A 72,089-nucleotide genomic window follows, 5' to 3' on the forward strand; every position below is an offset into this window, starting at 1 on the left:
TTATTTGTATCTATCTACTTTTTTATTTTATAATTAGTTGTTACATAGTAAATATTTTCCCAAATGTATGAGGAACACTCTTCAATACACTAGGAACATCTTGTCAAATTTTCATAATACATTTATTCAATATTTGAACTTCTTTTAACAATATTTTGATGAGCATATTCTCGGATTTGTTTTCTATTTGTTCACAAAATTTCTTAACCTTTTAATATAATTTTAGTGGGAAAAAAGGGCGACGTAAATGGGCCACTCCACTTTTGGTTCATATAGGCTTTGTCGTATTGAGCGACGAATAAGAGGACTCAATGCTATCTTAGCTAATGTAGTTTTTTTTACCCTGCCTTGGCTAATGTACCTCATAGGGCCTCGGGTATTGAGTTTGGTTTAGTTTGCATGTATGGTGATCCACAACACCGTTAAACCAAGGCTGTCCGGGATTAGGTTGTGAATTTATTGACAAATGATATCCTATATCTAGGCAAGCCGATGACATGTACGGGCGACATGAATGATATCCTATATCATATTGACAAATGCAATGCTAACGTAAATTATTATCGTATGTCGGCCTTCTATGCCTTGATTAAGAACCGTGGTTTCTTTGACATTGGTTATAGTGGGCCAGCTTATACTTAGCGCAATAGTAAAATGCAAACAATGATGCCATGTTTAGGACTTGAGCCTGATGGCTTAGTTTCACCACAAAAAACACAAAGTTAAGTTACGAGTTCAAAATTATCTTCATAGTTACAGGAGGCTGTAATAAGACTGTGGAAGATAGAGCATGCATGTCGTGAGAGAAACCACTCACGGGATTTCAGATAGGACTGACACCTAGCAGGAAAATTGTCATATTCTTTTGAATTATCTGTTCATGCTATGCTTTCTAGATTCGTCGTACAATATTATTTAGCGGTACTAGAAATACTTCTCGTTCACCAAGTTGGCATTAGAAGTCCCCTCATGGAAACAAGCATGTGTATCTTTTGTTTTCGTCTTCTCTTCCACATTAAGAGTGTCAATGAAAATTGAAAACAGAAACTTGTTGTCTCCCGTGCTTCAGAAAAGTAGCAAAATTCCTCGACGAACGATGAAGCTTGACAATTAAAACCTCTTGACAATAAACTTGTCCGGTAAACACACGGCTCAAATGGTCAAGTGCCTTAGTGAGTGACTTATCTCATGAGCGTGCTCAACTACGAAGCAGTCATCACCCATCTTGTTGTCCATGGTATTGCCCCATGACATACAAACTCACTTTATGCGTCCAAGAGCCTAAAGATGACCTCCCACGCATCCCATATATCCTTGTCGCCCATAATGATCATGAAGGTATCGACACTCTTGTGGCTAAAAACACTTAGAATAGCACCTCCAAGAGGATGTCCGTAGCCTGGAATGCTTGCTAAGCAGTCCTTCTGGCTTGCCCTTGGAGGCGTGAAACAGGTGGTGGTAAGCCAAAGAACTACTCTCAGAAGCCACCTCTTTTAATTCGCACCGTCACGCACACTAGGCTCGAGTGTCACATCAAAAACAATTTGAGGAAATTGCCTACACATATCAGGTTTTTGAATTGTTGAATGCTTGAGCAAATTCTTATTAAGTTTAATCTAGAAACGCGATAGATAAATCATGACTACTAGATTAAACATGATGACCGAACCAACAAAAATACTTGACATCAAAACATGTATGTACAATAAAAGTACCATCTCTAGATGAAACACGTAGGAGGAGACGAAGTGACAACGTCTATGGAGGAGTGGCGAAGCGAGCGTGTACATGCCCTCTTCTCAAGCTCTTGGTGACGTGTGAATGAGTTAACCTTGTATGTTGGTCTAACACATCTGAGGAGTCCTGGATTAGGGGGTGTTCGGGTAGCCGGACTATACCTTCAGCCGGACTCCGGAACTATGAAGATACAAGATTGAAGACTTCATCCCGTGTCCGGATGGGACTTTCCTTAGCGTGGAAGGCAAGCTTGGCGATGCGGATATTCAAGATCTCCTACCATTGTAACCGACTCTGTGTAACCCTAACCCTATCCGGTGTCTATATAAACCGGAGGGTTGTAGTCCGTAGGACATCAACTCCATATACAACAGTCATACCATAAGCTAGCTTCTACGGTTTAGCCTCCTTGATCTCGTGGTAGATCTACTCTTGTACTACCCATATCATCAATATTAATCAAGCAGGAGTAGGGGATTACCTCCATCGAGAGGGCCCGAACCTGAGTAAAAACATCGTGTCCCTTGTCTCCTGTTACCATCCGGTCTTGACGCACAGTTCGGGACCCCCTACCCGAGATCCGCCGGTTTTGACACCGACATTGGTGCTTTCATTGAGAGTTCCTCTGTGTCGTCGCCTTTAGGCCCGATGGCTCCCTTGATCATCAACAACGATGAGGTCCAGGGTGAGACTTTTCCCCCCGGACAGATCTTCGTCTTCGGCGGCTTCGCACTGCGGCCAATTCGCTTGGCCACCTGGAGCAGATCGAAAGTTACGCCCCTGGCCATCAAGTCAGGTTTGGAAGCTTAAACTACACGGCTGACATCCGCGGAGACTTGATCTTCGACGGGTTCGAGCCACGGCCGAGCGCGCCACACTATCTCGAGGGGCATGATCTAGCTCTGCCTCCGGACAGTGTCCTGGAGGCCGCACACGCAGCGGTTTCGACCCCTAACTCGAAGCCTATTGCGCCAATCGAGGATGAGCGGTTGGACGTCACCTCGGGGGCTGCGATCTCAAAGGCGATCGAGCCGAACGCCAGCCCCGCACACTGCATGACCCGTGACTCCGAGGATCCGGACTCCTCCCCGGACTCCGAACCCCCCGTGCCCCTGCCAATCGAATCCGATTGGGCGCCGATAATGGAGTTCACCGCCGTGGACATCTTTCAGCACTCGCCTTTTGGCGACATCCTGAATTCTCTCAAGTCTCTCTCTTTATCAGGAGAGCCTGGCCGGATTACGGTCAGTGAGGATGGGATACGGACGATGAAGAAGTTCAAAGCCCACCCACCACCCACTTTGTAGCCACTGTCGACGATTTAACCGACATGCTTGACTTCGGCTCCGAAGACATCGACGATATGGACGACGATGTAGGAGACGAACAGGAACCAGCACCTGTAGGGCGCTGGAAGGCCACCTCGTCATATGACATATATATGGTGGATACTCCAAAAGATGGAGATGGCGATGGAACAGCGGGGGATGACACCTCCAAGAAATAGCCAAAGCGTCGGCGTCAGCGGCGCCGCTCTAAATCCCGCCAAAGCAAAAACGGTGATTCCAGCACGGGAAATAATACTACCCCGGATAGCGCCGAAGAACACCCACCCCAGCAAGATTCGGCACAGGAAGATGGAGAAGCCAGCCCTCATGAGAGAGCGGCAGACCGAGAGGTCGAGGATGATAACTATATGCCTCCCTCCGAAGACGAGGCAAGCCTCGATGACGACGAATTCGTCGTACCATCAGACCCCGCCGAACAAGAGCGTTTCAAACGCAGGCTTTTAGCCACGGCAAGCAGCCTCAAGAAAAAGCAGCAACAACTTAGAGTTGACCAAGATTTGCTAGCTGACAGATGGACTGAAGTCCTTGCGGCCGAAGAGTATGAACTCGAACGCCCCTCCAAGAGTTACCCAAAGCACAGGCCGCTACCCCGATCAGAGGAGGAAGCACCTACATCACCAGCGCATGACATGACAGACCGGCCACCTCGCGGCCGCGACAGAGAGGCCTCTCGGCCCTCCACCCAAGCCATGTCCTGACGCCGCTCAACTAAGGCACGAGAAAATGCGCCAGACCTGCGAGACGTACTGGAGGATAAGGCAAGACAAACAAGATCGATCTACGGATCGCGCAGGGGCCCTACGGCACGTGACGATGATCTTCACTCCGGATACAACAAATCCGGCCAGGCCGAACACAACAGACATAGCTCTTCCGAGCTGCGTCGTGATATAGCCCAGTACAGAGGCGCCGCACACCCGCTATGCTTCACGGATGAAGTAATGGATCATAAAATCCCAGAGGGTTTCAAACCCGTAAACATCGAATCATACGATGGCACAACAGATCCGGCGGTATGGATCGAGGATTATCTCCTTCACATCCACATGGCACGCGGCGATGATCCACACGCCATCAAATACCTTCCGCTCAAACTTAAAGGACCGGCCCGGCATTGGCTTAACAGCTTGCCAGCAGACTCAATCGGTTCTTGGGAGGACCTGGAAGCCGCATTCCTCGACAACTTCCGGGGCACTTACGTGCAACCACCGGATGCCGACGCTTAAGCCACATAATTCAGCAGCCAGAGGAATCGGCCAGGCAATTCTGGACACGGTTCCTAACAAAGAAAAACCAGATAGTCGACTGTCCGGACGCAGAGGCCCTAGCAGCCTTCAATCATAACATCCGCGACGAGTGGCTCGCCCGGCACCTGGGACAGGAAAAGCTGAAATCTATGGCAGCCCTCACGACACTCATGACCCACTTTTGCGCGGGAGAAGACAGCTGGCTAGCTCGCAATAACAACTTATCAAAGAACCCTGGTAATTCGGATACCAAGGACAAAAGTGGCAGGACACGTCGGAATAAGCAAAAACGCCGCGTTAACAGCGACAACAATGAAGACACGGCAGTCAATGCCGGATTCAGAGGCTATAAATCCGGTCAGCAAAAAAAGCCATTCAAAAAGAATACTCAGGGCCCGTCCAGTTTGGACCGAATACTCGACCGCTTGTGCCAGATACATGGCACCCCGAAAGGCCAGCCAATCACACTAACAGGGATTGTTGGGTGTTCAAGCAGGCAGGCAAGTTAAGAGCCGAAAACAAAGACAAGGGGCTGCACAGCGACGACGAGGAGGAGCCCAGGCCGCCGAACAACAATGAACAGAAGGGCTTTCCCCCACAAGTGCGGACGATGAACATGATATACGCAACCCACATTCCCAAGAGGGAGCGGAAGCGTGCGCTACGGGACGTATACGCGATGGAGCCAGTCGCCCCAAAGTTCAACCCATGGTCCTCCTGCCCGATCACTTTTGATCGAAGGGACCATCCCACTAGCATCCGTCATGGCGGCTTCGCCACATTGGTTCTCGACCCAATCATCGACGGATTTCATCTCACAAGAGTCCTCATGGACGGCGGCAGTAGCCTGAACCTGCTTTACCAGGATACAGTGCGGAAAATGGGCATAGATCCCTCAAGGATTAAGCCCACAAAAACGACCTTTAAAGGCGTTATACCAGGTGTAGAAGCCAACTGTACAGGCTCACTAACACTTGACGTGGTCTTCGGATCCCCGGACAATTTCCGAAGCGAAGAGTTAATCTTCGATATAGTCCCGTTTCGCAGTGGCTATCATGCCCTGCTCGGACGAACCGCATTCGCAAAGTTCAATGCAGTGCCGCACTACGCATATCTCAAGCTCAAGATGCCAGGCCCTCGAGGAGTAATCACGGTCAACAGAAACACCGAACGCTCCCTCCGTACGGAGGAGCACACAGCGGCTCTCGCAGCGGAAGTACAAAGTAGCCTTCTTAGGCAATTCTCCAGTCTGGCTGTTAAAAAGCCAGACACTGCCAAGCGCGCCCAGAGTAACCCACAGCAGGACCGCCTGGCATGCTCTGAGCAAGCGTAGCAATGCGGCCCCAACCCCAGCTCTCGCGACATAGCGAAAGCAGTGCCTCGCGTACATAACTACGCCCTTGAAATACCATGGGCACAGGGGAAGGGGCACAATAACGGCACACCCAAAATACGGCTTAAAACGTACTAGGGGCTGCCGGATTCTTTTTAAATTTTTTCTTACTTTCAGGACTCCATATTTCGGACGACCTGTTCGGCAATTCGACTGCCGCACAAATGATGCAAGATCCAAGGAGGCAGACAAGCCATGCCGCATTATGGAACTCCCAGGTGGTCTCTGTTACGAGCAGTATACCTGTTTTGAATACAATTCCGCAGCCTGCCCCTGGTCAGGACATGTTCAATAGTCCAATATCTTTTTGCTTATCGCACTATTTATATCGTTCGGCTTTAATAAATAGCCTCTCTATAAACAATGCATAGCTTTTTGTCTATTTTTTGCATTATCCTCTTTTCACATATATGTTTATTAAATGACATGATTGCACCCGTACACCATGGTACGGCAAACACGCCAGGGGCTTCAGTACCCCTCATTATGGTGTGAGAAGTCCGTACACTTTCACAAATGCGGCACCCCGAACTTATAGCACTATATGCATCGGCTCCGAATCATAATTTGGGTCAATAGTTGGGTTTGCCCGGCTCCTATGTTTTGGTGCCTTACGTTCCGCTATATCGGCTAAGGTAGCACTAGGAGAACCACTGCGATTGTGCCCCGGTTCAGCTGGGTTAAGCACCTCAGTGGAGAAAGCTAAAACTGACTGTCATGATGAGGCGAGAGACCGGTCGCTGTTCAAGAGGTTTTTCGAGTCCCTAAAGACTTATGCCGCTTCGAGCGAGGAGCTGGCTTTGTCCGGCCAAGGCGTGGATAGCGTCCCGAACTCGGTCTTCCGAACTAGGGGCTTCGCCGAAATTTAAAATTATAGAGTTCTATGGCTAAGTGAGAGTGTTCAAGCATTATAGTCCGATTGCCTGGTTCGTTGTGCTGAGTGCCTCCCTCGAAGGACCCAACTATGGAAAAAAGAGCGCTCAGGTTTATCCCGAACACCCCAACACTAGTGGCATGGGGGCAGAAGCCGACGACTGGCCATCTCTCAATTTTTTGATAAACGGCCGCACAGAAAGTAATATTTTAAATTCAATAAGCATTGCTTAGCGCATATGAACAAGTTTTCAGCGCACAGGATAAACACGAGCGAGTTCATTCAAAAATCACATCCTTGGTACATTCATCCGCCACAAGGCGGGCACCTGCAAGAACATCCTTGTAGTAGTTCTCGGGCTTGCGATGCTCCTTCCCCGACGGTGGCCCGTCCTTCACAAGCTTCTCACCGTCCAGCTTACCCCAGTGCACCTTTGCATGGGCAAGGGCCCGACGGGCACCTTCGATGCAGACGGAGCGCTTGATGACCTCGAGCCTCGGACAGGCCTCCACCAGCCGCCGCACCAGCCCGAAATAGCTCCCAGGCAGGGCCTCTCCGGGCCACAGCCGAACTATGAAGCCCTTCATGGCCTGTTCGGCTGCCTTGTGGAGCTCGACCAGCTGTTTCAGCTGGTCGCTCAAGGGCACAGGGTGTCCGGCCTCAGAATACTGAGACCAGAACACCTTCTCCGTCGAGCTGCCCTCTTCAGCTCGGTAGAATGCGGCGGCGTCGGATACGCTGCGGGGAAGATCTGCGAATGCCCCTGGAGAGCTCCGGATTCGGGTAAGTAACAAGTAGTTTACTTTTATATTTCTGCTTTGCATAAAGAATGCCTTCCCCGCTGCTATCTTCCTCATCTCCTCCAACTCTTGGAGGGCCTTTTGGGCTTCGGCCTTGGCAGACTTGGCAGTCTCAAGGGCCGTCGCAAGCTCGGATGCTTGCGCCTTTGACTCAAGCTCCAGACTCTCATGTTTTTCCATGAGAGCCTGAAGCTCTTGCTGCACCTCGCCGACCTGAGCCCCAAGCCTGTCTCGCTCGGTGCGCTCCGCGGCCGTTTTCTTTTCGGCCTCAGACAGCGCCTGCTTAAGGGTCGCCACCTCAGTCGTGGCCCCTACAATAAGCAGTACAATCATGTTATTTTTTTGCAATCACGCCTTTTTATAGGCACTTTTTCTATAAGGTATTTCTTACCTTCTTTCTCCTCGAGCCGCCGCTTGGCAAGGCCGAGCTCTTGCTCGGTCCGCTCGAGGTCCTGCTTCAGGACACCCACCTCTGTAGTCAGTTCGGCGGTGGATAGCAGCGAAGCCTATATACGCATATTGACTCTTTTTTGTTAGACTCCTGTGAAATTTAATAGATCCTCTATTCGGCTTTTCTTTCCGAATGCCAAACAGAGCATCAGGGGCTACTGTCTATGCGGTAATATTTTTACTATTTTTACTTACCTCGAAGCCTGTTAGAAGGCTAGCGCAAGCTTCAGTCAGTCCGCTCTTGGCGGACCGAACCTTCTGGATCACCGTACTCATAATAGTACGGTGCCCCTCGTCGATGGAGGCGCCGTCAAGCACCTCCAGCAGATTGTCCGAAACCTTCGGTTGGACGGAGGCCGCCGACTCAGAAGGCTTGCTCCTCCTGGAAGGAGTTCGCCTACCGTGGTCCGGAACTATGGAAGATTCCGGCGCGGTGTCCGGCACAAAGCCGGACTTGGAGCCCTGGGGGGCCTTATCCCCTTCACTCCTGGAGTCCGGGAGGTTGCCTTGCGGCTCCTCCGGGACCACCTCCTCCTGCCCCGGAGCTTGTCGCGAGGCCACTTCGGCGTCGTCTGCAATGCGGGGGGAGACAGCGGGCGGAACTGAGTTCACGTCCGATGAGTCCAGGGAGTTGCCCGACGATTCGTTGAATTCGGCCCGGGGCGGGCTGCATAATTACGTTCGACATTAGGGAAAGCTGTGCAATAAAGGAACATCATGAGTTACTCTGATATCCGAACTTACGATTTCGCCGGACGCTTGGCCCTGTTTGGCCACTCCTCTTCGCCCTCTTCGGCGTCGGGAGAGTAGTCCGGCGGAGGGGTCTTCCTTTTCCTAGACCCCTCGGCCTCCCCCGTCGGGGCGGCCTTCCTCTTCTCTCCTAACTCCGCTGGGGGGGAGTTTTCTTCTCCCTCCTCCTCGTTTTCACGGGAAGAGGGCGTCTCGGACTCGTCGGATGACGAGTCCGACACCACCATGTTACGGGCACTCTTTCGAGTCCCCGTGGTCTTCTTCTTCTTGGCCTTCTTCTCCGGCACCACATAAGGCGCCGGAACCAGCAGCTTCACTAGTAGAGCTGGGGCTGGGTCTTCAGGCAGCGGAGCCGGACAGTTAATCGGTCCGGATATCGCCCGCCAAGCCTGTCAAAGGTAAGGGAGTTTAGATCCCGCATAGAGTCAAACTATGAAAAAAGCTTAACATCCTGTAAAAGGTGAAGATAGCTTACCTCGCTAGCGTGACGCTGCGAGCTGTATACGCGGTCCTCGGAAGCGGATGCGGGAGCCTCGGCGCCCTTGAATAGCACCTTCCAGGCATCTTCGTACGTCGTGTCGAAGAGCCTGCTAAGGGTTTGGTGCTGCGCCGGGTCGAACTCCCACAGATTAAAATCCCGTTGTTGGCACGGGAGGATCCGGCGGACGAGCATAACCTGGATTACATTAACAAGCCGGATTGGCTTGTTCACCAGGGACTGGATGCACGTTTGCAATCCGGTCACCTCTTTTTCGTCACCCCACGACAGGCCCGTCTCTTTTCAGGACATAAGCCACGTGGGGGGTCCGGATCGGAACTCGGGGGCTGCGATCCATTTCGGATCGCGTGGCTCGGTGATGTAAAACCACCCGGATTGCCACCCCTTTAGGGTCTCCACAAAAGAGCCCTCGAACCATAGGGCGTTGGCCATCTTGCCCGCCATGGCGCCTCCGCACTCCGCCTAGCTGCCGCGCACCACCTTGGGCTTGACGTTGAAGGTCTTGAGCCAGAGGCCGAAATGAGGGCGGACACGGAGGAAAGCCTCGCACACGACGATAAACGCCGAGATGTTGAGGATGAAGTTCGGGGTCAGATCGTGAAAATCCAGGCCGTAGTAGAACATGAGCCCCCGGACAAATGGGTGGAGTGGAAAACCCAGTCCGCAGAGGAAGTGGGGAAGAAATACTACCCTCTCATGGGGCCTTGGGGTGGGGAGAAGCTGCCCCTTTTCGGGAAGCCGGTGCGCGATGTCCTTAGACAGGTATTCGGCCTTCCTTAGCTTCTTGACTTGGCCCTCCATGGCGGAGGAGACCATCCACTTGCCTCCCGCTCCGGACATTGCTGGAGAAGGTTGAGGTGGGTAGTGCGGGCTTGGGCGCTGGAGCTCGAGTGAGCAGGAGATGGATAGGCAAAGGAGGAAGAAGGCGTAGGTAAAAAGGTGGATCCTTATCCCCTTATATGGGCGGATGCGGTTGTGCGTCCCCACCAGCCTAGTAAAACTCGCTTGCCTCCCAAGCGCCGTGATAAATGGCGCGGTTGGGTTACCCACGTCCGTATTGATGAGAATCCCGTAAAATGGGGTACACGATCTCTGCTTTGACAAGACGTGCCAAGGAAACCGCCTCGCAAAACGTGCTGAGGTGGAAAAGTAAAAACGATTCGAGTAAAGGACTTGGCCGTAGTGTGATGACGCACTGCGGAATACGTCAGCAGATTTGATTTGTGTTAATATTATTCTCTCTATGGCAATATGTGGAAACTTATTTTGCAGAGCCGGACACTACTCTTGGTGTTTGCAATCTTCTATGAAGGACTTGGAGGAGGAACCCGCCTTGCAATGTCGAAAACAATTTGCGCGCCGGACTCGTCGTCATTGAAGACTGGTTCAGGGGCTACTGAGGGAGTCCTGGATTCCAGGACTATGAAGATACAAGATTGAAGACTTCGTTCCGTGTCCGGATGGGACTTTCCTTGGCGTGGAAGGCAAGCTTGGCGATGCGGATATTCAAGATCTCCTACCATTGTAACCGACTCTGTGTAACCCTAACCCTATTCGGTGTCTATATAAACCGGAGGGTTGTAGTCCGTAGGACATCAACTCCATATACAACAATCATACCATAGGCTAGCTTATAGGGTTTAGCCTCCTTCATCTCGTGGTAGATTTACTCTTGTACTACTCATATCATCAATATTAATCAAGAAGGAGTAGGGTATTACCTCCATCGAGAAAGTCCGAATCTGGGTAAAAACATCGTGTCCCTTGTCTTCTGTTACTATCCGGCCTTGACGCACAGTTCGGGACCCCCTACCCGAGATCCGCCGGTTTTGACACCGACAACACCCACCACAACTAGGATGAAAATAAAAAATTTCACACTTTCCTTGTCATGTAGTAGGAATGAGAGCCATGATAATAATACTTTCTCGTGATTTTTCAAGAATTTACTGGACATAATAATGAAGCTAAAATCACAAAATTCCATCATATCTCATGGGGCCCACCGGTACAATCCATGTGGTTGTAAGAAAAGCGCGTTCGTTGTTCGTTTTTGCTGACCCAACCAGTGTTTCTCCCAGCTCCACACATGGCCAAGGTTCTCTTACTGTGCAGACAGACTCTAGTCCAACATGCTCTCCCAAACTCAACACACACGGCAATCCAAGCTTCCAAGTTTAGTCAAGCCCACCTTCCAATGGAACTGTTCGTGCACCACTCTGCCCGTGCTACGCGGCGCTTATCCCCCGGTGATCATCGGCATCCTCACATTGCTCACAGCACCAGCACGACTCCACAGCCTGAATGGCCGTCCACGCCATCCTCCTCCTCCTCCTCCACCTCGCCACGGTTCTCCCGCACGCCGCCCTCGCCGCCTTCTCACCGGACTTTTCATTCTTCCTCGCATGCGGCGCCAACTCCTCCGTCTCCTTCCCATCCAACTCCCCCGCGCGCACCTTCATCCCGGACGCCGCCTACCTGTCGCCAGCGCGCGCCCAGGCAGTGTTCGCGACCTCCACCCCGGGCTCCTCCCCAGCCCTGTACGCCGCCGCGCGCGCGGACATCTCGGCCTTCTCCTACCGCCTCGCCTACCCCGCCTCGCCGGACGCGCCGTCGTTCCTCGTCCTGCGCCTCCACTTCTTCCCCTTCTACCCCGCCGCCTCCACAGGCTCCTCTCAGTATATCATCAACATCTTGTCCGCGCGCTTCACTGTCTCGATCCTCAACGCCTACCCCCTGCTGTCCTCCTTCAGGCCGCCGCCCGCCGGGGTGGTCAAGGAGTTCTTCGTCCCGCGCGGCGTCGTTGGCGGCAATATCACCGTCACCTTCACCGCGGACGCCGGCTCCTCCGCGTTCGTCAACGCTGTCGAGCTGTTCCCGGCCCCGCCGGAGCTGCTGTGGAACAACACGGCGACACTGGTGGGCGCCGCAGTGAACGACGACATGGAGCTGTGGCAGCAGCAGCCGCTTGAGACGGTGTATCGCCTCAACGTCGGCGGGCCCAAGGTGACAACCGGGAACGACACGTTGTGGAGGACGTGGCTCCCCGACGGCCCCTACCTCTACGGGTGGCAGTCGGTGGTCAGTTCGACCTCCAGCCCGATCATCTACGCCCCGTCCAACGGTTACACACAGGAGGTGGCGCCGGACGTGGTGTACAAGACGCAGAGCGCGGCGAACATGACGGACCTCCTGCAGGCCACAACCCCGGGCTTCAACTTCAACGTCACGTGGACGTTCCTGGCGGAGCTTCCAGGGTCCCGCTACCTCGTCCGCCTCCACTTCTGCGACTATGAGGTGCTCAGCTCCGTCGTCGGCGTTGGCATCTTCTTCAACGTCTATGTCGCGCAAGCCCTTGGCACCAGAGAGCTCACGCCTAAGAACCGGCCTGAGGCGAGGCAGTCGAACGAGGCCTTTTACATGGACTACGCAGCCAGGGCGCCGAGAGCCGGGAACCTCACCATCAGCATCGGCTGGTCGCCGAAAAGCAGCGGAGGCGGCATACTGAACGGGCTGGAGATCATGAGGCTGCCACCCGTCGATTTGAGCTCGAGGGGATCGCACGGCGGGACGAAGAGAATCATTGTCGTTACGGTGTAGGTGGTGCTCAGCGCCGCCGTTCTTGCTTGCGTGGTGCTCTGCTTTTTCGGCGTGCCGTACACCAAGTACGGCGCCTCCGTCTGGGCTGAGCAGTTGAAGAACCGGTGGTCCAGAGAGCGCAAGACCGGCGGGATGGAGAGGGTGAGCATGAAGCTGCACATCTCGCTGGCGAAGATCAAGGCCGCCACGGACAACTTCCACGAGCGCAACCTCATCGGCGTGGGCGGTTTCGGGAACGTGTACAAGGGCGTGCTCGGTGACGGCACGCCCGTGGCGGTGAAGCGCGCCACCCGCGCCTCGCAGCAGGGGCTGCCGGAGTTCCAGACGGAGATCGTGGTGCTGTCCGGCATCCGGCACCGGCACCTGGTGTCGCTCATCGGCTACTGCAGCGAGCAGGCGGAGATGATCCTGGTGTACGAGCACATGGAGAAAGGCACGCTGCGGAGCCACCTGTACGGCTCCGACGAGCCGGCGCTGTCGTGGAGGCAGCGGCTGGAGATCTGCATCGGCGCGGCGAGGGGCCTGCACTACCTGTTGAGTAAATAGGCAATTTCTCGATTAAATTAATCCATGAGTAAATCACTAGCATGACATTGACTAAGTTGATGACGTACTGAACATGCACGTACTAAGCAAACAGTACACAAATCTACACATACTGCTAGTACTGCTAATATGAAAATAATCAGGAGCGGGATACACGAGTTATACCCTCCAGTAGGCCACGCAGAGGACGCGGCTTTGGTGGCAGCAGCGGCGTCCTCGGCGGCCTTCTTGTCGGCTTTAGCTTTCTCGGCGGCGGCACGGTCGGCGTCGGTGGACATGGTGATGATGAAGGCGACGCGGACGTAGAGGAAGTAGACGATCGGAAGCGAGCAGTCGCGTAATCGCTGCCCAAAAACCTATTCGCCCCTCACCCCGTACAGGAACCAGAAGGGCGTGGTTTCGGAGACCTGCTCTCCCGTCGACCGTGTACGCGGCGGACGGGATGGAGTCACCGGCGGCAGCAGCAGCGAAGGAACGACGGTGGGCGTGCGCGTGAGCAAATGTGATCTGTTCGTGGCGGCTAGGGTTAGGAGACACCGCATACTTATAGGCGCAGCCGCGTGGAGAGACGTGGGCTCGACCCACGTCCGAGTCTGTGACAGCCCACGATCCGACGTCTCAGATCGTGGCCCAGCTGTCAGAAAACTCTCCGTTAGTGACTGGCAAAAATAAGCGCGTAGGTGTGAGCTCGGCTCGGCTCAATCCCGCAACCCGCGGCGCGTCGTGACGAGGCGTGGCGTGGCGAGGCGGGGCGAGGCGGGGGGCGGAGGAGGAGTGCGCGAGGGCCTCTTCTCTTCTCAAGCTCCAATAGCATGTAGAAGAGAAACCCTTATAAACCACTCCAACTCTCCTTCCACTTCCGGGGTGGGACTAAACTTCCCACCACACCTAGTGCCATATAACCCACATGGGCCCTTAGAGATTTTTCAGAAATTGCAATATGGGCCTAGAGCCCATCTCAGATTTCAGCAATCTCCCACCAGATCTCGAGGGCCCATTGTGTTCTCTGTTCCAATTGCTGTTTCGATATACCAGTGTTTCAGTAAAGACCTGTTAAGGTTGAACTTCACCTAGAACAAGTGGCTACACTCCTTCACAACTGAACAATGGACTATGCCTTGAATTGTCAGTTTGGCGTAAAGAAGTTTCACTACATGTCTTACTAGTACTAGGCTGCCGAAGGCTGACCCCTCGGGTGGAGCATATAAGTCACACTCCTGGCCTATTCATGAGCTTACTAGAGATCACCCCAACCTCATAGACTGTGACCAGCAGTCGGGCTCATATAGGTTTGTTCCTCCAAGGATCGCTCTGTAGGGTAGCATCTTGCTTTTATAAGCTTTGGAACACATTGAGACCGTAGTCATCCTACCATACAGTATCGAGAGTATTGCATCTCCAACGGAGTGGGTTAGTATAGTTACTCTCCTCAGTTCACCACTGGCTTGTTTTCCCAGGTCCTAGTTCACGGGATCTCCGATCACATAGGTTGGGTTACCACCATGGCAACTCATGTGGGTCTCATACCCATCTCCCTCGATGCATTATCTATCACAACACGTGATAGCCCTTTTGTAAAGGGATCTGCCAGATTCTTAGCCGTATGGACATAGTCCAACGCTATCACTCCGGAGTTTCTTAATTTTCTGACAGCTTTTAATCTCATTCTTATGTGTTTGGTGGACTTCGTGTTGTCCTTTGAACTCTTCACCTTGGTGATGACAGTCTGATTGTCACAGTTCATAAGGATAGCCGGAACCGGTTTATCAACCAATGGCAAGTCCATCAAAAGATCTCGAAGCCATCTCGCTTCAACACCAGATGTGTCTAATGCCGTTAATTCTGCTTCCATTGTCGATCTCGTTAAGATCGTTTGCTTGCAAGACTTCCAGGAAACAGCGCCACCTCCAAGAGTAAACATATACCCAGTTGTGGCCTTCATCTCATCAGCATCAGAGATCCAATTCGCATCACTATACCCTTCAAGTACCGACGGGTATCCGGTATAGTGAAGTCCATAGTTCATAGTACCTTTCAGATAGCGCATAACTCTCTCAACAGCATGCCAATGTACATCACCCGGTTTGGAAACAAACCGGCTCAGTTTGCTCAGCAAACGCGATGTCAGGCCTCGTTGCGCTCGCTAGGTACATCAGTGAACCAATGATTTGAGAGTATCTCAATTGATCTTTAGCCATGCCTTTGGACTTTTGAATTAATACGCTAGGATCATATGGTGTTTGAGATGGTGTGCAGTCCGGATATCCAAAACGACTCAACACCTTCTCAACGTAATGGGATTGCAGAAGTGTGATCCCACCCTCATTATCTCTCAGTAGCTTAATGTTCAAGATAACATCAGCCACACCAAGGTCTTTCATCTCAAAGTTCTGAGATAAAAACGATTTGACCTCCTCAATGACTTTGAGGTTTGTTCCGAATATCAGTATGTCATCAACATACAAGCACAGTATAACTCCTTCGCCCCCACCATGGCGATAGTATACACATTTGTCAGCCTCATTAACAACGAAACCAACAGATGTCGGAGTTGTATTAAACTTATCATGCCATTGCTTAGGTGCTTGTTTCAGGCCATATAAATATTTTATCAACCTACACACCTTTCTTTCCTGACCATCTATCACAAAGCCATCAGGCTGTTGCATGTAGATTTCCTCCTTTAGCTCTCCATTTAGAAAAGCCGTCTTAACATCCATCTGATGGACGAGAAGACCATGTGAGGCCGCCAACGAGAGTAATACTCGAATGGTGGTCAGTCTAGCCACAGGTGAATAAGTATCAAAGAAATCTTCCTCTTCTTGCTGGTCATAGCCCTTGGCCACAAGCCTAGCCTTGTACTTTTCAATCGTACCATCGGGCCTAAGCTTCTTTTTGAACACCCACTTACATCCCAGTGGTTTGCAACCATAGGGACGGTCAGTGATCTCCCATGTCCCGTTAGCCATGATGGAATCCATCTCACTACGGACCGCATCCTTCCAGTAGTCAGCTTCTGGAGAGGCATACGCTTCTGAAATAGAAGTGGGAGTATCATCCACGAGGTACACGAAGAAATCATCACCAAAGGTCTTTGCAGTCCTTTGTCTCTTGCCCCCACCAAGGGTTTCCTCGTCATCCTCCTCAGGATTTTCATCATGTGTTTGTTTATAATATTCCATAGGGATGGCAGGTTCAGGAGTCTCCTCAGATTCCTGTCTAGAAGTGCTTTGCATATCTCTCATAGGAAAAATATCCTCAAAGAATGTAGCATCCTTAGACTCCATAATTGTACCGATCTTCTGGTCAGGTACCTCAGATTTCACTACTAGAAATCTATAGCCAACGCTGTTCTTAGCGTAGCCCAAATTAATGCAGTCCACGGTCTTATGTCCAAGCTTACGCTTTTTGGGGATCGGCACGTTGACTTTCGCCAAACAGCCCCAAGTGCGCAAGTACGAGAGTGTCGTCCTTCTCTTTGCCCATTTCTCATAGGGAGTGATCTCACTATTCTTTGTCGGAACTTTATTCAGGACATGACATGCCGTCAATATAGCCTCCCCCACCATGCCTTGGATAAACCCGATGTATCTAACATGGCGTTAACCAAATCAGTTAGAGTACGGTTTTTCCGCTCGGCAACCCCGTTTGACTGGGGTGAATAGGGAGGCGTCCTCTCATGAATAATGCCGTGTTCCGCACAGAAGGAATCAAACTCACTCGAGAAGTACTCTCCACCACGATCTGACCGGACTCGTTTAATTTTCTTTTCAAGTTGATTTTCAACTTCTGCCTTATAGATTTTAAAGTAGTGTAGAGCCTCATCTTTAGCATTTAACAGATACACATAGCAATATCTAGTGGAATCATCTATCAATGTCATGAAGTATCTCTTTCCACCTTTAGTCAACACACCATTCATCTCGCAAAGATCAGAATGTATGAGTTCTAATGATGCCAGGTGTCTCTCCTCCGCGGCCTTATGAGGCTTGCGAGGTTGCTTAGCTTGCACACATGAAAGGCACTTAGAACCTTTGGCTAAAGTGAAACTCGGGATTAAATCCAACTTGGCTAGCCGCGTCATAACACCAAAACTAATGTGACAAAGACGTGAATGCCAAACTTCAGATTCATTAACATTCGAATGAATATGGTTCACGACTTTATTACAAAAATCTGCGAGGGAAAGACGGAACATCCCTCCGCTCTCATAACCTTTTACAACAAAGAGTCCATATTTTGTAACAAGTAATTTATTAGACTCGAAAACCAACTTAAACCCTTCTCTACATAGAAGGGAGCCACTAACGAGGTTCTTCTTGATGGCGGGGACATGCTGCACGTTCTTCAGCTGCACGATCCTTCCCGAAGTAAACTTCAGATCGACCGTGCCAACACCATGAACAGAAGCACTCGCGCCATTCCCCATCAATACGGACCCGTGACCCGTGACCTGGTAAGAAGTGAACAATGAAATGTCAGCACACACATGAACACCTGCACCTGTATCCACCCACCAATCGTTAGGTTGAAACACTAAAAAAACAGTAAATAAATTACCGTACCCAGATGCACCATTCTCATTGTTGCCCACAATCATGTTGACAGACTTGGAGTCCTGTCCTGACTTCTTGTACTTGTTTGGGCACTTGTTGGCCCAATGTTCAACCGAACCACAAGTAAAGCAGCCTTCGTCCTTCTTGTTCTTCTTGAAAGTCTTCTTACCCTTCTTCTTAAAGTCGGTATTGTGTTGGACACCGTTCTTTCCCTTGGGCTTGTGGGAGTTGAAGTTCTTCTGGTTCACCATGTTGGCAACAGAAGTCCCTTCGGCCCCTTTTCCGTGCGAGTCTTTTGCCCTCGAATTCTGCTCAACACTCAGATGGCCAATGACATCCTCCACAGAGAATTCACGCCTCTGATGTTTCAGAGTGGTGGCAAAGTTCCTCCAGGAATTAGGGAGCTTAGCGATTATGCAGCCCGCGACAAACTTGCCCGGTAACTCGCACTTGAGAAGCTCAAGTTCCTTAACAATGCATATTATCTCATGAGCCTGCTCCAATACAGGACGGTTTTCAACCATCTTGTAATCGTGGAACTGCTCTATAATATACATCTCGCTCCCTGCATCGGCGGCCCCGAATTTAGATTCGAGCGCCTCCCACAAGTCCTTGGCGACACGCACATGTAAATATGCGTCGACCAGTTTATCTCCGATCACGCTAAGAACTGCTCCGAGAAACACAACGGTAGCCTCCTTGAACGCCTTCTCCTGTTCAGGAGCAATCGTTCCCGTGGAGACACCGGTGACCCAGAACACGTTCATAGCCGTGAGCCATAACGTGGTCTTAGTCTGCCAACGCTTGAAGTATGTACCGGTAAACTTATCCGGTTTCAGTGCAGCGACAAAGCCACTTGCCGAGAAATTCCTACACATAATAGGTTTTTGGATTGTTGAGTAAATAGGCAATTTCTCGATTAAATTAATCCATGAGTAAAGCACTAGCATGACATTGACTAAGTTGATGACGTACTGATTCTGATCTAAACATGCACGTACTAAGCAAACAGTAGACAAATCTACACATACTGCTAGTACTGCTAATATGAAAATAATCAGGAGCGGGATAAACGAGTTATACCCTCCAGTAGGCCACGCAGAGGCCGCGGCTTTGGTGGCAGCAGCAGCGTCCTCGGCGGCCTTCTTGTCGGCTTCAGCTTTCTCGGCGGCGGTGGACATGGTGATGATGAAGGCGACGCGGACGTAGAGGAAGTAGACGATCGGAAGCGAGCAGTCGCGTAGTCGCTGCCCAAAAACCTATTCGCCCCTCACCCCGTACAGGAACCAGAAGGGCGGGCGGCGGAGGAGGAATGCGCGAGGGCCTCTTCTCTTCTCAAGCTCCAATAGCATGTAGAAGAGAAACTCTTATAAACCACTCCAACTCTCCTTCCACTTTCGGGATGGGGCTAAACTTTCCACCACACCTAGTGCCATATAACCCACATGGGCCCTTAGAGATTTTTCAGAAATTGCAATATGGGCGTAGAGTCCATCTCAGATTTCAGCACTACCTGCACCGAGGCTACGCGGAGAACATCATCCACCGCGACGTCAAGTCGACCAACATCCTCCTCGGGAGCGACGGTGGCGGCGTGATCGTGGGTCGTGGCCAAGGTGGCCGACTTCGGGCTGTCGCGCATCGGGCCGTCGTTCGGGGAGACGCACGTGAGCACGGCGGTCGGACGCAGCAGCTGACGGACCGGTCGGACGTCTACTCCTTCGGCGTGGTGCTGCTGGAGGTGCTCTGCGCGCGGCCGGTGATCGACCAGAGCCTGGAGCATGGCCAGATCAACATCGCCGAGTGGGCGGTGAGGACGCGCGGGGAAGAAGGGGGGCTCGATAAGATCGCCGACCCGCGGATCGCCGGCGAGGCGGACGAGGAGTCGCTGCACAAGTTCGCCGAGACCGCGGAGAAGTGCCTGGCGGACTGCTGGGTAGACCGGCCGTCCATGGGCGACGTGCTGTGGAACCTGGAGTACTGCCTCCAGCTGCACGAGACGAACGTCGCCGGGAACGAACTCGGCAACAGCGGCGCCGTCGCCACGCAGCTCCCAGAGGACGTGGTCGTGGGCGTGGGCGTGAGCTTGTTGACGGACGACGAGGACGAGACCTGCTTGAGCATGACCGAGCTCGGCGACAGCAAAGTGTTCTCCCAGATGAGCGCCCGCGGCGAGGGACGATGATCTGAAGTTGGTACACCAATTGTAGAATTTTTTTCCGTTGGCGTTCCCTGAAACGTCTGAACCCCATTTAGATGGATGCTGCAAAGCTTCAGAAAAATAGAGCACCCTCTCCTATTTCATTTGTCTGAAATCAACGTTCAGCACAGGGGCATTCACCAAACAGTTTTGCTAAGTCTCACTCCGTTGATACTTCGTTACTCCCTCCATTTTTTTTAATCTGCATATAAGGTTCGATCAAAGTCAAGCTTTTGTAGAGTTTGACTAATTTTATATTAAAAAATATAGACATTCACAATATGAAATCTATATTATCAGATGCACCATGAAACGTATTTTCATACTATATAGTTTTAATATTGTAGGTGTTCATTTTTTTTATATAAATTTGGTCAAACTTTGTGTAGTTTGACTTTAACCAAATCTTATATGCGAAATAAAAAGAAACGGAGGGAGTATGTCTCAGTCGATGACATATTCATTAAAAATGCATGAGGATTGACAGGTGTCTGAAAAGGGTATTACTAAATCTCAGTCGACTGAAATTTAACCAAGTCCCAATCAAATAACATAACATGCAAGAGAGAAAAAGAAAAAATGAAAATAAAATTATGCACGGATCTCAATATAAGATCTCACGAGTATAGCATCGACTGAGACTTAACTGAGACTTAGCAAGACTGGTCTGAAAACTAATTTTGGATTAGTCGCTATTTTATTGTTCTTAATTACTGTGAGGTCCCGCCCTGCATGTGCATGCACACGCTGCTGCACGACTGCACGCTGTCTAGCCTCGTTTATACTCCAGTTAACACGCCATGCTTGAGCTCTCCGGACCACGCGACATATGTGATAAGCAATCCGATCAATTCAAGAAAAAAAAAAGCATAAGCTGCTCGGTGATGCTCCATGCCTTCAGATTTATGACTGTACTGTTTGAGTTGGACTAGAAGTGAATTTCCAACATGGCAGACGTATACAAATCTCCATCTACTCTTTTCTACGTGACAAAAAACAACAAATGAATAAAATTAGAATTGGAGCCATAAACATTAGCACATGGGAGATAAAAAATGATTTTATTCCTATCGATTATTTTTTTCTTGTGAGTCAATAAAGACATGCACTAATAAAAAAAGTTTGGTCCCAGTCGTCATTTCTAATATCACTCGGGCCTATGCAACAAATAAACAAAAGTCCATTAGATACTTGGTCTTGGTCTGAAACATAACAAAAAAACTGACCCAATACCTGGTAAGACATAAGACAAATATGATAATAAATAAAACAAGAAGTAAAACTAATTGCAAAAATTCTAATATGCTATAATAAACATATAATAGTTGAACTTTTGAAGAAAAAAAATTCTAAGAACGAATGAATTAGCACATTGGTATTACCCTTGAAGAATAAACAAAATGAAATATTAAACTAAAATAAATTAAAAATATTGAAATTTTCCAAGGAAAAATGAACTAGTGGTATTGGTATTACCCTTTAAGAAGAAATATAATAAAATTATAGTAATGACAAAATTTCCACATAATATACATAGAAATTGCGATTTTCTGTAATATGGAAGTATAATCATATAATATGGAATTTTTGCAAAAAGGAATTCGTACGAAATGAATGAACTAGTGACATTAGTAATACCCTTAGGAACAAAGAAAATGAAATATAAGCTAAAAAATCAAAATATGAAGTTTTCTAGGAAAGAATGAATTAGTGGCATTTGTATTATCCTTGAAGAAGAAAGAAAATGAAAAAAATTCTAAAACAAAAATTTCACACAATTTACACAAAAATCGTGTTTTTTTATAATATGCAATAATAAGCACATAATAGTGGGGTTTTTCACTAAAAAATGTCATAATGAAGAATGAATTAGTGGCATTGGTATAACCCTAACCCATAAAAGCAAGTGAAATATGAACTAAATCAAGATCTAGTTTCATAAGAAAGAATGAATTAGTGGCATTTATATTACCCTTTACGAAGAAAAGAGATGAAACAAAAACTAAAACTAATTCAAAGTAATGAAGATTTCTAAGAAAGACTGAATTAGTGGCCTTGATATTACCCTGACAAAATTTGCACACAATTTAACAGAAATTATGCTTTTTATAATATGCATGTATAACCAATTTTAGCATAAAAATGTTTCCAAGGAAGGAATGAATTAGTGGCATTGTTGTTGCCCTTGAAGGAAAAAGAAAAAGAAATATTAACTAAAAAGTCAAAATAATAAAGTGTTTGAAGGAAGAATGAATTAGTGTGATTTGGATTACCCTTTAAGAAGAAAGAGAACGAAAAAAAATCTAAATCAAACAATTACAAATTTGCACATTACATAAAAAATATGTTTTTTCATAATATCCAAGAATAAATATAAAAGGTGAAATTTTCGCAAAAAAGGAGTTTTGCAAGAAGTATTGAATTAGTAGCATTGGTATTACCCTTAAAAACGAAAACTAAATCAAAATATTTTTCTAAGAATAATGAATTAGTGACTTTGATATTACCCTTTAAGAAAACAATAATTAAAAACTATAACAAACCAAAATAATGTCTAAGGAAATTAATCAGTGGCAATGGTATTATCCTTTAATAGGAAATAAAATAAAATAATACAAAAAATATTAATAAAAAATTGCACACATTATAAAAATTATGTTTTTTAAAAATATACATGAGTAAGCATATAATAGTGGCACTGGTATTACCTTTAAAGAAGAAAAAAATTGAAATAATAGCTTAAACAAAAAATTAAAATAATGGAGTTTTATAAGAACAATGAATTAGTGACACTGGTATTGCCCTTTAAGAATAAAATAAAATAAATATAAATAACTTGCATATAACTTTTTAGTATTTCTGGTATGAAAAGAATAATCATATAATAGTGAAATTTTCATGCATATTTTATAGTATTTCTGTACACATATACACTCACCAAACATCTAAAAAATATCCACAAAAGGTGCCTACTAATAAAGAAAAAAACAAAAGCAAAACAACATAAAGAATAGAAAAACAGAGCAGAAAATAAAGGAAGAGGAGGAAGGGCTAGGTCGTGAATATAATGGGCTTCAACCAATTAAGGATTTAACTAACCCAAAACAGAGGAAAGTCAATTTTTCCCAACCCAAAAAAGATACAAGACACAAAAGGAAAAAAAAGGAGCACAAATCATGAAGCAACAATCAAAGGTTACAAAATTGAGTAATCTGAGCAGAATTTCCAGGTAATTTACATATAGCTAAAGTGCAAAAAATAAGTATTTTTTAAACAGAGGCATCATCTCATTAAAAAGGAAAAGAGTTGCCTGGTTAATTGTGAAATCTAGGCAAAATCTGCTACAACCCGCGAAGGGGCACCACCAACCGATCTGACTATGAACACAAAAACCACACATGTTGTCGAGGGAGGAGAACCAGCGAGGTTGACTACAAGTGTCATCGTTATCAGTACTCCGCGAGCCAGTGACTTCGCAACAAACCCCACCGTTTGGCCCTCTTCACGAAGCCTATGCCAAAGAGTTGGCCACCAGGAGAGACGATGAGATAGCTTATATTTTGATGATGATCATATTCAGAAGAAATATGCCAAGCTCACACCAATGAAGGCCTCCTCAAAGGCCATCGAACACCTGTCAATATCACTATCTAGGCCCTCTAAGGCAGCTTTGGCGAGGTTATCTCCCAGAGGGTAGGCCCATGGTGACACAAAACTCAACAAAGGCCCAAGCCTGTATTCTTTACGGTCCAAGACAATGTCAGTAGCATGGGGTTTTTGTCAGTCGGTGTGGGTATCCGCAGAGAGAATTCTGTTGGTTCACAGTGTTGGGGAACGTAGTAATTTCAGAAATTTTCCTACGCACACGCAAGATCATGGTGATGCATAGCAACGAGAGGGGAGAGTGTGATCTACGTACCCTTGTAGATCGACAACGGAAGCGTTAACTTGGTTGATGTAGTCGTACGTCTTCACGGCCCGACCGATCAAGCACCGAAACTACGGCACCTCCGAGTTCTAGCACACGTTCAGCTCGATGACGATCCCCGGACTCCGATCCAGCAAAGTGTCGGGGAAGAGTTCCGTCAGCACGACGGCGTGGTGACGATCTTGATGTACTAGTGTCGCAGGGCTTCGCCTAAGCACCGCTACAATATTATCGAGGACTATGGTGGAAGGGGGCACCGCACAGGGCTAAGAATATGATCACGTGGATCAACTTGTGTCTCTAGGGGTGCCCCTTGCCTCCGTATATAAAGGCTTAAAGGGGGGGCTAGCCGGCCAAGAGGAGGCGCGCCGGGAGGAGTCCTACTCCCTCCGGGAGTAGGACTCCCCCCCTTTCCTAGTTGGAATAGGATTCGCCGAGGGGGAAAAGAGGAGAGAGAGGAGGAAGGGGGGCCGGCCCCCTCTCCTTGTCCTATTCGGACCAAGGGGGGAGGGGCGCGCGGCCCATCTATGGCCACCTCTCCTCTCTTCCACTAAGGCCCATATACCTCTCGGGGGGTTTCGGTAACCTCCCGGTACTCCGGTAAAATCCCGATTTCACTCGGAACACTTCCGATATCCAAACATAGGCTTCCAATATATCAATCTTTATGTCTCGACCATTTCGAGACTCCTCGTCATGTCCGTGATCACATCCGGGACTCCGAACAACTTCGGTACATCAAATATATAAACTCATAATGAAAATGTCATCGTAACATTAAGCGTGCGGACCCTACGGGTTCGAGAACAATGTAGACATGACCGAGACACGTCTCCGGTCAATAACCAATAGCGGAACCTGGATGCTCATATTGGCTCCTACATATTCTACGAAGATCTTTATCGATCAGCCGCATAACAACATATGTTGTTCCCTTTGTCATCGGTATGTTACTTGCCTGAGATTCGATCGTCGGTATCTCAATACCTAGTTCAATCTCGTTACCTGGCAAGTCTCTTTACTCGTTCTGTAATACATCATCCCGCAACTAACTCATTAGTTGCAATGCTTGCAAGGCTTAAGTGATGTGCATTACCGAGAGGGCCCAGAGATACCTCTCCGACAATCGGAGTGACAAATCCTAATCTCGAAATACGCCAACCCAACATGTACCTTTGGAGACACCTGTAGAGCTCCTTTATAATCACCCAGTTACGTTGTGACGTTTGGTAGCACACAAAGTGTTCCTCCGGCAAACGGGAGTTGCATAATCTCATAGTCATAGGAACATGTATAAGTCATGAAGAAAGCAATAGCAACATACTAAACGATCGTGTGCTAAGCTAATGGAATGGGTCATGTCAATCAGATCATTCAACTAATGATGTGATCCCGTCAATCAAATAACAACTCTTTGTCCATGGTTAGGAAACATAACCATCTTTGATTAACGAGCTAGTCAAGTAGAGGCATACTAGTGACACTCTATTTGTCTATGTATTCACACATGTATTATGTTTCTGGTTAATACAATTCTAGCATGAATAATAAACATTTATCATGATATAAGGAAATAAATAATAACTTTATTATTGCCTCTAGGGCATATTTCCTTCAGTCTCCCACTTGCACTAGAGTCAATAATCTAGATCACATCACCATGTGATTAACATCGATAGTTCACATCATCATGTGATTAACACCCATAGTTCACATCGCCATGTGACCAACACCCAAAGGGTTTACTAGATTCAGTAATCTAGTTCACATCGCTATGTGATTAATACCCAAAGAGTACTAAGGTGTGATCATGTTTTGCTTGTGAGATAATTTTAGTCAACGGGTCTGCCACATTCAGATCCATATGTATTTTGCAAATTTCTATGTCAACAATACTCTGCTCGGAGCTACTCTAGCTAATTGCTCCCACTTTCAATATGTATCTAGATTGAGACTTAGAGTCATCTAGATTAGTGTCAAAACTTGCATCGACGTAACCCTTTATGACGAACCTTTTTGTCACCTCCATAATCGAGAAACATATCCTTATTCCACTAGATAATTTTGACCGCTATCCAGTGATCTACTCCTAGATCATTATTGTACTCCCTTGCTAAAATCAGTGTAGGGTATACAATAGATCTGGTACACAGTATGGCATACTTTATAGAACCTATGGCCAAGGCATAGGGAATGACTTTCATTCTCTTTCTATCTTCTGTCGTGGTCGGGTTTTGAGTCTTACTCAATTTCACACCTTGTAACACAGGCAAGAACTCTTTCTTTGACTGTTCCATTTTGAACTACTTCAAAATCTTGTCAAGGTATGTACTCATTGAAAAAAAACTTATCAAGCGTCTTGATCTATCTCTATAGATCTTGATACTCAATATGTAAGCAGCTTCACCAAGGTCTTTCTTTGAAAAACTCCTTTCAAACACTCCTTTATGCTTTGCAGAATAATTCTACATTATTTCCGATCAACATTATGTCATTCACATATACTTATCAGAAATGCTGTAGTGCTCCCACTCACTTTCTAGTAAATACAGGCTTTACCGCAAGTCTGTATAAAACTATATGCTTTGATCAACTTATCAAAGCATATATTCCGACTCCGAGATGCTTGCACCAGTCCATAGATGGATCGCTGGAGCTTGCATATTTTGTTAGCACCTTTAGGATTGACAAAACCTTTTGGTTGCATCATATACAACTCTTCTTTAATAAATCCATTAAGGAATGCAGTTTTGTTTATCCATTTGCCAGATTTCATAAAATGCGGCAATTGCTAACACGATTCGGACAAACTTAAGCATAGATACGAGTGAGAAACTCTCATCGTAGTCAACACTTTGAACTTTGTCAAAAACCTTTTTTTGACGAGTCTAGCTTTGTAGATAGTAACACTACTATCAACGTCCGTCTTCCTCTTGAAGATCCATTTATTGCCGATCATCGGGCAAATCCATCAAAGTCCATACTTTGTTCTCATACATGGATCATATCTCAGATTTTATGGCCTCAAACCATTTCGCGGAATCTGGGCTCATCATCGCTTCCTCATAGTTCGCAAGTTCGTCATGGTCTAGTAACATGACTTCCAGAACAGGATTACCGTACCACTCTGGTGCGGATCTCACTTTGGTTTACCTACGAGATTCGGTAGTAACTTGATCTGAAGTTTCATGATCAATATCATTAGCTTCCTCACTAATTGGTGTAGGTGTCATAGAAACAGATTTCTGTGATGAACTACTTTCCAATAAGGGAGCAGGTACAGTTACCTTATCAAGTTCTACTTTCCTCCCACTCACTTCTTTCGAGAGAAACTCCTTCTCTAGAAAGTATCCATTCTCAGCAACGAATGTCTTGCCTTTGGATCTGTGATAGAAGGTGTACCCTACTGTCTCCTTTGGGTATCCTATGAAGACACATTTCTCCGATTTGGGTTTGAGCTTATCATGATGAAACTTTTTCTTATAAGCATCGCAAGCCCAAACTTTAAGAAACGACAACTTTGGTTTCTTGCCAAACCATAGTTCATATTGTGTCGTATCAACGGACTTAGATGGTGCCCCTTTTTTTTAACGTGAATGCAGCTGTCTCTAATGCATGATCCCAAAACGATATTGGTAAATCGGTAAGAAACATCATAGATTGTACTATATCCAATAAAGTATGGTTATGACGTTCGGACACACCATTATGCTGTGGTGTTCCAGGTGGCATGAATTTGTGAAACTATTCCACATTGTTTTAATTGAAGACCAAACTCGTAACTCAAATATTTGTCTCCGCGATCAGATCGTAGAAACCTTATTTTCTTGTCACGATGATTTTCCACTTCACTCTGAAATTCTTTGAACTTTTCAAATGTTTTAGACTTATGTTTCATCAAGTAGATATACCCATATCTGCTCAAGTCATCTGTGAAGGTCAGAAAATAATGATACCCTCCGCGAGCCTTAACACTCATCGGATCGCATACATCAGTATGTATTTATTTCCAATAAGTCAGTTGCTCGCTCCATTGTTCCGGAGAACGGCGTTTTAGTCATCTTGCCCATGAGGCATGGTTCGCAAGCATCAAGTGATTCATAATCAAGTGATTCCAAAAACCCATCAGCATGGAGTTTCTTCATGCGCTTTACACCAATATGACCTAAACGGCAGTGCCGCAAATAAGTTGCACTATCATTATTAACTTTGCATCTTTTGGTTTCAATATTATGATTATGTGTATCACTACGATCGAGATCCAACGAACTATTTTCATTGGGTGTGTAACCATATAAGGTTTTATTCATGTAAACAGAATAACAATTTATTCTCTTACTTAAATGAATAACCGTATTACAATAAACATGATCAAATCATATTCATGCTCAACGTAAACGCCAAATAACACTTATTCAGGTTCAACACTAATCCCGAAAGTATAGGGAGTGTGCGATGATGATCATATCAATCTTGGAACCACTTCCAACACACATCGTCACTTCACCCTTAACTAGTCTCTGTTTATTCTGCAACTCCCGTTTCGAGTTACTAATCTTAGCAACTGAACTAGTATCAAATACTAAGGGGTTGCTATAAACACTAGTAAAGTACACATCAATAACATGTATATCAAATATACTTATGTTCACTTTGCCATCCTTCTTATCTGCCAATCACTTGGGGTAGTTCCGCTTCTAGTGACCAATCCCTTTGCAGTAGAAACACTTAGTCTCAGGCTTAGGACCAGACTTGGGCTTCTTCACTTGAGCAGCAACTTGCTTGCTGTTCTTCTTGAAGTTCCCCTTCTTCCCTCTGCCCTTTTCTTGAAACTAGTGGTCTTGTCTACCATCAACACTTGATGTTTTTCTCGATTTCTACCTTCGTCAATTTCCTCATTACGAAGAGCTTGGGAATCGTTTCCGTTATCCCTTGCATATCATAGTTCATCACGAAGTTCTATTAACTTGGTGATGATGACTAGAGAATTCTGTCAATCACTATCTCATCTGGAAGATTAACTCCCACTTGATTCAAGCGATTGAAGTACTCAGACAATCTGAGCACATGCTCACTAGTTGAGCGATTCTCCTCCATCTTTTAGCTATAGAACTTGTTGGAGACTTCATATCTCTCAACTCGGGTATTTGCTTGAAATATTAACTTCAACTCCTGGAACATCTCATATGGTCCATGACGTTCAAAACGTCTTTGAAGTCCCGATTCTAAGCCGTTAAGCATGGTGCACTTAAACTATCAAGTAGTCATCATATTGAGCTAGCCAAACATTCATAACATCTGCATCTGCTCCTGCAATAGGTCTGTCACCTAGCGGTGCATCAAGGACATAATTCTTCTGTGCAGCAATGAGGATAAACCTCAGATCACGGATCCAATACGCATCATTGCTACTAACATCTTTCAACACAATTTTCTCTAGGAACATATCAAAATAAACACAGGGAAGCAACAACGCGAGCTATTGATCTACAACATAATTTGCAAAATACTACCAGGACTAAGTTCATGATAAATTTAAGTTCAATTAATCATATTACTTAAGAACTCCCACTTAGATAGACATCCCTCTAATCCTCTAAGTGATTACGTGATCCAAATCAACTAAACCATGTCCGATCATCACGTGAGATGGAGTAGTTTCATTGGTGAACATCGCTATGTTGATCATATCTGCTATATGATTCACGCTCGACTTTTCGGTCTCCGTGTTCCGAGGCCATATCTGTATATGCTTGGCTTGTCAAGTATAACCTGAGTATTCTGCGTGTGCAACTGTTTTGCACCTGTTGTATTTGAACGTAGAGCCTATCATACCCGATCATCACGTGGTGTCTCAGCACGAAGAACTTTCGCAGCGGTGCATACTCAGGGAGAACACTTCTTGATAATTAGTGAGAGATCATCTTATAATGCTACCGTCAATCAAAGCAAGATAAGATGCATAAAAGATAAACATCACATGCAATCAATATAATTGATATGATATGGCCACCATCATCTTGTGCTTGTGATCTCCATCTTCGTAGCACCGTCATGATCACCATCGTCACCGGCGCGACACCTTGATCTCCATCGTAGCATCGTTGTCGTCTCGCCAATCTTATGCTTCCACGACTATCGCTACCGCTTAGTGATAAAGTAAAGCATTACAGCGCGATTGCATTGCATACAATAAAGCGACGACCATATGGCTCCTGCCAGTTACCGATAACTCGGTTACAAAACATGATCATCTCATACAATAAAATTTAGCATCATGTCTTGACCATATCACATCACAACATGCCCTGCAAAAACAAGTTAGACGTCCTCTACTTTGTTGTTGCAAGTTTTACGTGGCTGCTACGGGCTTAAGCAAGAACCAATCTTACCTACGCATCAAAACCACAACGATAGTTTGTCAAGTTGGTGCTGTTTTAACCTTCACAAGGACCGGGCGTAGCCCCACTCGGTTCAACTAAAGTTGGAGAAACTGTCACCCGCAAGACACCTATGTGCAAAGCACGTCAGGAGAACCGGTCTCGCGTAAGCGTACGCGTAATGTCGGTCCGGGCCGCTTCGTCCAACAATACCGCCGAACCAAAGTATGACATGCTGGTAAGCAGTATGACTTATATCGCCCACAACTCACTTGTGTTCTACTCGTGCATATAACATCAACATATAAAACCTAGGCTCTGATACCACTGTTGGGGAACGTAGTAATTTCAGAAATTTTCCTACGCACACGCAAGATCATGGTGATGCATAGCAACGAGAGGGGAGAGTGTGATCTACGTACCCTTGTAGATCGACAACGGAAGCGTTAACTTGGTTGATGTAGTCGTATGTCTTCACGGCCCGACCGATCAAGCACCGAAACTACGGCACCTCCGAGTTCTAGCACACGTTCAGCTCAATGACGATCCCCGGACTCCGATCCAGCAAAGTGTCGGGGAAGAGTTCCGTCAGCACGACGGCGTGGTGACGATCTTGATGTACTAGTGTCGCAGGGCTTCGCCTAAGCACCGCTACAATATTATCGAGGACTATGATGGAAGGGGGCACCGCACACGGCTAAGAATATGATCACGTGGATCAACTTGTGTCTCTAGGGGTGCCCCTTGCCTCCGTATATAAAGGCTCAAAGGGGGGGCTAGCCGGCCAAGAGGAGGCGCGCCAGGAGGAGTCCTACTCCCTCCGGGAGTAGGACTCCCCCCCTTTCCTAGTTGGAATAGGATTCGCGGAGGGGGGAAAAGAGGAGAGAGAGGAGGAAGGGGGGCCGGCCCCCTCTCCTTGTCCTATTCGGACCAAGGGTGGGGGAGGGGCGCGCGGCCCATCTATGGCCACCTCTCCTCTCTTCCACTAAGGCCCATATACCTCCCGGGGGGTTCCGGTAACCTCCCGGTACTCCGGTAAAATCCCGATTTCACCCGGAAATGTATAAATTCATAATATAACTGTCATTGTAACCTTAAGCGTGCGGACCCTACGGGTTCGAGAACAATGTAGACATGACCGAGACACATCTCCGGTCAATAACCAATAGCGGAACCTGGATGCTCATATTGGCTCCTACATATTCTACGAAGATCTTTTATCGGTCAGACCGCATAACAACATACGTTGTTCCCTTTGTCACCGGTATGTTACTTGCCCGAGATTCGATCGTCGGTATCCCATACCTAGTTCAATCTCGTTACTGGCAAGTCTCTTTACTCGTTCTGTAATACATCATCCCGCAACTAACTCATTAGTTGCAATGCTTGCAACGCTTAAGTGATGTGCATTACCGAGAGGGCCCAGAGATACCTCTCCGACAATCGGAGTGACAAATCCTAATCTCGAAATACGCCAACCCAACATGTACCTTTGGAGACACCTGTAGAGCTCCTTTATAATCACCCAGTTACGTTGTGACGTTTGGTAGCACACAAAGTGTTCCTCCGGCAAACGGGAGTTGCATAATCTCATAGTCATAGGAACATGTATAAGTCATGAAGAAAGCAATAGCAACATACTAAACGATCGTGTGCTAAGCTAATGGAATGGGTCATGTCAATCAGATCATTCAACTAATGATGTGATCCCGTCAATCAAATAACAACTCTTTGTCCATGGTTAGGAAACATAACCATCTTTGATTAACGAGCTAGTCAAGTAGAGGCATACTAGTGACACTCTGTTTGTCTATGTATTCACACATGTATTATGTTTCCGGTTAATACAATTCTAGCATGAATAATAAACATTCATCATGATATAAGGAAATAAATAATAACTTTATTATTGCCTCTAGGGCATATTTCCTTCACACAGTGTGAAGGGCATACCCTCACTCAGATGAATCTCACTTGGTTTATTCAGGAGGCCAACGCCCAAGAGGATCAATGGAGATGGAGATGTCCAATAAGCATTGAAGCGTGAGTTACTAGTCATTATCATAGACAACCAAGAGTGTATGTTGCCTCTTGTAATGGGCACATGTAACGTAGCTAGGTGGTAAACCTGGGGGTATAACATACTTTATATAGGTATACCCCGACGCTCAGTTACATGTAACCCTTGTAATCGTAAATCCATACGCAAGAAACACCTCCCCTTAGGACAGGACTAGGGCTTTTACCTCCACCGTAGAGGGCATAAACTTGTATACTTCTCTGCATCACCACTTGTGTCTTGTTAGATCAAGCCTTGTTCTTCTACCTCTATTACTATCGGATTTATCCCACATGGCAAGCTCCAACTTCTGATGACACATCGAGACTGGAGGAAACTAGTCAAACACATCGGAAAAAACCGACTATCGAAGCCCTGTCGTGGCCCTACACATCTCGCAACATCACCGTTGCGAAATAGGACGCCACACCAACATGAAGGAAGGAAACCACCCCCACAACCATGCAAAGCAAAGCCGCCACCGGTCTTTCACGCCCACCAGCTCAAGATTCATGCCCTCAAGAAGGGGGCGATCCCAAGCATCGCCATCGCTCACTCCACTAGAGCTAGGGTTTTCCCCCGGAGCTAAGGGAAGGAGAGTTTTTAGGTTTTATTGCGGTGTGACCAAACCGTGTTACAGAACACAAACGTCAAAGTGTGAATTTAGCATGGGCCAATTGCTTCTTGTAGAATCTGTCTACCCAGGTAAAGGTTCTAGACATGATACAGAGGCTTGCAATTTCTGGATTTGATCAAGTATTCCGTCGCAACTATCTCATTGGAAGAAAATGTGGTTGTCAACCATAAGGCATTAATACTGACTTGTCAATTTCAATTTGCCAACTTAATCTTTTAGGAAATGATTTGTTCGTGTTGCAGCTGTACAAGGAAAATCAAATCCTTTTTGAAATCCCAACTTCTGTTTGAAATTCAGTAATGATCCATCCTAGCGCGTGTCGCGTTGCGTGCGGAATTTACTCCCAATGTGGATCCATGGACACCTAGATGGGCGCAGCCAATCGCGGTGGATAGTCATGCAGAGACGTGTCAAAGTTGGACGCCTACTGCTCCACCCAACGCCTTCGCTCATTCGTATATAGACCCCTCGTCAAGCAAAACTATTTTTTAGTTTTTTCTTCTCTGGTTTCTTCTCCTCCTCCTCCTCCTCTGCGGGGAAAAAGGAATCCATTGTTCGTCATCCCAGGGTGTTCAAGAACTTCCACATTCCTCCCCCTCCCTTGATTTCTTCCAAGTAACACTAATCTGATCGTGTCATCTGCCTCATGGATCTGTTCGTGTTGCTAATTTGAGGATTTCATATGTTCCAGGACATGAGGACAAGGGCACAATGCAAACGACGGAGGAGGACGTCACTCTGCACATGCTGGAGAAGGAGGGCACAATGCAAACACCGGAGGAGGAGAGGACAATGAACACGACGATAACATGTGAGTTGCACATGTCGCCGCTTAAATGCTTTTGTTCATGCAACTTGTCAAAAACTATGTGCATGTTTGCTTGATGTGCTAAACGTTTAAATCCGGAGGGAATCAAAGTGTTTGAATGAAAGAACATACTATTTTTTTGCGAAGACTAAGATATGGCGACTCTGATGTTGCTCCCCATTCATCTAGTCTCCAAATGCATATGAGTAGGGATGAAAACAAAGCAGAAACGAACGGACCTAGGTCCTACCATATTTGTTTTAATTTTTGTGTGGAAGCAGAAAACAATATAGAAACATCGGAAATGAATATGAAAACAGATATTATCGGAAATAAACACAGGGCGAATATGGCGCAGACACAATAACAAAAGCATGTGTTCACCGGAACTTAAAAATCCCTTGACCATAGGGAAAACACAAGCAACCCAACTTATTTAAATCAACTTTTTTTGCTGAGACGAGGATGGCCAGACAGAGTCTGGGAAGAAAAGGAGAAGCACCAGACGGCCAGAAAATTGCAAGATCACAAAATGAATGGTTCAGATGTTGATGGCCTGAGAAGGCAGTGATTAGCCTCAGTTTTATTGTCCTAAATGTGTTGGTGTCTATTTTTTCTATAATTATCTTGATAGAAGATTTTAAAATGCACGAGTATAAGAGATCTATTGCAATTACCTTCTCTATTTAAGTATTAACCATCCTATTAATATTTAGGTGCGTGTGCTTAGAATTATTGCTTCCTGCGTCACTAAAGTGTTCTTTCCCCTCGTAATTATCTTGCTACATCAGATCCCCCTCCCTCTTTACAACCTTAGCATTTCTACAACCAAGTTGTTGTATTCGCTTCACTCTTCGCTCCTCCTCCTCCAAGAAAGAAAGTTAGGGTTTTAGCCTCTCGTCGGCGCCGCTGCAGGTCCACCTCGTCTCCGGTGACTCTAGGGTCATGGGGGCGCGGTGGATCTTGCCAAGTGCCGGCGGGAGGGCTCCATTTTCAGTAGTTGTTTTCTGTCTTGTTAGGGTTTGTGTCTTGCTCAGGAAGGCGAGACGGCGGCGGCTCCCTAAAGATGGAATAAATATCTCCCCGTCTAGCCCCAGGCGGCGATTTTAGGCGCCTCGTGAGGCCAACGGCTGAAAATGCTCTTACCATGAAGATAAGTGGCGAAACAGATCATATCAGGTACCATTTGCTCGGGGATTGTTGCCTCAAATTGTGTCATCTTTGGTTGGTGTTTTTTTTTTTGACTTTGGAAAAAACATGTTTGAAAAATGATAAACTCCAAAAGTTACGAATTCTCAAAATTCGGCAACTCTTCTACAACAAACAAAGAGCTTCAATTTCCTCGGGGAAAAAAAGGGTTCAGCATTCACATTCGCCAAGAGTCGATTTTCCTGAGCCTCTGTGTCCTCCGAGAAGCGAGTCGCCGCCGGCTGCATCTCCGTCGCCCGTCGCCGCCTAAACCAAGGTACCACCTTTCCCGACTCACCACGGCGAGGGCGAGGTCACCACCGCCGGCTGCTACCCGGGTCGATTTTCCTACGCCAGATCGATGATATCCTCTCTCCAACTGCAGATCCACCAGACCTAACCTGTCCCTGCCTAGGCTCTCCCGCTTCCGATCCATGGAGGAGGCGGATAAAGGGGAGGTCTTCGAGAGGAACAACAAATCGAGGCTGGACAGCCATCCGGGGGCGACGGCGGGGACGGCCTGCCGGTTCACCGACGACCTCATCCTGGAGATCCTCTCCCGCATCCCCGCCAGATCCCTCCACCGCTTCAAGTGCGTCTCCGTGCGCTGGCGCGACCTCATCGCCGACCCCGCCAACCGCAAGAAGCTGCCCCAGACCCTCGCCGGCTTCCTCTACACGACCACTGTCGGCTGTAATCGCCACCACTTCGCCAGCGTCTCCTGCGGCGCAGCCCCGTTCGACCCTTCCCTCCCTTACCTGCAGCCTGGCAAGTACAAGGACATGGCTCAGGTGGACGCCTGCAATGGCCTCCTTCTCTACCTAAGCTCCAGCAAGAACATGGTGAACCCTTGGGCTTGGGCAGAGGATGATTTCCGTTTTGTTGTGTGCAATCCGGCCACTGGGAGGTGGGTGGAGCTGCCCCCTCAACCGCAGGCGCCGGCAGACAGATTTAGGTATAACTGTATGGCAGGCCTGGCTTTTGATCCGGCAGTCTCATCCCATTTCCACGTTTTTTGTTTCGAGGAGACCACTGTGGAAACGTACATGACAGGAGTGAACATCTACTCGTCATGAACGGGAGCCTGGAGTCGCGGAGATGGTGGGATTGTTGAGAAATTGGCGCTGTTCTTCTATAGTAAGGGTGTCTTTGTTGGCGGTATGATGTATGTGATTGGCAACCCGAAGGGCATCAGCAACGAGCATGTGCTCCTGGGGATTGACATGCAAGGTAAAGTGCGGAAGACTGTCCCTATGCCGTACGGTCGAAGATTTGGTACGATCGGATCGTCGCAGGGGTGCTTACTCTATGCTGTATCTTCCGTCGATGATAACAATAAAATCCTAGATTCTGAGATAGAACTCTGGTGCCTCAAGGATTGTGACAGTAAAGAATTGGTTCTGAAGCATACTGCCAGCATCAATGAGCTTATGAGCATGACTGGGGAGGAGTACAGGGTGGCTGGGATTCACCCAGATTGCGACACCATTTTCCTGGTTTCACATGGAGGTGATACCTTGGTAGCGTACGATATGCAACATCAGAAAGTTGGTTGTATCCTTAATCTTGAGAAGAACACACAACGATTTCTACCTTATGTTCCTCTGTTCTCGGAGTCATTAGCAGATGGAGATGAGCGGTAGTGTTACCTTCAGACCACGCTTGTGCTTCCTCCAAGAATTGGCTCTTCTGCCGGCTGAAGTACTTGTTAGTGTACCTCTGAATCTGCTTGAATCATGCCGCTCAATTTGCTAGTGCTTAAACTCCTGCTTGGTTGATTTTCAGTTCAGATCAATGCCTGGTTGTTACCCCTGTTCTTGTTTACCTAGCACAGGTTATTGTTCTGGACATGTATTAGTTCCATGTGGCTAAATTATACTGTAATCGCTCTTCCTTTCCATAACAACCAGTTATTATGGTTATCCTAAATCCTATTGCAGATTTTGAACCTGGTAGTGTAGTGAAAGGGTCAATCAGACTGGTTACTAGTGCAAATGTCTAGTTGACATTATTCATTCAGTATTTTGATAAAACACTGCCTTTGAGCAAGTTCTTTTTATGTATGGTTGCTGTAGCTAATGAATTCAGTAGAGCTCTGGATCTGTTAATCACAGAGAAATTGCATCAAATGTCAATGAAATCAAATTGGAGTGCGTACTCTTGTACAATAGCAGCATGCAGGTGAAAGAAATCAGTACACCAGAGTTTTACTGACAGTGGTAACAACAATTTTATATTGGTTCAGGCTTGATTCAGCTTCATACACGATATTAGTTTGTGAACACGACTGAATGGCCACCAAAAAATAAGATCTCTTGGTATGGTTGATTGCTTTGGCTGTGTTGCTACCCTGTTTGAATCGGATCAACCAGCGTTGTTTCTGTGTATGTTTGTGATGTGGCGATTCCTGATTCTTGAATGTTCTTTGTAGGACTCTGGAATGCCATTTTATTCCAAGAAAACCTCCGAGATGCTCCAGAACTGATGATGTATTTATTTTTAAATTGGCATGGAATGAGTCAGACGCATGTAACAGTTTTATATTCATAAAGAGCCGGCCATCCATTTGTCTGCCTGAACATTTGCCGCAATGAGCATAGGCTTGAATCCCAACTAGTATCATACATAATCTTGGTCTAGTGATTTTTGTTTTGTCCCTACCTGTATAGATCATTCATAATCTTTGTCTAGTGATTTTTTGTTTTATCCCTATCTGTATAGATCATACATAATCTTGGTCTAGAGATTTTTTTTTGATAACCAATGGTGTTTACTGTTTAGTATGGATCAAGAGCCTGTAGATTTTGTTATAAACTGCCTGTCTGGTATGGCTGTAATCCTGATGATTAATGTTGTGTTTGCCACGTTCTGATTATCTTGATCATGACTGGAGGTTCAGGAGGAATGCTAAGATTCAGGTTGTGTCTGGTCTGGTACATACGGCGTGTTTGTTTCAGGGGAATTAGAGATGGGGAATGGGAGTTGAGGGGTAAGGAGATTATAAATCCACTGTTTGATTAGAGGGAATGGGAGTTTAAGCGGGAAGGGGACTGGGAGTTGGGGAAGTCAATTCCCACCGATTTCTTCTCAGGGGTACCCAGTTAATTCGTGAGGAGAGTTTTATCCCACGTCAATTCCCATCATATGCCAAACAAGGGAATGAGAATAAAAATCTACTTTCCATGCCTAATCCCTTCATAAACATCCTTGTGCAAACTCTCATTTCCTCAAGTGTTTACCAAACAGGCTGATAGTACTCCCTCTGTCTCAAAATAAGGAGTGAAGTGCACCCTAGATCCTTGAACTATTTTGAAGGTCCTCCAATTATGAAAAGTGTCATTCAGGTCCGACGCGGAGTGCCGCGCCAATCCATCACGTGCACAATGTTGAATCCCAACGCGGAGTCGCGGACGCCGAGACGGACGCAGTCAACCAGTCCGCCGGGCTGGACAGACAGACACACAGAGCCACCCAACCGTCCACCTCCTTGGTAGTATATATATATCCCACCCGCTGACACACCGCAAAAACTAATTTCCACTTTTTTCTTTTTTCCGTGCTTTCTTCCCCTCCGCGAGGAAGCAAGGAAGCAAGCAAATCCATCGCGAGCCTCCTCATCCCAAGGTACGTCCTACGAATTCCCCAACCCCCGACCCCCCCTCTCACCTCCGGATCGGGGCAAAATCGCCCGATCCGCTCGCCCCCGGATCCCGATCCGGCGATCTCTAACCCGATTCCCGATCCAGGCGGCCGGCGGCGATGTTGGAGGAGCTGCTCATCTTCACGCGGGGCGGCCTGATCCTGTGGTCGTCCTGCCGGGCCCTGGGCGGCGCCGCGCTGCTCAAGGGCTCCCCCATCGACGCGCTCATCCGCTCCTGCCTGCTCGAGGAGCGCTCGGGCGACGCCGGCTTCACCAAGGACGCCTACGCGCTCAAGTGGACCTTCAACAACGACCTCGGCCTCGTCTTCGTCGCCGTCTACCAGCGCATGCTCCACCTCCTCTACGTCGACGGCCTGCTCGCCGCCGTCCGCAAGGAGTTCTCCCAGATCTACAACCCCAAGCGCGTCTCCTATGACGACCTCTTCACCGAGACCTTCCGGCAGCTGCACCTCGAGGCCGAGGCGCGCGCCGAGGCCATGAACAAATCCAAGCAGCAGCCCACCAATCCCTCCTCCGGCTCCGGCGCCGGCCGTGGTCCTGCCGGCAAGAAGCTCGGCCCCAATGCTCGCGCTGGGGGCGGTGCTGCTGGGAAGAAGAATTCTGGCTCTGGGAAGGATGACTCCGATGGCGACTCCGGGAAGGAGCACAACGGTGGTTTCACTGCTAACGGTACGGTTGCCAAGGGTGGCCAGGAGAATGGTGCTATCAAGGACAGTTCTCGCGCCGCCCGGGCTGTTGTTGTTGACAATGATGGCAAGGAGAACGGGGACCCCAACGACGGGGCCTTCGATGTAAATACCTTGCGTAAGAAGACAGGAGGAAAGAAGGGCGGTGGTGGCGGTAAGAAGAACGATGTGAAGAAGGCGGCCAAGACCGAGCCCAAGAAGGTTGTCAAGCAGATGAGGGTCTGGGATGACAAACCGCCGAAGAACGAGAAGCTGGACTTCACGGACCCGGCTGACGAGAGAGGGGGGGAGGTGATAGAGAAGGTGCTTACCAACCAGGGGGACAGCATGATGGATAAGGATGAAGATCTGAGCAGCGATAGTGAGGACGAAGAGGATGAGGAAGAGGAGAATGCTGGGGCTGGCCAGAAGAAGAAGGGCTGGTTCTCCTCCATGTTCAAGAGGTATATAAGAATTGTGTTCTGCATTTGTTTGTTCTTATCATTAGTAGCCTATAATTAATAATCTCTCTTTAGTTGTATTGGCTTAACAACAAGTTGCTAGTAGGGCTGCAAACGAGTCGAGCTCAAGCGAGTTGAAGTTGGCTCAGCTCAACTCATATGAAAATTCGAGCAAGCTCATGATTGAGCTGTAGAACATGACTCGTGCTCAGCTTGTAACGATCTCGAGTCGATCTCGAGCTAGTTTCGAGCTATATGAGATGGTAAAAATTATAAATCTATGAATAAAAACAAAAAAATTAAGGTGAATATGTTGGGAATCTTTGCCAAAAATATAGGATATTTAACACATAGTCGACCACGTGCCATAATTAGGCCTAAATCTTCTCTGCACTTACTTAAGTTTCCATGTTCGTTGGTAAATAAATGGAGAAAAATTATGGACAACATATATGGTAATAAATTATCTTATTCCCATTTAATATATGGCATGATCTTTTAACATAATGATATTGTGTCGAGCCATCGAGCTAAAATCGAGCGAGCCAACACTGGCTCAAGTTCTGCTCGTTTCTCGGTCGAGCTACATAAAGTGTTCAAACTCAACTTATTTCTTTTCGAGTCGATCTCGAGTCGAGTCAAAAAACGAGTCGATCTCGAGCGGCTCACGAGCCTCGAGCTTTTCTTGCAGCCCTAGTTGCTAGTAGTGTCAACTTAAATCTATTTTGCACTCAGGTGATATGAGCGTTTACATAATGTTCCGATACTAACATCCTACAGTTCAAATCGCGGCATGGACATAAGATAGTAGATAGCTTAGTCTTCAGAAGCACTATATGATTTTGATGTCTTCTCATTGGTCATTATCTGAAATAAAAAATAAGTTATGATTTGGGTCTCCATGATTTGTTGGCTGATGACAAGATTTAGTATCCATTTTCGTTTAGGAAAGAGATGCAGGTATGTGAGACAAGATTTATTCACCCAAATTTGCTAGCTAAACCATTAGCTAACTGCATCGATGGAGTAATGCCATTGCACCTGCCACCTCAGTTTGCAGTGCACACTTGATACACACATACCTGGTATGGTGGTACAGTAAAATAGTATAGTTGTATTCCAAAGAATACATAGAGAAAATGTGATATAGAACAGCAAGTTGAGTTTGAAACCTTGAATATAAGCATGTTAACCATGATACAGGGTACATATCTGAGGTGGTGGTTAGTCTTTCACTGCCTGTAATATATTAACTAGGATTTTTGTTTTCTTCTAACATCCTGCATTTTGTAGTGTTCATCAGCTTGTTAGCTTTCTCCCAATTTTGCAATCTATGAACATGTCACTTAATTGCAACATTTGTATTTTTTCTGTGCTCAGCATTGCAGGTAACAATGTACTTGAGAAGTCTGATCTGCAACCTGCACTCAAAGCTCTTAAAGATAGACTGATGACAAAGAATGTGGTATGCATTTCTTCATATTACTAGGCGACTTGCTTCATATTTAATAACCTTACTAAACCAGCTCTTTGTAGTTTGGTTCTTCATCTGTCTGGGTAATGAAATTGGCCTTGTTTGTGCAGGCTGAAGAAATAGCAGAAAAGCTTTGTGAATCAGTAGCAGCTAGCCTTGAGGGCAAGAAGCTAGGATCCTTCACAAGAATTTCTTCTACTGTTCAGGTTTGCAGCACACACCACTCCTGATCACTTCACATTTACATTCAAGCAGACATTCTGTACAGCTTCCTCATACACTATCTGGTTGTTGCTTCTTCAGACAGCTATGGAGGAGGCTCTCCTTCGCATTTTAACTCCAAGGCGATCCATTGACATATTAAGGGATGTACAAGCTGCCAAGGAGCGTGGCAAGCCATATGTCGTTGTTTTTGTTGGAGTGAATGGAGTTGGAAAATCTACCAATCTTGCAAAGGTTTAATATATTTCAAATGCCGTCCATGAGAAAACATACTCCCTCTGTTCACTTATATAAGACGTTTTAGCAAATTCAGACAGTGTACTAAACAGTTCAAACCCAGCTGTCTGAAACGCCTTATATAAACGAACGGAGGGAGTACTTCATTTGAAGAATTTGCTCACGTCATCCTGTCTTGCATCTTTACAGGTCGCTTATTGGCTTCTTCAGCATAACCTCAGTGTCATGATGGCAGCATGTGATACCTTCAGATCTGGTGCTGTTGAGCAGCTGCGGACTCATGCTCGCAGGCTTGAGGTACTGACCATCTCCCCTCTTGAGTAACACAACAGTTCTATGTACCCAGTTTTGCAACAGCTCACATTGAATTTTGTAGGTCATTGTTTTGTTTTGTAATCATGCAAGACAGTAAGAGTAATGTTATAATCATAGTTTGCAAACAGTGGAGTTTGTGTGCATATTGCGAATCTATTCTGCTCAATCAATATAATGCACTTACATTTTGAGGAAAACCAATTGGGAAGAATCCTGCTGCATGTAGGTAAAAGAATTAAGATGTAATGCACTTGATGAATCTCTAACCTCATCATTGGGTTTAGCTATTCCTTGTCATTAGTATGACTGTCTGTAAATGTGACCTCATTAGTTCATCTGTATATAACACATCTTTTGCTTAACTGGTGGCAAAATATGCGTCCTGCTGTTTTGTTCAGTTTTAGTATGTGTGCTTTTCTTCCCAATCCCAGACGCACCAACTTGTACCTTTTTGAACGAAACCACCAACTTGTAATTGTATCCTTACATGACGATATTGTGTACAGATACCTATATTTGAGAAGGGATATGAGAAGGACCCAGCAGTTGTGGCGAAAGAAGCTATCCAGGAAGCCACTCGAAACAAATCAGATGTTGTTCTTGTTGATACGGCCGGACGTATGCAGGTTGGTCCAGTGGATTAACTGCAATATACTCTTTCTGTGTTCTTGTTGGACCGTGTCCTTACTAAATCTTAACCACCCTGCTTCCTGCTCTCACACTGGTCTGATACATTTTGTCTTGTGAATTGATGTTGCCAGGACAATGAGCCACTCATGAGAGCACTCTCCAAGCTCATCAATCTCAACAAGCCAGATCTGGTTTTATTTGTGGGAGAGGCATTAGTTGGGAATGATGCAGTTGATCAGCTCAACAAGTTCAATCAGGTACTGGTTTTGCAGCGACAGACAGATTGAAGCAACCAACGTACATGTTGTGTTTTCTTTCGTTACTGACTGCTTTGAACTTTTCTTTCTTGCACAGAAATTGGCAGATCTTTCCACTGTTCCCACAGCCAGACTGATTGATGGTATCCTGCTCACCAAGTTTGACACTATCGACGACAAGGTAGGGGGAACTTGTGCAGAACATATGCTTGATTAATAATCACTGTAACCAACCCCTTACAGCATTCTGATGCCGAGTTCATGAAAAATATATGCAGGTGGGAGCTGCGCTGTCCATGGTTTACATATCTGGATCTCCGGTCATGTTTGTCGGATGTGGCCAGTCCTACACTGACCTGAAGAAGCTGAACGTGAAATCCATTGTGAAGACCCTCCTGAAGTAAAATGGTAGTACTAGTACATGTCGTGCTCCGAGATGTGCTGCATACCAAAGAGTCTCTGTTATATCTCCAAATATCCCCCGTGACCTCGTTGTTTTCTCGTTTGATTTGGTGTGGAACTGTCGTCCCTAGCGAACTTTAATGGTTGCTGTTAACTTATTATGTTGTGTGGATCTTTGTGCTTGGTTGCCTCAGAAATTAATTATAAATACAATAATATGTGGCTTGTTTAATATTTTGGTTGTGTCGGGGTGTTCTCTAGTCATGTGAAATGATAAAATCTCGTTGTTGGGTGAAGCAAAGCAGGATGCATACCAGATGTATCTGCTCGGACCTAACACCTATGATGGGAATAGAACATCAAAGTAATGCAAACATTGGGTTGTATGATGTTTGTACAATATTGTGCCCTGATGGAGGCACACCCTACAAGGCACGAGCCGGATCAGGCCAGGCTTGTGTCGTGGCTGTGGCATGTGTGGCACGCACATTTAGCAAACCCAAAGATGTTGAAGAAGCAGCTGCTTCTTACAAAGATGGTATGGGTATGGGTGTGGCGATGAGCTGGTTGATGAAACAACCTCTGGCCTAGGCCTCATAATAATCTTACACTATTTCCGTCTCAAAATATAAGGGATTTTTAGGCTAAACTTGCCTACAAAAATGTTTTACATTTTTAAGCTGGTATTCTACTTTCATGACAAAGAAGGATAGTCCTTTAAAAAAGCATCCAGGCCCATAGACATCTTGTGAAACCTTCTTGTTGCTCTGCCCATGATCTCTCTTGGGCTGGAGCCTGAAAACTTCTTGCCAATCATGGATGCAACTGCTGCTTATTTCCTCCTCCTTCGTCGCTGCATCTGGCAGATAACCGTTATCTTCCCGTCTCATATTCCGATCTCCGCCCTTTCCTCGGCGACCAGCCGTTGACGCGCATTCTCCCCATTGTCCAGATGTGGCCTGTCTCTCTCTCTCTCTCTCTCTCAGCAAATCTGGCCCATCATCAACCAACAAGATAAACATTCCAGGCACATTATTACATTCCTTTACTATACATCATCATTATATATTGCCTGTGTTCTTCACTTTGCCCATCGTGTAAAGTATATTTTCAGCCGAAGATTCGATGGCCACAACACATGACACATATATGGTGAACTCTTAAGAGACCATGGAGGAGGAGCCTTGCCCTCGAAGTTATTAGAGGAGCATCTCATCTCCATCTCCTCTTCCTTTCATTGCGCCGGCGGCCCTTTTTCCATTTGCTAGATGCCTCACGGAAGACAGACTGGTGTAGACGCATTAGCGGCCGTCCTCCTCTCCCCTCCTCTCCTCTCCTCCAGAGGGAGGATATATTCCTTCCCGCATGCCTTGCTTTGCTTTGCTTTATTGATTGAGTTGAGTTGCGGTGCCAAAAAGAGTTTTGTTTGTTTAACCGGTGTCGCGCGGTGTTTTACACAATCATCTAACACACTCCAGGAGGACAATATCTGTGATTATTCCCTTGTACATTGCACTTGCTGGTCATATTTTTTAACCCTGTAAAAAAAAACTAGTATATGTGGGTAATGACCTGACAGGCGATCTCAAAATTATACTTTTATTCTTGTTTCCTGGCATGAAATTATGAGCGACAGTTAGGGAAGGTTCTGGTTTTCAACGTCGCTTAACCAACTTCTTTTTTTTCCAGGTATATTCAACCTAATCAACCCATCTTAAGTTCTTAACTAAAGGAATTCGCTACAAATCTCATGTCAGACTTTTAAGCATGGCAATTAAGTTGTCATGAGCATGACAATTTCCTTCAACAAGCATGTCATGCTTAAGAATTTGATGTCAGATTTTTAACATTTCCAAAATTAAACTCTATTTCTTTTCAAGTACGCGTGCATGCATGCATCCAAGTTATTCTTTTTTTGTCAGCGGAGTAAGCAGCAGGAGCCAAGATTCTATCTCAAGTGCCACCTGGCAATTCAGACCAACTGAACAACTTCCTTTGTCCTGGTAAGTGAGTGAGTCTTCCACAAGTCTCCTACCAAGCAGCAGATTACATGCATGCATGCACATCTACTTTTCTGCTCTTGTGTACAAGACTGAAAGACTAATACGAGTGCTGTCTGTCTGTCTGTCTATCTGTGTTGTAACTGTTCAGCTTCAGGGTTACGGTGGAATCAATAATGGACATGCATGTGTCAAGCAGCAAGTAGGCATGACTCTTGCTAGACTTGCGGCGCATACTCACACATGTGCAGCTTAACCCTAGTTAATGTGAATCTGCAGTTGACTCCAGGCATAGGTGAGTCTTTCGGTTCTCCTACTTTCGGTCCTCGAACATTTCGTTTGTTCGAATTCAAATGCCGAAACATGAAGACCTAACAAAGTCTTCTCTATCTACTACTACCATCTTAAGACTGGAGAAAAATACATTTCCACACATTCAAATATCTCGCTGGCATCCTTCCCTTCCGCTTCCCCTTCTTCGAAACCAGAGACCCCTTCATGTTGAGACCTCAACTCTTTCCTGTGAAAATCCTGCAAAATTTCAAACTTATGTTGCCAACATTGCGATGAAAGTGTCTTTTTGTTAGGTAATATACAAATGTGTGTGTCCATGAACTTCATAACTCTTGAACATAAAAGAACACTATATTATATTAGAGAAAGGAGGAGGAAGAAAAGTCTCAGAGTCTGAACCGAATCCCACTCTCCGAGGAGGCTTCACCATGACACACCCTCCTCTTTAGATTTTTCCTTTAGTTTAGCCTCTCTCTCAGAAAGGTGCTGGTCTTTAGCTCTTTCCAGGGGCGGCACTCCTTGTGTTGGTGCCCACAAGCTTGATGCTACCGCTCTGTTCAGTGCTCACTCCTTGTGTAGGTGAGGCTTTCAGGATCCGATTCCCTGGGTCTTGAGCTTTCAGGTCCTGTTGCAGCATAAAAATGGCTTGGTTATACTTTGTGATCTTGGTGATTCATTCACTCATGGCGCTTTAACCGCTTCGCCCGTGCGCCGAACAAAAGTTCGCGCCTATGGGTTTTTAATAATGGTAGGAGATGGGTGCATCGCATTGGGAATAAATAAAGCATGTCTTAGTCTTTGCAACCGATGGATTGGTTTAGAGCAGCCTAACCATGGGGTTACTGGTTAGGCTGTTTTTGTAATGGTTGCAGAACTGCAATGTTGATGGATGCCTGAGCAATGGTTTTTCATCCTCATTTTGGGTGACATCTTGAACAGAACAACTCCACATTTCACCTCCTCTTATCCGGTGAGGCGTCGACTGCTCTTCTTCTTGGCTGCCGAGTCAAAATTGCACGAATCTGACAATAAGACAAAGCCTGAATGAGAGAATTCAGCACCTTAGGGACAGCTATAACCTTATCTGTGTATTCAATCAGTCCTGCAGATAGCATCAGGGGGGCGGCAGCAGCATAAGCATATTGGACTGTACCCTCACAACATTGTCCCAACGTGGACGAATTTGGGACTGCAATTAGCAGTACAGGTGCTGATGACAGGAGATGCTTGGTGCCATTGAGGTAAAGCACGCCAGCTTTACGCTGCGATTGCCATCAGAACAAAACACACGATTCGGTTCATGTTGCAGCGAGAAATTCCATCTTGATAAGCAACTAATGTCTGTCGATCACCCGCGCTGTTGCGCAAACAACGGTAGGGGCTCACTTATCTGCTCCAAAGAAGATTCGCAGACGGGACTTGTTATTTCTCCATCCCTGAGGAATAGATAGATAAATATGATGAGTAATGAACCATTCATTATTTGAGCATGGATGATACATGTGCGGTTCATATCTGCCCAAGTACATACCCAGAACTTCAGACCATGGCAAGGTAATTATCAACTATACATTGACAATTAGGGGTCAGTCCTCATTACTAATATGCTTGTGATTACATTTGAACAAGATGCCTACAAGACTGATGGTTTGTTTCCCTTTTCATCTGACAGAAGGAAGCAACAAGGAAATTGCTGGCATTAGGGTTAGCAGTTAACAATGTTAAGATGCTGCAAGTATTAAATGGGTAGACAGATTTCTATGTTATTTATTTTCACCTGAGAGAAGGAAGCAGCCGAGAAATCGGCGGTACCTGAATTAACAATGTCAAGATGCTGCAACCTGCAACTTCAAGTATGAAATGAGTAACATATACCCAATTGCTAAGCTGAGACTTCAGAATAAGAATGACAGCATATGCATACGAGGTATACCACGCAAATCTAATCAAGCAATGGATATCAAATTGTGTAGATGAAACCATCAACACTCGTGAAAGATCCTTTGCTCAGCCAACTTTGGAGATCATACAATGCAAACCAAAATCTCACAAACAAACAAACAAAAATATGTCTGCTGCTTTATGTTGTGCCACTAACATCCATGCCCACTTTATTCCCAGTCTTGCTGCATTCCACAATTGTCAAGTTGTAAATGTTCCTCCAAGTACAATATCAAAAAGGCGATTATTGTTCTTAAACATGCATTTCTCATGCAATTCTACTTTCCAGGTGTCTGGAGGTTCCTGAAGGAGAGAGCTTTCTCAAGGCATCGGATTACGGAGATCTAAAATTATGATATTCTATTTTGTTTTCACTGTACCTCACCTCACCACTCATGCATTAGCATCTTCTTGTCTAGTTTTATGAATAAATATAACAATTTGTTTTGTTGATATCATGGAAGTTGGACTAGATAAAAAGTTAACCAATAATTAAAGATACAACCGTCCGGCAGTAATTTGTCTGAGAAAGTTTTCTAAATTTATACCGCATATGTACCATCGATTTCTTTTAACTGAAATGTACAAAAGTGTTAAATCAAGATCTTCATTGATTCGGACCAAAGACAAAGTTTGTCTGAAAGCCAGTGTTCGTAACAATTTCAGAACTTTCAGAGAAAATGACACACTGCAAAACCAAAGCTTCTGACCATGTATGATGCCTAGCATAAATTTACTTACAGAAAATACCTTCATTGATAATACAATGAGCTACAGTTAGTCGAACAGAGCAAATATGGGATTAAAGACAAAGAGTACATGTAGCTGCTAGCTTGTAACTCAATGGGAAAATAGTCCCATGCGAATAAAAGCAAAAAAAAATGGACAAGTAGTGGAATACACAAATCATTTATAATCTGCCTGTATGTAGAGACAACTTCTAAATAACTTGTAACCTTTTTCAAAAACTCTTTGATTCAAGTTCAAGAAAATTTGATCATATTAGATGTCAATTTGGCGGATCCTGGAAGATTTGAATGTTTTGATCTTTTTGACTCAATGCATATTGTTTTCCCAGTCGACCACCACCAAGAGAGCTGAATGTTATTATTTCCTCGCAAGTTTTCTTTTACTCTAATGCCTCCTTTCACAGAAGTATACGCAAGCATTTCGAGAACATGAAGATTATCGACAATCAATAATGGCGACCATAATCCTCTACATTTTTCTTATTTGAACTGATGAAGGATGCAAGGTTATGAGTGTTATATTTTTGGAGCTTTATTATATAGTTCTACCTCCGTCTCAAAATGTAAGACGTTTTTGTAGGCTAGTTAACAGAGAACCAATATATATAGCAAGATAAATGGGCGAATAGCGGCTTTGATGGAAGATTTCAAACACCATAACCATATTGATTCCACATGAAAATAGTAACATGAGTACTAAAATACATTGATACTGTACCAGACCTTGCAGCCTGCCAAACAATCTACTCAAAACAAGTGACATGATCAGCAGAACATCCATCAAGGTGGCGGCGAAATGCTTAACGAGTAATTTGATCGTCGCAGCAGAAATATTTGTTAGGATCATTAGTCCTAACTAACCTACCGACTTGCGTTCATCATGGCAGCTCCTTCAGCATCTCCACGCCGACACCGACACCAGCTCCGCGCGCTGCCAATGCAGGACCAGCGATCCGGCGCGCTTCTCCACGCGGAAGCCCCTCACCGGCACCTTCTTCAGGAGCGAGTCGGCCTGCGCCTCGGCGAAGTTGCTTATGTGCACCGGCACGAACCCGGCCGAGGTGAACATTGTCCGCCATGGCAGCAGCTTGTCGCCGGCGGCCGCGGCCTGGTGCCTCCTCATCACGCAGCTCTCGATCTTTGGCTGGATCAGGAAGCGCTCGATCTTGCTCGCCACATCCGGTTCGGTGCCCACGGCGTCCAGGGACTCGAGCAGGAACGCGCACGACTGGAATGCCTGGAGCAGGTGCGCCGCGAACGGCAGCTCGCCGCGGTCACCACTGCGGTCGACCGAGATGACAAGCTTGGCGCCGAGCCGCCTCACCAGGTGAAGGACCGACGGCACCGCGGCGGCGTGAACTGAGCCGACGGGAAGGTGGACCGCGATCGCGTCGCCGCCGGCAATGGCGAGGAGCTCCGTGGGGTCCACGGAGTCGAGGTTGAACACGACGAACTGGAAGGGGACCCCGAGCTCGGCGGCGAAGTTGGCGAGGTTCTCGTGGATGAGCTGCAGCTCGAGCGGGTGGTGCGTCGACGGCAGCACCAATGCGGTCACCTTGAGCGCGGCGCCGGGGCGGCGCTGCGCCAGCTCCTGCATCAGCGACGCCCACTGCTCGCCGACGCCGATGTCGAAGTCGAGCACGTGGATGCAGCCGGCGCCGCCGAGCTCGTCGAGCACGGCCTGCACGCAGGTGAAGTGCGCGAACTGGAGCACCGGGGAGAGCTCGGAGAAGGCCTTGTAGGCGCCGAGCTTGAGGAGGACGTCGACGGGCGTGGACGCCACGGCCGCCGAGGAGGCGTGGGCGCCGGTGGTGTCCAGGGCAACGCTCAGAGCCTCCTTGAAGTAGAAGGCGGAGCGGAGCAGTGGCGTCCCGGCCGCGGGGGCGGCGGGGAGCCGGTGATTGAGCCGTGCCAATATCTCGCGCGCGCCGTAGGCGTCGCCGGCCTCGACGAGCCTGGCCGCCTCGGTGAGCTGGTCCACCGCCGCCGCGGCCGCGCCGTCGTCGACCGGCGCCTCCGCCTTGGGCTTGAGGGCGGCCGCAGCGCCGTGGCCGGCGAAGGGGGGCAGCTTGGGCGGCGCCGCGCCGGCCATCGGGTGCTGCTGCTGCTGCCGCTTGGCCGGCGCCGCCGGGTCGAAGGAAGGGAACGCGCCGCCGTGGAACGCGTGCGGCAGGTGGTGCTGCTGCTGATGCAGGGCGGCGCCCGGCGAGGCGCGGAAGGGCTGCTTGGTGTCCTCGCCGGCGAGCGTGAACGGGAGGCCGTGGCCCGCGCCCCCCATGAGCGGCGGCGGGTGGCGGGGGAGCATGGTGATGCGGTCGAGGTCAAGATCCGGGGGGTCAGTGCCGTCCATGGCGGCCCCGGAGTCGTCGTCGTCGTCGTCCCCGCCGCCGATGATCCAGCGGAGGAAGGTGCTGTCCTGCGAGGAGGGCGGCGGGTGCGGCTCCTGCATGGCGGCGGCGTGGGGGTCGCCCCAGCCGGCCATGTCGAGGGGCGGGAGGTGGTGGACCCAGTCGTCCTTGGCGTCGTCGTCGTTGGCCCCGGGGCCCGGCGGCGGCGGCGGCCATGCCTGCGCCTGTGCCGGCGGGGCCGCGGAGACGTTCTTGGCGAGGGCCGCCACGCCGGCGGGCAGGGGCGAGGGGGAAGACAGCGTGGGATGCGCGGCGGGGCTGGCCCGGCGGTCGAGCACCGACGCGGGGTCCCAGAGGCCGCCGCCGCAGGCGAGCTGCTGGTGCTGGTGCTGGCGGCGGTCGCCGTGCGCGTGGGCGGGCGGGAGCAGCTGGAATGTCGTGAGCTGCTGCGTGGGCATCGATCCCCCACACGCACGAGCTGTGTTCACTCACCTCATCGCCGCGCCACAGCAGCAGCAAGAGGAGGAAGAAGAGCTCCGAGTGATCTGCTTCTCTTGCAGTAGGAAGGTAAGACGGCTTAACGGGAGGAGGAGGAGGGCAGAGGTGCGGGCAATGGCGGGGTGGAGGTGGAGCAGTGAGCGTCAGTTTTATTCGTTGGTGGGCGGGGTAGTGTCCGTGTCACGTTGCGGAATGGTAGCGTGTAACGTGAAAAAGGCAGCCCAAGCAAAGCAGGCAGCCTTCCTTGTTCCCCTTCCCCTTCCCCTTCCCCGGCCCCTCCCTCCCTCCCGACCGATGGATCAATCCACCTTTCCTGTCTTTCTTCTACCTCACACGACCACGCTGCTTTTCTCCCGCATACGCTTGGCTTGCCTTGGCCGACCGCTCCATTGGCCGTTAAGCTTGTCGTAAAGGACAGGAGGACACGCGGAGCGTCCGGACGACACCATCCATGTGAGATGCAACATATTTTCGACGTTCCGAGGGACGATTAATCTCCGGTGTCGTCGCGGTTTGTCCGACCGCTCGAGTACCATGGATGTGCTCTGCCAATGTCGTCTTGGACTGCTTGCAACGATGCCACACATTGCGTCGGCGGCCGAAGCGCGTCTATAGGAGGGCACCATGGTCTGTGGACATACATAGCCGATACCTGAGGGTGGTGGACACGGCATGGCAGCCTCGGGGATGTGGTCCGCGGATTTGAGGTGGCTGCAGCGGCAGTGTAACCAGGCTCAACTGCAATCAAAGCACGGGTTAGTGTGCAAAAATAGAAAATTTTGACGAGAACCATCAGATCCTAGACGGATGTCCTTAGATGTATCCCGTGGAATAGGTGGAGCTTCATAATCATTTCATGAAAACCCCCTAGCCAACAATTATATGTAAGTTAGATCCTTCCACTAGCTCCCATTGATAGCCATCCAATATCCAACGCCTCTGATTGGATTCTTCTATTTTTGCACACTAACAAGTGCTTTTATTACAGTCTTCCCCGATGTAACCCTACATCCAACGTCTCAGCCACTCCCATTGATAGGGGTCGAAGGTGGTGCGATAGTGTTCTGAAGCGGGGAGGCGAGATCATGTACCTGCTTCTAACGTTTTCTCTAGCTGCGTAGGTGTGCCTCATGATCACACAACGTTGGGATCCAGCTTGCGACTCGTCATCAGCAGGTAGAATGGTTGTCGGCAATGACGGCTCTGACAACAAGTATGTGCATATACTCTGGATGAAAACATGTGACCTCGCTTCTCTCCGGCTTGATCAGGCAATGTCAACATGTGCGTGTTGTGTCTTTGTTGAACGTGTTGGCTCGAAGCTTGGCCTCACGATGCAAAATAAGAAGTTCAATCTTTGGCTGGGCCCGTCAACATCATCGTACGTGCATTGGTCCCTTCCTGAAGGTTTTAGGAGTAGCATACTTATTCGTAGGCCGGTCATATGTCATAGGGTTTTCGGAGATACTATCGCGAGGTAGACCTTTTCTGAATGACCCCGTGTGTTTCTTCATTTATATTTTGCAAGAAGATTTGTTTGGCATCGATGCTTGGCTTTGCATGGCATTGTTGAATAATCAATGATACATTTAGATGCCGGGGTTGGTCATGTTAAACATAGCAATCGCGACTGATGGACTGATTGACATGTATGTGGTGTTAGGAAGCTCTTCTTTCTACACCCCTAGTAATTAACAAGCTAAAGATCTTAGCTTAGCTTAGTTTTGAGGCGAACCTTTTTTACCAGCGATCCTTCTCAGCCCAATAGTTGGTCGTCCATTCCAACTCCGAAAAAAAGATTGGTCGTCTAGTTTTTTCCCATCCCTAGCAACAAGTCAACAGCTAGTATTACGTGCTAAGGACTTGGTGTGCTAACCAAAAGTACCAACGACTTGTTTTTTTTCTTCGGAAAAACTTCCAATCTGTTCATCTTCAATCATGGCAGTACAACGAACACCAGAAATAAAAATTACATCCAGATCCGTAGACCACCTAGCGACGACTACAAGCACCGAAGCGAGCCGAAGGCGCGCCGCCGTCATTGCCTCTCCATCGCCGGAGCCGGGCACAACTTGTTGTAGTAGACAGTCGGGAAGTCGTCGTGCTAAGGCCCCATAGGACCAGCACCCCAGAACAGCAACCGCCGCCGATGAAAAATAGTGTAGATCGGAAGAATCCAAACCGAAGACACACGAACGTAGACGAACAACGACGAGATCCGAGCAAATCCACCAAAGATAGATCTGCCGGAGACACATCTCCACACGCCCACCAACGATGCTAAACGCACCGCCGGAACGGGGGCTAGGCGGGGAGACCTTTATTTCATCTTTAGGGAGCCGCCGCCATCTCGCCTTCCTGAGTAGGGCACAAACTCTAACAAGATTAAAAAAAACAACTAAAAACGGAGCCCTCCCGCCGACCCTTGCGAGGATCCACCGCGCCTCCATGGTCCTAGGGCCACCGGAGACGAGGCGGACCGGCGCTGGCGAGAGGCACGACTTGTTAATGAGTGTCTACTTAATTTTCTGTCAAAATAACCAGGAGAAATCGGGACAACGTCGTACGGCGTAGCAAATCTTCCGGTGGCCACTTTTGTAAACGGCCGGTGAAATGAAATGTTGCATCATTGCGGGCGGCGACTGGACCGCACCTCCAAGTACATACCTACCTACTCTCACTTGCTAGCCCATCGCACTTTGGTTGGAGTTGTTTCTATAGATAATGTCATCAGTCATCTGAGTGTTAGCAGAATTTGAGGGCAAAGAAACTTTTGTCGCCTATATGATGCATCCAAGGAACTTCAATTCCCACAAGCCCAAGAGAAAAAATTGTGTCCAACACCGATTTTAAGAAGAAGGTTAACTGATGCGGACCATCCCATGGTCATCCCCGTAAACCTACCTTCGTCCTAAGTGCCAAGTGGACCGATGACACGAGCACGTACAAGAGCTCTTGAGACCAAGGTGGCATCTTTCCTCTCACAACTCCCTTTCGAATCACATGAGACATGGCTACTACCTCAAACGAAGAAACTTTTCATACTCAGGTACCAAGGAACCAGCCACGGAGAAGCTAAGGAGCAAGTCCGAACGAGGGAGGAAAGTGAACACGAAGACAGAGAGCAAAGGAGGCAAGTCAGCGGCTACCCGGATGATCTGGATGAAGTCTCGGACGATTCGGACCCCCACCTGGACGATCTTGCCGAAGTGCCCGAAGACAACAACAGCCTCCTCAACGAAGCCGAATCATTTGGGCCTTCAACTAGATCATCTGGACCCAGCCGGATCCGGACCCAGCTGGATGTCCGGACCAAGTCCTGAACATTCGGGCCAGCAGCGGCCACGACGACACAGTCGGACGATCCGTATGAGGACCCGGATCATCCGGACCGCCATCCGGATCATCCGGACCTTTCGTGCATGCACGAATTGGGCCGAGGCCTATGTACCTCTATCTATCCCTAGACTATATATACTCCTCCTCCACCTACATTTTAGGGTTAGGAAAGGAGTAGCTCAAGATAGAGATAGATCTTTGCTCATCCACCTACCTCTCCCATGGAGATCGAGGCCTCCATGTGAGAAGATCCCCAAGTGGATTCAAGACCCTTTCTAGGATTGGGATGAACTAGCGACCTTTGTATCATCTTGTGTTGGATTTGGATCCATGTATCTCCTCTTTGTGTATGTGGATTTAGCACATGTGTGATTTGGATCTTGTTGATTGAGTGTTTTCCCTCTCATGTTCTTCATGTTCTTCGCGGGATCCCCTCCAATTCGTGAAAGATCGGCCATTAGGGAACATCATATTGGTATCATGAGCCACGTTGATCACGAATTTGGAGTACCTACCCCCACTTGCTAGCCTAATTTTGTGTGTTTTTGTCCAATTTCAAAATTCCCCACAAAAAGAGCCATACCAATTTTTTTGTGATTTGTTGGTTTGATGGTGTTTTGTTGAATTTGATCTGTGGATTCGTTGTGTTGCAAGTGGATCTAGCATTCCCCACCATCTCCACGAAATCCACCCCGAAATCGCCCCAATTTTGCTTACTATCCACGATTTGGAGTTCTTCCCGGCCCCATAGCCGAGCAGATTGACCTGGTTGCATCATCCGGACAACGTCCCGGATCATCCGGACATAGCCCGGATCAGCCGGACCCCAACCTGGATCACCCGGCTACCCCTGACGAAACTAATTTTTCTCCCAAAAAATTTCAGCCACCGCCATAATTTCGTACCGCCAACTTTGAGCCCCACCATACCACTTCCGCAAACCCCTTGATATACATAGCCATACCACCGCTTTCCGCTACCACCATTTGACATTTACCATTGAGATTTTGAGTTGCGATTTTCCGTTTCCTAGGGTGTTTCGGCTAACTAGGAACGATTCGACATCAACCCGACTAACACTCATCATCGCCACAGACTCGACAACAACAACGACCACTTCACCATTTTGACACCACCAACCGTAAGCAAGGACGGTAACCTCGACAACATCACTTGCACATCCCCCTTGCCATTGCACTGCGAACCCCGAGCCCAATTTTGCGTCACTTCCCCTATCGAGACTAGCCATTTGAGTATTGTCGGGCAATGTTACTTGTGCACTTTAGTGATACACATCCCGCATAACTATCATAGCGTGCATATATCATCATATAATCTCTTGTGTTATCAATTGTTCCCGCATAGACATAATTGCTATCTTGTTTAGAACATTTTGCATAATTGGCCAAAGGAAAATATCAAAAGAGAGAAAAGTTTTTAAGCAAAGAGAAAACAAAGAGCTTGTAAGTAGTAGCCATAGCATCACCACATTGCATACCATATTGCCATATTTGATCATCTTGGATCATTGTGAGAGAATCACAGCGAACCATACATACCACTTCTGCAATCCCATTACGTTGAGAAGATTTTGAGTCGTTTTGGATATTAAGACTGCAGAATTGCTCAAACACCATATAACCCTAGTGTGCTGATTCGAAAGTTTGAAGGCACAACTAAAGATCAATTGAGATACTCTCAAATTATTGGTTCACTCATGTATCTTGCGAACGCGATGAGGCATGACATCGCGTTTGCTGTGAGCAAACTAAGCCAGTTTGTTTCCAAACTGGGTGATGTTCATTGGCATGCTATTGGAAGAATTATGCGCTATCTGAAAGGTACTATGAACTATGGACTTCACTATACCGAATACCCGTTGGTACTTGAAGGGTATAGTGATGCAAATTGGACATCTGATGCTGATGAGACGAATGCCACATCTGGGTATATGTTTACTCTTGGAGGTGGTGCTATTCCTGAAAGTGTTGCAAGCAAATGATCTTAACGAGATCAACAATGGAAGCAAAACTAAACAACATTAGACACGTCTGGTGTCGAAGCAAAATGGTTCGAGATATTTTGATGGACTTGCCATTGGTTGAGAAGCCAGTTCTGACTATCCTTATGAACCGTGACAACCAGAACATTATTGTCAAAGTAAATAGTTCAAAGGACAACATGAAGTATAACAAACACATAAGAATGAGATTAAAAGCTGTCATAAATTTAAGAAGCTCCGGAGCGATAGCGTTGGATTATATCTAGTCGCCTAAGAATCTGGCAGATCCCTTTACTAAAGGGCTATCACATGTTGTGATAGATAATGCATCAAGGGAGATGGGATGGGAACCACATGAGTTGCCATGGCGGTAACCCAACCTATGTGATTAATTGGAGATCCCATGAAGTAGGACCTGGGAAAAACAAGCCGGTGGTGAACCGAGGAGAGTAACTTTACTAACCCACTCCGCTAAAGATGCAATACTCTCAGAAACTGCATGGTAGGTTGACTATTGTCTTAATGTGTTCCAAAGCTTATGCAAGCAAGATGCTATCCTGCAAAGTGATCTTTGGAGAAACACACCTATATGATCCCGATTGCTGGTCACAGTCTATGAGGCTGGGGTGATCTCTAGCAAACTCATGAATAAGCCAGGAGTGTGACTAATATGCTCCACCCAAGGGGTCAGCCTTTGGCAGTCTAGTACTAGTAAGACATGTGGTGAAACTTTTTTACGCCAAACTAACAATTCAAGGCATAGTCCATTGTTCGTTTGTGAATGAGTGTAGCTAATTGCTCTAGGTGGAGTTCAACCTCAACAGGTCTCCACTGAAATACCGGTATATCAAAATAGTGTTTGGGACAAAAGACAAAATGGGCCCTTGAGATTTGGTGGGGGATTGTTGAAATATCGGGGTGGGCCTAGGGCCCATCTAACAACTTCAAAAAATCTACAAGGGCCCATGTGGGTTTATTTGGCAATGGATGTGGTGGGAAGTTTAGTCCCGTGTTGCTAGTTGGAGAGGAGTTGTACCTCCTTATAAGGGATTCTCTTTCACATCCTATTGGAGCTTGAGAAGAGAAGTGGCTCCCGCGCGCTCCTCCTCCGCCGACTGCCTCGCACGACACGCCGCGGGTTGCTGAATGAGCCGAGCCGAGCTCACATCTATGTGCTTATTTTTGCCGGTCAGGAACAAAGTCTTTGACAGACGAGCCATCTAAGACATTGGATCTTGGGCTATCACCGACTCGGACGTGGGTCCAACCCACGTCTCTTCACGTGGCCGCACCTATATATGTGAGGCGTCTGCCAACCCTAGTCGTCACGAGAATCAGATCGTATCTCTGCCTTCACGCCCACTGTTGTTTCATTACTGCTGTTGCTGCTGCTACTGCCGGTGATCCCATCCCGTTCACCGCGTACACGGTTGACGGGAGAGCAGGCCTCCGAAACCCGCCTCTCCGGATCCTGTAAGGGAGAGGGGTGATTAGGTTTTTGGGGAGCGTCTCATACGTGACTGCTCGCCGCCGTTCGTCTGCTTCCTCTACTTCGTCCACGTCCGTTGGATCGTCTTCATCGTCATCATGTCCACTGACGCCGAGAGAGCCGCTGCCGAGAAGACTGCCGCGGACCAGAAGGCGGCCGAGGAGGCCGCCTCCACTGCTGCTGCTACGGCCAACTGGCCAACTAGAGGGTATAGCATGATTATCCCGCTCCTTTTTTTTTTCTGTCTTAGCGGTACTAGCTATGTGTGTAGATGTTTCTACTATATGCGTAGTACGTGCTTATATATATTGCAATCATTATGTCCTTAATACTGTCAATGCCATGTTCATGATTATTTTCTAGATTAAATTAATCGAAAAATTGTCTATTTACTCAACATTGTGGGGGGATGGGCGGGGTCAGAAAGAAGATGAAAACAATACCTATTTGTGGGAAGAAGATGAATACAATCCCGGCTGGAAAAATCGACTGACCCTAAATTTCTATCAGGCGCCCGTCCCATATGCTGTAGTATATGTTTTCCGTTGAAACTATTTGTATACCTAGGATGCAAGCGAACCATCATCTACACATGCACGGTTAATTCGAGCTAGCTAGCTAACTTTGTGCATGGGGGAGAAATAGGCGTTAAGACATTGCTCCCTATGCACGATTAACCCGAGGTAGCTAGCTTGTGCATGCACAGGGATCAATACTAGGTGTTTGACATTGCTTCCGTATGGCATGTGTTCGGCATCGATCGTTGCTTGCGATTAATCTACTACCAAGATTAACCATCAGGCCAGACAGCAGTGCATCATCATGGATGCATATGCATGTTCCCAAATCCCAATAGGTAGATATCATATACTACAGTACATCTAACCTAGCCACCTGCAGCAGTGGCATTAACAACCCCCAACACTGCCTTGATTGAGCAGTCGCATGAGCCATGTGAGACCACCATACACACATAAAACCAAACATGGAGCAGTATATTATGAGCAGATTTGGGCAATTTGCAGGACAAGAAGACAAGCGAGACAAAATTTATATGCATGTACAACCTGGCCCGTCGGTCGGTGCGCCGCTCGGGGTCGTGGTCTACGGGATTCTATATTGTCGCTATGCGTACGACTCGTACTAGCTAGTGATTAGTTAATCATGGAGTACTCAAATCTGCAGCTACTAGTACTAGTTGATTGGATCTGCAAGGCTGCTAATCAATCAATCGATCGATCGACAGAGCCAGTTAAGGAGACAAGACATGACAGCTGCGAGTGTTGAGTCGCTTGGGGTTTTGATTTCCTGGCAAAGATCAGTATACAATGCATATGTATCAGTTACAGGGACAGTACTACATGTATGTATTTCATGTGGATCCATGTGTGTGCATGTCATGGCCACCGATGCAGATGAGTACCCGGGGAAACATCTGTGCATCAAGCCATCGACGCATGTCGATCGATTGCTGCTTCAAGTTGCCGTATCTGGGGATTATGTGTCTATCGTATCATTGCAATTTGCAACATACTAACAAACAAAGTGCACGCGAGATGCATGTCTAAGCAAATGCCATCCACATCGTTGGTCGAGACAAACATCATTGGTTGGAGATTTGGACAAGCACCAAGGTTTTTGCGCGCGCGCGCGCGTGTGCAAAGGTTTTTGCATTGCATATATTGACTTTACTTTGTGATACTAGTTTATACGCATAGATTTGTGTTGTGGTTTCCTGTGGGTTGACCTGAATTAATTGCCCCCATCATCTACCTTGCACTAGCTAGCAACCGGATACTCCTACTTTGTTTAGCTCGGAGTCAGAGATGGGTCAACAGCCAAGCTAACAGCCGGATAAGTGGTTGTCTTTCCTCCTTAAGAAAAGTCTTCTTCCTCCTCCCGCCGGCCCCGCGGCCAATACGCCCCACCTCCGATGGCCTTTCGTTGGTGGAGGTGCGGATGATCCCGGCCAGCCACCGGTGGGAGAGATTTATTTTTGCTTTTGTTAGGTTAAACATCTTGGTTGGGGCTGTGTGACGGTGACGATGCCCCTTAATATGAATAGTGTCTGCAACGTCCGATCCACATCCTGATGATGCGTATAGCATCGTTGGAGGACATGTCGAGGTGTATCTCCGTCGGATCTCGCAGGATTCAGGCGTTCCTGGTATTCGGTGGATCTATTTTGGATCCTATTTTTTCTTTGGCTTCGTTCGTGTGGCTACAGGTTTGATCTTTCCGATCTATGACTCTCTTTATCGGCGATTGTTGCTGTTATGGTGTGCTGGTCCTTTGGGATCTTAGCACGACGACTTTCTGAGCGACGACCGTGTGTCACGGTTCACTCCAGTGTTTGTCGTCGTCGCTAGGTGGTTCAAGGACCTAGTTGTATTTTTTATTACCTCTAGTGTTCTCTATACTACCATGATTGGTTATGAATAGATTGAAATTTTCTCTCACAAAAAAACTTAGTGAGATGCAATCATGCAATGACACGAGTGATGCCTACTACACAATTTGTTCTTGTAAACTCGTGTTGGGCCTCCAAGCGCAGAGTTTTGTAGGACAGTAGCAAATTTCCCTCAAGTGGATCACCTAAGGTTTATCAATCCGTGAGAAGTGTAGGATGAAGATGGTATCTCTCAAAGAACCCTGCAACCAAATAATAAAATGTCTCTTGTGTCTCCAACACACCAAATACAATGGTAATTTGTATAAGTGCACTAGTTCGGCGAAGAGATGATGATACAAGCATAGTAATGATAGTAGATATTGATTTTTGTAATAGGAACAGTAAAAAACAGCAAGGTAGCAAGTAACAAAAGTGAGCACAAACGGTATTGCAATGCTTGAAAATGAGGCCTAGGGTCCTTACTTTCACTAGTGCAATCTCTCAACAATGCTAATATAATTGGATCATATAACCATCCCTCAATGTGCAATGAAGAATCACTCCAAAGTTCCTATCTAGCGGAGAACATAAGAAGAAATCGTTTGTAGGGTATGAAACCACCTCGAAGCTATTCTTTCCGATCGATCTATCCAAGAGTTCGTAGTAAAATAACACCAAAAAAATTCAGATTCATAATACTCAATCCAACACAAAGAACTTCAAAGAGTGCCCCAAGATTTCTACCGAAGAAACAAAGACAAGAATGTGCATCAACCCCTATGCGTAGATTACCCCAATGTCATCGCGGGAATCCGCGAGTTGAGTGCCAAAACACATATCAAGTGAATCAATATGATACCCCATTGACACCATGAGTATTCATATGCAATACATATATCAAGTGCTCTCAAATCCATAAAAGGTTTCAATCCGATAACAACGAAATCTCAAAAGGAAACACTCAATTCATCACAACAAGATAGAGAGGGAAAAACACCATATGATCCGACTATATTAACAAAGCTCACGATACATCAAGACCGTGACATCTCAAGAACACGAGAGAGAGAGAGAGAGAGAGAGATTAAACACATAGCTACTGGTACAAACCCTTAGCCCCGAGGGTGGACTACTCCCTCCTCATCGTGGTATCTGCCGGGATGATGAATATGGCCACCGATGATGATTTCCCCCTCCGACAGAGTGCCGAAACGGGGTCTAGATTGGTTTGCGGTGGCTACAGAGCCTTGCGGCGGCGGAACTTCTGATCTAGGGTTACCCCTAGGGTTTTTGGAATATTTGAGAATTTATAAGGCTAAGAGGGGGTGCGGGAGGCCACCAAGGTGGGCACAACCTACCTGGGCGCGCCTGGGCCCCCAGGCGCTCCTTGGTGGGTTGTGCCCCCTCGGGGCACCCCCAGGTGTTGCTCTAGCCCACTAGTGGTCTTCTGGTCCATAAAAAATCCACAAAAAGTTTCGCGGTGTTTGGACTCCATTTAATATTGATTTTCTTCGATGTAAAAAACAAGCAAAAAACAGCAACTGACACTGGACACTATTTCAATAGGCTAGTCCCAAAAAATGATATAAAGTTGCTATAAAATGATCGTAAAACATCCAAGAATGATAATATATTAGCATAAATACTTCATAAATTATAGATACGTTGGAGACGTATCAGCATCCCCAAGCTTAATTCCTACTCGTCCTTGAGTAGGTAAATGATAAAAGAAATAATTCATGAAGTGTAAATGCTAGCAAAGTACACAAATTTGATTAATGACAATTTCAATCACTTTTCCTAGCATCATAACATAAATTATTTCTTATAAAACTTCTCATGTTAAAGTAGCAACCAATTCACATGTTAAGGTTCAAACAACGATTTCTCTTGAAACTCAACAACCTATGTTCTCAGTCACTCAGCAATTGCAATTTAACTTATTCAACAGAGTTTAAATAAGAGCTCCACACACTCAACCATCATATGTTATTCTATGATTTCTAACACTCACCGCATACACATGAACAAAACATTTCAACCGGACACATAGAAAGATAGGGGCTTATAATTTCGCCTCCCAACGTATTCACCTCAAGGCTGATGTCAACAATAATAACTCATGCTACCCATATCCAACTGGATATATGTGCCTAGATATTTCCTCACCACATGATGCTTGCCAAAAGAGAAAAATAAAAAGGAATAGAGAGAAAAAAATTGACTCTTGCATGAAAGTAAATACATAAAAGTAAAATATAGCCCTTCGCAGAGGAAAGAAGAGGTTGCCATGCGCTTTTTGTTTGTATGATCAACCCCTTAGTGCAAAAGAACGTCACGTTATATTGCCCCTTATGATAGCAATCTTTATTATCCAGTCTGTCATTTTTATTCTTTTCCATCACAAGTTTGTACAATGCTCAATTTTCTCTTACACTAAATGATCTAACACTTTTAGAAGCAATTTTTATTGCCTTATTGCACCGATGACAACTTACTTGAAGGATCTTGCTCAATCCTTAGGTAGGTATGGTGGACTCTTGAAAATGAGTTTTGGTTTTACGGTTTTTTGATGCACAAGTGGTATCTCTACTTGGTGCGGAATTTTTGGCTAGCAAGGATGGGGGGCAAGCACCACATGTTGAAGGATCTATGACAATATAACTTCTTAGTGAATATGAACAGACATAAACCATTATGTTGTCTTCCTTGTCCAACATCAACAATTTTGGCATATAATATTTTGATGGGGGCTCACAATCACAAAATATTTCCAAGATAGTGTATTTGCATGTGAAAGTTCTTTTCCTTATACTAATTATTCATGAATTGCTTGTATGACCAATATTGTGATTGTCAAGCTTCAAAAGATTTCACTTTCTAAACCCAATGTGAAGCTACCATTAGGCATGATTGTTGGGGAACGCAGTATTTTCAAAAAATTCCTACGCACACGCAAGATCCATCTAGGTGATGTATAGCAATGAGGGGGAAGAGTGTGTCCACGTACCCTCGTAGACCGAAAGCGGAAGCGTTATGACAACGCGGTTGATGTAGTCGTACGTCTTCCCGATCCGACTGATCTCAACACCTAACATACGACACCTCCGTGTTCAGCACACGTTCATCTCGATGTTATCCCTCGTACTCTTGATCCAGTTGAAACCGAGGGAGAGTTTCGTTAGCACGACGACGTGATGACGGTGATGATGAAGTTACCGGCGCAGGGCTTCGGCTAAGCACTACGACGATATGACCAAGGTGGAATATGGTGGAGAGGGGCAACGCACACGGCTAAGACAACTGTCAACTTGTGTTTCTATGGGGTGCCCCCTCCCTCGTATATAAAGGAGGGAAGGAGGAGGAGGGACGGCCTCAAGGGGCGTGCCCAAAGGGAGGATTCCTACTCCTAGAGTAGGAGTAGGTTTCCCGAAAGTGCCTTTCTGCTCCCGAGCTCATTTGAGCTCGGTGAACAGTAAAATCGAAAAAAAATCAAAAAAAATTCAAAAAATTCCAATTTTTTTGGGAGAAACATTGAAAAAAGTTCTAAGTGCTTGCAAAAATTCATCATGAAATCACATTCCTGTAAAGCGTGGAAAAAACAAATTCATTGCTCCAAAATGCTTTTGAAAGTAGCTTTTTCAGAGTACTGATTTTGTTTTTTTTGCCACGCCTTCTAGAAATGTGATTTCATGGCGAATTTTTGCAAGCACTTAGAACTTTTGTCAATGTTTCTCCCAAAAAAAAATTTGGATTTTTTTTATTTTTTTTGATTTTTACTGTTCACCCGAGCTCATTTGAGCTCGGGTGCAGAAACTCCGCGTCCTAGGTTTCCCCCTTTCCTAGTCCAAGTAGGAGAAGAAGGAAGGAGAGGGAGAGGGAGACGGAAATAGGGGGGCGCCGCCCCCTCCTAGTCCAATTCGGACCAGCCCATGGGGGGGGGGGGCGGCCACCCCTTGAGGCCCTTGTCTCCTTTCCCATATGGCCCATTAAGGCCCACTACTTCCCCCGGCGAATTCCTGTAACTCTCCGGTACTCCAAAAAATACCCGAATCACTCGGAACCTTTCCGATGTCCGAATATAGCCTTCCAATATATCGATCTTTACATCTCGACCATTTCGAGACTCCTTGTCATGTCCGTCATATCATCCGGGACTCTAAACAACCTTCGGTGCATCAAATCACATAACTCATAATAGAAATCGTCATCGAACGTTAAGCGTGCGGACCCTACGGGTTCGAGAACTATGCAGACATGACTGAGACACATCTCCGGTCAATAACCAATAGCGGAACTTGGATGCTCATATTGGCTCCTACATATTCTACGAATATCTTTATCGGTCAAACCGCGTAACAACATACGTTGTTCCCTTTGTCAGCGGTATGTTACTTGCCCGAGATTCGATCGTCGGTATCATCATACCTAGTTCAATCTCCTCACCGGCAAGTCTCTTTACTCGTTCCGTAATACATCATCGTATGACTAACTTATTAGTCACATTGCTTGCAAGGCTTATAGTGATGTGCATTACCGAGAGGGCCCAGAGATACCTCTCTGACAATCGGAGTGACAAATCCTAATCTCGATCTATGCCAACTCAACAAACACCATCGGAGACACCTGTAGAGCATCTTTATAATCACCCAGTTACGTTGTGACGTTTGATAGCACACTAAGTGTTCCTCTGGTATTCGGGAGTTGCATAATCTCATAGTCATAGGAACATGTATAAGTCATGAAGAAAGCAATAGCAATAAACTAAACGGCCATAGTGCTAAGCTAACGGATGGGTCTTGTCCATCACATCATTCTCTAATGATGTGATCTCGTTCATCAAATGACAACACATGTCTATGGTTAGGAAACTTAACCATCTTTGATTAACGAGCTAGTCTAGTAGAGGCATACTAGGGACACTCTGTTTGTCTATGTATTCACACATGTACTAAGTTTCCGGTTAATACAATTCTAGCATGAATAATAAACATTTATCATGATATAAGGAAATATAAATAACAACTTTATTATTGCCTCTAGGGCATATTTCCTTCAATGATATGAACATATAATTTCAGCTTCATTATATTTAGTTTATTCAACAATTTACTCATAGGATATAAGTGAAGCACAAGAGTAAATGACAAGCTACTCCAAAAAGGATATAAGTGAAGATCAAGCGAGTAGTTATGTAAATGGGTAGCTATTTGAAGACTTTCTCCTATTTAAAAGTTTCAGATCTAAGTATTTTATTAAAAAAACAAGAAAAACAAAACAAAATTACATTCTAAGAAGATCTCAACTCATGTGAAGAAGCAAAAACTTAGGCTCAACCGATACTAACCGATAATTGTTGATGAAGAAAGGTAGGATGCCTACCGGGGCATCCCCAAGCTTAGATGCTTGAGACTTCTTGAAATATTATCTTGGGATGCCTTGGGCATCCCCAAGCTTGAGCTTTTGTGTCTCCTTAATTCCTTTTATATCATGGTTTCCCTAAATTTTAAAAATTTCATCCACACAAAATTCAACAAGAACTCATGAGATAAGTTAGTATAAACTAATGCAAAAACATTATCATTCTCTATTGTAGCAAATCACTAAAATTATTATTCAACATTGCATACTAATGCCTCTGCATATTTAATACTCCTTGTTGGAAATATGCCCTAGAGGCAATAATAAAATGGTTATTATTATATTTCCTTGTTCATGATAATTGTCTATTGTTCATGCTATAATTGTGTTATCCGGAAATCGTAATTCATGTGTGAATACATAGACCACAACATGTCCCTAGTGAGCCTCTACTTGACTAGCTCGTTGATCAACAGATAGTCATGGTTTCCTGACTATGGACATTAGATGTCATTGATAACGGGATCACATCATTAGGAGAATGATGTGATGGACAAGACCCAATCCTAAGCATAGCACAAGATTGTGTAGTTCGTCTGCTAGAGCTTTTCTAATGTCAAGTATCCTTTCCTTAGACCATGAGATTGTGCAACTCCCGGATACTGTAGGAATACTTTGGGTGTGCCAAACGTCACAACGTAACTGGGTGACTATAAAGGTGCACTACGGGTATCTCCGAAAGTGTCTGTTGGGTTGGCACGAATCGAGACTGGGATTTGTCACTCCGTATGACGGAGAGGTATATCTGGGCCCACTCAGTAAGACATCATCATAATGAGCTCAATGTGACTAAGGGTTGGTCCCGGATGATGTGTTACGGAACGAGTAAAGTGACTTGCCGGTAACGAGATTGAATGAGGTATTGGGACACCGACGATCGAATCTCGGGCAAGTAACGTACCGATTGACAAAGGGAATTGAATACGGGATTGATTGAGTCCTCGACATCGTGGTTCATCCGATGAGATCATCGTGGAACATGTGGGAGCCAACATGGGTATCCAGATCCCACTGTTGGTTATTGACCGGAGAGTTGTCTCGGTCATATCTGCATGGTTCCCGAACCCGTAGGGTCTACACACTTAAGGTTCGGTGACGCTAGGGTTGTAGAGATATTAGTATGCGGTAACCCGAAAGTTGTTCGGAGTCCCGGATGAGATCCCGGACATCACGAGGAGTTCCAGAATGGTCCAAAGGTAAAGATTTGTATATAGGAAGTCCAGTTTCGGCCACCGGGAAAGTTTCGGGGGTCACCGGTATTGTACCGGGACCACCAGAAGGGTCCCGGGGGTCCACCGAGTGGGGCCACCTATCCCGGAGGGCCCCATGGGCTGAAGTGGGAAGGGAACCAGCCCCTGGTGGGCTGGTGCGCCCCCTTGGTCCTCCCTTGCGCCTAGGGTTGGAAACCCTAAGGGGGTGGGGGCGCCTCCACCTGGCTTGGGGGCCAAGCCACCCCCTAGGCCGCCGCCCCCCATTAGATGGGATATCTAGGGGCCGGCGCCCCCCAGGCCCCCTATATATAGTGGAGGGGAGGGAGGGCAGCCGCACCCAAGTCCCTGGCGCCTCCCTCCCTCCTATGACACCTCTTCCTCACTGCTTGCGCTTGGTGAAGCCCTGCCGGGATCCCGCTACTTCCACCACCACGCCGTCGTGCTGCTGGATCTCCATCAACCTCTCCTTCCCTTGCTGGATCAAGAAGGAGGAGACGTCTCTCCCAACCGTACGTGTGTTGAACGCGGAGGTGCCGTCCGTTCGGCGCTCGGTCATCGGTGATTTGGATCACGACGAGTACGACTCCATCAACCCCGTTCTATTGAACGCTTGCGCTTGCGATCTACAAGGGTATGTAGATGCACTCCTCTCCCTCTCGTTGCTAGATGACTCCATAGATTGATCTTGGTGATGCATAGAAAATTTTAAATTTGTGCTACGATCCCCAACAGTGGTATCATGAGCTAGGTCTATGCATAGTTTCTATGTACGAGTAGAACACAAGTTGTTGTGGGCATTGATTTTGTCAATTTACTTGCCGTTACTAGTCTTATCTTGATTCGGCGGCATCGTGGGATGAAGCGGCCCGGACCGACCTTACACATACGCTTACGTGAGACTGGTTCCACCGACTGACATGCACTAGTTGCATAAGGTGGCTAGCGGGTGTCTGTCTCTTCCACTTTAGTCGGATCGGATTCGATGAAAAGGGTCCTTATGAAGGGTAAATAGAAATTGGCATATCACGTTGTGGTTTTGGCGTAGGTAAGAAACGTTCTTGCTAGAAACCTATAGCAGCCACGTAAAACTTGCAACAACAATTAGAGGACGTCTAACTTGTTTTTGCAGCATATGCCGTGTGATGTGATATGGCCAAAAGGATGTGATGAATGATATATGTGATGTATGAGATTGATCATGTTCTTGTAATAGGAATCACGACTTGCATGTCGATGAGTATGACAACCGGCAGGAGCCATAGGAGTTGTCTTAATTTATTTATGACCTGCGTGTCAACATAAACGTCATGTAATTACTTTACTTTATCGCTAACCGTTAGCCATAGTAGTAGAAGTAATAGTTGGCGAGACAACTTCATGAAGACACGATGATGGAGGTCATGGTGTCATGCCGGTGACGATGATGATCATGGCGCCCCGAAGATGGAGATCAAAAAGGAGCAAAATGATATTGGCCATATCATGTCACTATTTGGTTGCATGTGATGTTTATCATGTTTTACATCTTATTTGCTTAGAACGACGGTAGCATAAATAAGATGATCCCTCGCAATAATTTCAAGAAAGAGTTCCCCCTAACTATGCACCGTTGCTAAGGTCTGTTGTTCCGAAGCACCACGTGATGATCGGTTGTGATAGGTTCTAACGTTCACATACAATGGGTGTAAGTCAGATTTACACACGCAATACACTTAGGTTGACTTGACGAGCCTAGCATGTACAGACATGGCCTCGGAACACGGAAGACCGAAAGGTCGAACATGAGTCGTATAGAAGATACGATCAACATGAAAATGTTCATCGATGATGACTAGTCCGTCTCACGTGATGATCGGACACGGCCTAGTTGACTCGGATCATGTATCACTTAGATGACTAGAGGGATGTCTATCTGACTGGGAGTTCATTTAATAATTTGATTAGATGAACTTAATTATCATGAACATAGTCTAAAAATCTTTGCAATATGTCTTGTAGATCAAATGGCCCACGCTAATGTTGCCCTCAACTTCAACGCGTTCCTAGAGAAAACCAAGCTGAAAGACGATGGCAGCAACTACACGGACTGGGTCCGTAACCTGAGGATTATCCTCATAGCTGCCAGGAAAGCATATGTCCTTGATGCACCGCTAGGTGAAGCACCTGTTTTCCCTGCAGAACAAGACGTTATGAACGCTTGGCAGACGTGTAGTGATGATTACTCCCTGGTTCAGTGTGGCATGCTTTACAGCTTAGAACCGGGGCTCCAAAAGCATTTTGAGCAACACGGAGCATATGAGATGTTCCAAGAGCTGAAAATGGTTTTCCAAGCTCATGCCCGGGTCGAGAGATATGAAGTCTCTGACAAGTTCTACAGTTGTAAGATGGAGGAGAACAGTTCTGTCAGCGAGCACATACTCAAAATGCCTGGGTTGCACAATTGCTTGTCTCAGCTGGGAGTTAATCTCCCGGATGATGCGGTCGTTGACAGAATCCTTCAGTCGCTCCCACCTAGCTACAAGAGGTTTGTGATGAACTTCAATATGCAGGGGATGGAAAAGACCATTCCCGAGGTATATTCAATGCTGAAATCAGCGGAGGTGGAAATCAAAAAGGAACATCAAGTGTTGATGGTGAATAAAACCACTAAGTTCAAGAAAGGGAAGGGTAAAAAGAACTTCAAGAAGGACAGCAAGGGAGTTGCCGCGCCCGGTAAGCAAGCTGCCGAGAAGAAGCCAAAGAATGGACCCAATCCTGAGACTGAGTGCTTTTATTGCAAGGGAAACTGTCACTGGAAGCGGAACTGCCCCAAGTACTTAGCGGATAAGAAGGCCGGCAATACCAAAGGTATATGTGATATACATGTTATTGATGTGTACCTAACCAGCACTCGTAGTAGCTCCTGGGTATTTGATACCGGTGCAGTTGCTCATATTTGTAACTCAAAACAGGAACTGCGGAATAAACGGAGACTGGCGACGGACGAGGTGACGATGCACGTCGGGAATGGTTCCAAGGTCGATGTGATCGCCGTCGGCACGCTACCTCTACATTTACCTACAGGATTAGTTTTAAACCTCAATAATTGTTATTTAGTACCAGCTTTGAGCATGAACATTGTATCTGGATCTCGTTTAATGCGAGATGGCTACTCATTTAAATCTGAGAATAATGGTTGTTCTATTTATATGAGAGACATGTTTTATGGTCATGCCTCGCTGGTCAATGGTTTATTCTTATTTAATCTCGAACGTGATGTTACACATATTCATAGTGTGAATGTCAAAAGATGTAAGGTTGATAATGATAGTCCCACATACTTGTGGCACTGCCGCCTTGGTCACATTGGTGTCAAACGCATGAAGAAACTCCATGCAGATGGACTTTTGGAGTCTCTTGATTATGAATCATTTGACACGTGCGAACCATGCCTCATGGGAAAAATGACCAAGACTCCGTTCTTCGGAACAATGGAGCGAGCAACCAACTTATTGGAAATCATATATACTGATGTGTGCGATCCAATGAGCATTGAGGCTCGCGATGGCTATCGTTATGTCCTCACCCTCATTGATGACTTAAGTAGATATGGGTATGTCTACTTAATGAAACACAAGTCTGAGACCTTTGAAAAGTTCAAGGAATTTTAGAGTGAGGTTGAGAATCAACGTGACAGGAAAATCAAGTTCTTACGATCAGATCGTGGGGGAGAATATTTGAGTCACGAATTTGGCACGCACTTAAGGAAATGTGGAATAGTTTCACAACTCACGCCGCCTGGAACACCACAGCGTAATGGTGTGTCCGAACGTCGTAATCGCACCCTATTGGATATGGTACGATCTATGATGTCTCTTACCGATCTACCCTATCATTTTGGGGTTATGCTATAGAGACTGCCGCATTCACTTTAAATAGGGCTCCGTCGAAATCCGTTGAGACGACACCGTATGAATTGTGGTTTGGCAAGAAACCTAAGCTGTCGTTTCTGAAAGTTTGGGGATGCGATGCTTATGTCAAGAAACTTCAACCTGAAAAGCTCGAACCCAAATCGGAAAAATGCGTCTTCATAGGATACCCTAAAGAAACTATTGGGTATACCTTCTACCTTAGATCTGAAGGCAAGATCTTTGTTGCCAAGAATGGATCATTTCTAGAGGAATAGTTTCTCTCGAAAGAAGTAAGTGGGAGGAAATTAGAACTTGATGAAGTGTTGCCTCTTGAACCGGAGAGTGGCGCAGCTCAAGAAAATGTTTCTGAGGTGCCTGCACCGACTAGAGAGGAAGTTAATGATGATGATCATGAAACTTCAGATCAAGTTGCTACTGAACTTCGTAGGTCCACAAGGACATGTTCCGCACCAGAGTGGTATAGCAACCCTGTCCTGGAAATCATGTTGTTAGACAATGGTGAACCTTCGAACTATGAAGAAGCGATGGCGGGCCCAGATTCCGACAAATGGCTAGAAGCCATGAAATCCGAGATAGGATCCATGTATGAAAATGAAGTATGGACTTTGATGACTTGCCCATTGATCGGCGAGCCATAGAAAATAAATGGATCTTTAAGAAGAAGACTGACGTGGATGGTAATGTGACCATCTATAAGGCTCGGCTTGCCGCTAAGGGTTATCGACAAGTTCAAGGGGTTAACCACGATGAGACTTTCTCACCCGTAGCGAAGCTGAAGTCCGTCCGAATCATGTTAGCAATTGCCGCATTCTATGATTATGAGATATGGCAAATGGACGTTAAAACGGCATTCCTTAATGGTTTCCTTAAGGAAGAGTTGTATATGATCCAGCCGGAAGGTTTTGTCGATCCTAAGAATGCTGACAAGGTGTGCAAGCTCCAACGCTCAATCTATGGGCTGGTGCAAGCATCTCGGAGTTGGAACATTCGATTTGATGAGATGATCAAAGCGTTTGGGTTTATGCAGACTTATGGAGAAGCCTGTGTTTACAAGAAAGTGAGTGGGAGCTCTGTAGCATTTCTCATATTATATGTGGATGACATACTATTGATGGGAAATGATATAGAATTCTTGGAAAGCATAAAGGCCTACTTGAACAAGTGTTTTT

The 72,089-nt window shown here is 46.6% G+C and overlaps 2 protein-coding genes and 2 pseudogenes across 2 annotated transcripts; 3 read left to right on the forward strand and 1 right to left on the reverse strand.

The window, feature by feature from the left end:
• The first annotated feature begins 11,225 nt into the window (after positions 1-11,225).
• Positions 11,226-20,097, forward strand: LOC125511521 (annotated as a pseudogene).
• Positions 20,098-35,141: 15,044 nt separating this feature from the next.
• LOC125511523 lies at positions 35,142-38,319 on the forward strand (annotated as a pseudogene).
• Positions 38,320-38,479: 160 nt separating this feature from the next.
• On the forward strand, positions 38,480-43,559 carry LOC125511522 (signal recognition particle receptor subunit alpha). Its single transcript, XM_048676912.1, has 10 exons — positions 38,480-38,625; positions 38,748-39,791; positions 41,169-41,253; positions 41,373-41,468; positions 41,566-41,718; positions 41,911-42,018; positions 42,543-42,662; positions 42,798-42,923; positions 43,021-43,104; positions 43,202-43,559. Exons 2-10 carry the CDS (start codon positions 38,761-38,763, stop codon positions 43,325-43,327), a joined length of 1,929 nt encoding a protein of 642 aa, XP_048532869.1. The 5' UTR covers positions 38,480-38,625; positions 38,748-38,760; the 3' UTR covers positions 43,328-43,559.
• A 5,376-nt stretch (positions 43,560-48,935) lies between these two features.
• On the reverse strand, positions 48,936-51,414 carry LOC125511524 (scarecrow-like protein 6). The gene has a single exon (XM_048676914.1). The coding sequence runs from the start codon at positions 51,113-51,115 to the stop codon at positions 49,202-49,204; it is 1,914 nt and encodes a 637-aa protein (XP_048532871.1). The 5' UTR covers positions 51,116-51,414; the 3' UTR covers positions 48,936-49,201.
• Between the last annotated feature and the right edge of the window lie 20,675 nt (positions 51,415-72,089).

The sequence above is a fragment of the Triticum urartu genome, chromosome 5 (assembly GCF_003073215.2).
Source record: "Triticum urartu cultivar G1812 chromosome 5, Tu2.1, whole genome shotgun sequence".
NCBI classification, from domain to species: domain Eukaryota; kingdom Viridiplantae; phylum Streptophyta; class Magnoliopsida; order Poales; family Poaceae; genus Triticum; species Triticum urartu.

Coding starts and splice junctions, on each gene's coding strand:
- LOC125511522 (XM_048676912.1), top strand. CDS start 38,761: ATGTTGGAGGAGCTGCTCATCTTCACGCGGGGCGGCCTGATCCTGTGG. Junction 41,469..41,565: donor GAATTTCTTCTACTGTTCAG/GTTTGCAGCACA, acceptor TTGCTTCTTCAG/ACAGCTATGGAGGAGGCTCT. Junction 42,019..42,542: donor CTCATGCTCGCAGGCTTGAG/GTACTGACCATC, acceptor TATTGTGTACAG/ATACCTATATTTGAGAAGGG.
- LOC125511524 (XM_048676914.1), bottom strand. CDS start 51,115: ATGCCCACGCAGCAGCTCACGACATTCCAGCTGCTCCCGCCCGCCCAC.